This window comes from Mesocricetus auratus, unplaced genomic scaffold (genome assembly GCF_017639785.1).
Source record: "Mesocricetus auratus isolate SY011 unplaced genomic scaffold, BCM_Maur_2.0 Super-Scaffold_100025, whole genome shotgun sequence".
NCBI lineage: Eukaryota > Metazoa > Chordata > Mammalia > Rodentia > Cricetidae > Mesocricetus > Mesocricetus auratus.
In genome coordinates, this window is record NW_024429206.1 from 23,114,306 (window position 1) to 23,186,394 (window position 72,089).

A 72,089-nucleotide genomic window follows, 5' to 3' on the forward strand; every position below is an offset into this window, starting at 1 on the left:
TGTCTTGCTATGCCTCTGAATTAATTCAACATAGCTGTCAGAATTTCATGGGAAAATATTTAGTCAAATCAAAAGCAATGTTCAGGCTGCTCTCATTCAAGTTTTCCCATACCTTACATGGTATTAGTTTAAATATTTCAAAACTCGAACGCTTCTTGGGAATGCCCTGGAGACTGGTTCTTCCCTTCCCTATCTACAATATGTCCTTATGCTTGGAGCAAAAAGCAATCCAACCCTCATAAATAGTTCAAGCTACTCCAGTACGTAATTTCTTCCTCCATCCTGAGATTATTGATTACTGTAATAAATGAGCCACTGTCATTCAACTCCATACTAAAATAGGTTTCTGCTTTGTTCTCATGCTTGCCTGGAGGTTCTAAAGGCTGGAATTTGTCTTCAACAGGAAGGTCAGCCTTACAGTGTCATTGAAAGTTTCCAACAGCAGAGGATAAAAATTAATATATCCTCCCCCACTCATTGTTAGGTTCATACCTGACAAGAAACAGGCCAATGAGGGAATAGCGAGAGAACAAAATTACATCATCTGTATAAAAACAGACAGGATCTGACATAATCATATAAAACAAAACTAACCACAGTAGAAAAGGCAGGTATGACGTGTTTTCTTTCCTGGACTAGTATGTATTACAGGCATATGGGTAGATAATTGTATACACATATGAAGTAGGAAGGGGGTATTTGGAATGAGGAAAGGGGCTAACGGCGAAGGTGGAGAAAATGAGGGAGAGGCACAGGGAATGTGAGAGTGAATCATCATTGTAAACTTGGAATCACCTAGGAGACACACCCTGTGAGGGCATTTCCAAGGGGGTTTAACTGAGGTGGGAAGAGACACCCTGAACATGGGTAGCTCCATCCATCCCATGGGCTGTGGACTCAACTGAGCTGAGCACCAGCCTCCTCCTCTGTCTGCCTCCCGGTGGAGGGTGCCATGCAACCAGCTTCTCCCTGCTCCTGTCACATCTTCCCTGACATGGTTGAGTGTTCCCTCAAGCTGTGAGCCAGAATAAACCCTTCCTCCCTCAAGTTTCTTATGCTGGGTGTATTGTTGCAGCAACAAGGAAAATAACTAATAAAGCTCTCCCAAGACCTGCTTTATGTATAAGGAACTGAAAACTAATTTTTTCCATTTGTGTATGTGTGTGGCGTACATGCATGTGCATATGTATGTGGTGTATGTGGTATACAAGCATAGAAATGTGTGTTTGGTGTACATGCATGTGCACATGTATGTGGCATACATGCATGTGTAGTGTAAAATGCATGTGTACATATGTGTGGTGTACATGCATGTCTACGTGTAAACATCTAAAACATGTGGAGGCCAGAGCTGGAATCAGGTGTCTTCCTCAATTATGCTCCAATTTCTTTACTGGGACAGGGTCTCTTGGCTGGACCTGAAGTTTGCCAGTCCTCCATAGTCCAGCTGGCCAGCTTGCCTGCCTTTTGAATGCTGGGATTACAGAGTCACCATACTTTACCATGATTTACATGGGAGATGGAAATCCAAACACTAGTTCTCATGCTTGCATGGCAAGAGCTTTATGCAGTGAGCCCTCCACACAGCTCCTGGAAATTAAATTATTAAAACGAATTGACTCCCGTCGGATTCAAATAGAAGCCATTTGGTTTAAGAGCTTATCTTACCTATTTGGGTAGACTGTTTCTGCAGCTAACTGGACCCTTGTTGCTCTGTAAGTTAATTTCCCGCAGATTTGGCCCCTGTGTCTTTCCCCAAATTGGCATCATATGTCTGTGCATTGGGTATGCTCATGGAGCGGTGGCGGTTTGCAAAGGTTTGCAACACATGGTTCGCACTAAGTGTGACCTATTCATTTTACAGAGAAGGTAACCAGGCCCCAGACAGGCCAGCGGACTTGTCACAGGGACATTAATGCCACAAAGAAGACCATGTGATGCTCAGAGCACCAAATGCAAAGGACCTCCAGCCAGTTGTCTGTCTCAGAAGCTCCCTTTTCTCGGGACCAAAATATCCTCTGATGTAACCTCAATGCAGCCACAAGCTGCTCAAAATATTCCCTATTCTGGCAACAAATAACTCACAGTGTCATTACCTGTCTGATGCCTTTTGAAGCTGCACTGCTCCCGAGAGTGCTCTGTCACCGGAATGACAGCCCCTCATGTTGTACAGTCCCCAGAAGGTGACATTTGGCTTTTGTGCTTTAAAAGGCACAAGACAGATCATAGAAAGTGCCAGTACATTCCAGAAAGCAGAAGGCTAACATTAGAGCATCCAGCGGGTGAAGAAGGGGAAGTGCCTGATAATATTTATTTACTCTGTCCATTGAAATCCTTCTCAGTTGTGGTTTAGGAAAGAAAAAAGTTTTATAAGGGCCAGGGAAAAAGCTCAGTTAGTGAAGGGTTTGCCATGTAAGTGGGAAGATGTAAGTTCGGTATCCAGACTCACATTGAAAACAAAACAAAACAAAAAAAGCTAGGCATAGTGGTAGGCTCTTGTAATCCCAATGCTGGGAAGTTGGTATCGGGTAAAACTGAGTGACCCCACCATTGAAAAGGAGGAAGAGTACAGGCATGCATTACCATGTCTGTCTCCAGCTTGACTAACTCTGAACCTCATTTCCAGTACAGAAATCAGCCAGCCATTTCTATAAAGATCTAGATTGCCAGAGTGTTCCTGTTTTGCAGACTGTGCAATCTGTGCAGCTACCTACTCAATTTTGTCTTTCTAGCACAAAACAGACATAGATAATATGTAAAGATATAAGCATAGCCTTGTTCCAGGACAACAGAGACTGGCATCAGGCCAGATTGGGCATGTAGGGTGTTATATTAGTTGCTTTTGAGTAATAGTTGACCAAACTAGACAACAGAAGCAACTTTTGTGGGCTATGCATGAAGTTTGATTAGTAGGATGATTCTCTGGCATCCCTGGTACCACACAGAATGAGGTGTACTGATGCATTCCTGTAATTTGAGTAATGGGGAAGCAAAACCAGGCAGATTCCTTGGATTTGCTGGCTGGTCTGTTTAGCCTGCTTGGTGAATTTCAGGCCAATGAGAAACCTGTCTAAAATAAACAAGATGAACTTCCCTGGAGGAACGACACTTGAGGTTGTACACACACACACACACACAAACCATCTGTTGAGAGGGGCTCTATATGACAAGCAATATCTGTTGTTTTCACACATAAACAGAAAGGTTTAAATGGAATGCCCACCTACATCTCACTGGCTGTGTGAACTTGGAAGTGACACCAAGTCTCTCTGAGCTACAAGAGTTTCAGTTCTGAGTAGTAACATGAATTCTGCCTGCCAAAGATTGCTGAAAAGATTAAACAGGATCGGTATCAAAGCTCCATGGTAAGACCTACTTTTTAATGTATAAATACATAGCAAAGTGCTTTTCTTTTAATATAAACTGAATTTTCAAAGAGATTAAACCTGAAGGGGGTTTAATCCTTCCAGCAGTGGGCACTGCTCTTGAAGTTGTAATCCACCGTGGAAACGGGGGATCATTTAGACATTGCAAGAGTCTCAAAGGTCTGAGAATGGATTTTCAGATGTCTCCAAGGCCAGAATTTTAATAAAATGTACATTCGGTGTAAATTATATTACGTGCATGAAAATTTCTGGTACAAATAGAGATGGCTGTAAGATGATTGCCAAGTAGGGCTGTATTATTTTCAATCTGATCAATGTTCTCCTGTGCTTTCCTGAGAGGAAGATAGATAAGGTGAGGTCACCCCCTCATCTCCAGTGATTCTTAGAATGCGTATTCAATAAAAAGTAGTGGGAGGTGCCTGTGCAGCCAGATACAGTAGCTAGTATCGTGCTGAAGGGTGCGAACATTCATACTCCCTGATTGTTACCAAGAGCCCAATTTTAATTTGTTTGCTATTTCTGTTGATGCCAAGGCCTGGTTAATCTATCCATTGAAAGTCCTTAAGAATATTAACAGCGAATCCTCATAGAATTGCTGCAGGGCTTTTAAATGTTTGTGAATTACCCTGACAGGCTTTTAGTTTTAACTCACATTAAGTAGATTTCATTATTAACAAGAATATGAGCAAATTAAAATGAGGCCATTAACATTGTAAACACGCTGCTTTTTTTTTAAAGCAAGTTTGAAAAAAAAAAGTTGGGAAATGCATTTCTGCAAAATAAACCTGTCAAAAATAGAGAGAAAGGAAACCAAAGTGAGCCACAGGAACATAGGCAAGCTGTTTATAACTGAGTATAAAGAAATATTGCCTAAAAGAAAGTGGACTGAACAAAAACTTGGGGCCTGAATTTTGATTTTTGGGCAATTTTTCATAAATCAATTTGCTATCTGGTAATGTGAAAAAATTGTGAATAAGGAAGTTCAAAGAATTTATTAGATATACCAAAAATGTGTTTATTTTATTTTTTTCCCCCTCTGGTGCTGGAGATGAAGCTGAGGGGTCTTCGGTGTGCCAGGTGTATTCATTATTTGCTGCTGTGACAAAAACATCTTATAGAAGCAATTTACGGGAAGACAGGTTGATTTGGGCTCACAGTTAAAGGGATATTATGACGGGGAAGCAGGGCGGCTAGGGCGGCTCAGTCCATGGTCTCTAGAGCTTATGGTGGTTGGTCACATCATAGGGGACTAGAAGTCAGAGCTCTCTGGCAGGAATTGGGACTGTGTATTACCTTTAAGATCCACCCTCAATCCCACAGACCAAGGTCAAAGGTTCCGTAAATGTCCATAAACAGCCACCATCTTGGGACTAGATATTCAGACATGAGTCTGCAATGGACATTGCACATTCTAAAGAGACCAGCAATTGAACACTCAAACATCTAAGCTCTATCCCCAGTCCCTCAAACATATAGTAGCAGTGTCCAGCTCTCTAGACACTAACTGGGTATTTTATGATTTACTTCAGATCTCCCATCCAAGCACTAACCAGGCTGTACCCCGCTTAGCTTCTGAGATCAGATGAGATCAGATGTGTTAACTGAATTCAGTGCTTACACTAACACCTAGGAATTGGGGAAGACTTCATAAGTGAAAGGCTTAGTGCTGTAAGCATGACTCAGGTCGGATACCATGCTTCCTCATCCACCAGCGCAAGGCCAGTCTCTGCATGCTACAGCTACCCGACTTTCCCCAAAGTCATGGGTGTCCAGGATACTCACACTTCCGTTCCACTTGGCTATGAATTAAAAGCTTCCATAATCCCCACTTGGGTTGAGTAATTCGTGATAAAGGCTCACATGGAACTCAGGAAAACACATGAAACGACAGGTTTGCTGGTTTGTTATAAAGGTTTTAACAGTTGCGTTACAAACAGACAGGTGAAGAGGGGCATAGGGTAAGATACTGGAAAGGATGGGGAGTCTCCAGGTCTTCTATGAGGTCACCACCCTTCCCAGTACTTCATTGTATTCCCTCTGAGACCCTTTATTTGGAGTTTCATCAGGGTTCCATTGCATAGACATTGCAGATTAAATCCCTAGATGCTGGTGACTAACTCAACCTTTATAGACCGTATCCCCCTTAGAAACTGGGGCCGAGACTGAGACTTACAAATCTTGAATGACATAGCTTGTCTTTCTTTACATCAGCTGAGTCTTCCAAGGGTCACCTCATTAGCATAAACTCTGGTCTGCTTGCAAAGAGATTTATACTGAATAACAAAAAAAGTGTTCTTCTCATCCCCGTCACTTGGGAGAGTCTATGCTAGGAACCATGGTGAAGGCTAAATGCCCACTGCTTATTATGTGACGATTATGAGGCTAGAGGATGAGGGTGGGAACCCTTTGCTTTACAGGACAGGGGAAGGGATGGAGTGAAGCTGAAAGAGATGGGTAGGACAGAGGTGACGATTGGGGTGTGATGGCTAGTTTTAGCTGAACTTGACATAAGTTAGTAACTCTTGGGAAGAGAGTATCCATGAGGGATGGTCTGTGCTGGGTTAACCTGAGGTCATGTCTGTGGGGGACTAAGTTAACTGATGTGGAAAGACACAGCCTGAAAGCAGGGGGCACCACCCCTTGATTTGGAGCCCTGAACTGTATGAGAGTTGAGAAAGCTCCTAGCTGAGCACTTGGCACGCACGCTTGCGTTTTCCTATGCCCTCAGACACCTCAGTGGCTAAGAGCACTTGTCACTCTTTTGGGGGACCTGGGTTCTACTCCCAGCACCCATGCGGTAGCTTACAGCCACCCGAAGCTCCTGTTCCAGGAGATTTGAAGCTCCCTTCTGACCTCCATCACCACCAGGTAAGCACGTGGTATATACTTATATACATGCAGGCAAAACACTCATACAGATCAAATAGAAATAAATACAACATTTCTCCCTGTTCTTGACTGGTGCTTCAAGTTTATGTCTTGATTTCTTCTCAGTGATGGACCGCGACCTGGAACTGTGAGGTAAAATAAACCCTGTCTCCCCTAAGTTGTCTTTTGTTGAGGTAGTTTATTACTGCACGAGAAGTGATGCCAGAATAGGAGGCAAAGAGAGGTGACCCCGAAGGTTAAGCAGAGGACTTGGAATGTTGGCGTTTAGAAAACTGTACCTCTCCAGTCACAGATACACATTAAACATCATGTATCATGTTTGAGATTCAAAATGGCATCCTGGGTGCTGTGGAGATGGTTCAGTTGGTAAAGCATTTGCTTTGCAAGCAGATAGGACCTCAGTTCAACCCACAGGACACACATTAAAAGACATAGTCAAGTGATAATCCCAGCACTAGGAAGGTGGAGATAGGAAGACCCCTGGTGCTTGCTGAATGGCTAGCCTAGCCTACTTAGTGAAAGAGGCAATATAGGAGCACGCTTACACACACACATACATTAGAAAAAGAAAGTAGTGGAAAGATGACCCAGCAGTTAAGAGCACTTGCTATTCTTCTAGTGGACCTGGGTCAGTTCCCAGTACTTATGTCCAGTGTCTCAGTCACTGCAACTCCAGCTCCAGGGGATCTAACACCCTCTCCTTGCTTCTTCAAACACCTGTACACACTCACACAGACATGCATAAAGTGCACTTACTAAAAAAAACCTAAGTCTGTAAGAAACACAAAGAATATTCTGGACACCCCAGGGGGAGCATTTCCTTTTTCATTTCTTTTGTGTGGTCATGAGACCACAAACATGTAATGGTTTTCAAATGTTGCTGTGATTTCATTGGGATATTAAAAAAGTAAAGTTCTGGCCAGTTGGTTATGTTGGTGTCACTTCTGCAAGATTTGCAAAACTATCTGAACCAACTTTGTTAACACTTTGACGGACAAGAGAGGCTGCCAGCGTGTTGCTATGGGAAGAGTTGTCTTAAAGTCAGGAGTAGCAGGCTTTCTGTCAGGGCTTGCAGTAGGGAGAGCAGGGAAGAGAGCTACTCCTTAATTCCTCATTGGGCAGGAGTAGCCTGCCAATTCCAAGAACTAGGCAGACTCTGTTGCAGCATCTATCACAAAGCAGCCATCACAATCATGTTTACCTCCAGCAGCTGGTGCGGCTATTTGAGGAGACAGATGCAACTTCTCTAAGACGGCGTGGAAATCGGTAAGAAGGAGCTACTGCACCGAAATGAGAAATCCTGTATAGGACAGTCTTGGTGATTCGTTCCAAGGCAACTTGGAGAATGATTTCAAATCCATTAGGCCCTGATATGGGGTCTGCATAGGACCGGGAAGCACATCAGGCTCCCGGCGGCTCACTTTGAGTCAGCTGCACCTGAAACTCAATCACACCAGTATAGCAGTGTGGTTTGGGCATCTCTGCAGTTGGCTGTTTTGATCCAGCCCAAACTGGACATGGGTTCTGATTCTGATCTTGTTGTGGGACCTTTCCTTGGGGAGACCCAACCAATGCCTATTCGCCTCAGATAGCTACTGATGACAGACCAAAGAACTGGTTCCTTCCAGTTCTAGCTTAGTGAGCTAGTGATTTCACTAATAACTAGAGTTATTTTTGAGAGCACGAGGGACTCAAAGACAATTGGAGCACCCAAAACGCCACCCCAGCATGACGGACAATTTATAAAAGCCATATTCTTGGAGCTCCATGCACAGCTTGCAGGCATCTCCACCAAAGAATCTCTCATGCAAGCCACAATGACTGCTTATATAACGCTAGAGGGAAATCTTGTAAGTCTTTCAAGTTGCAGGCTCTCCCTTGGATGTGAAAATTTCCTTTTTTTCTTGAATCTTATTAGCCTCCTTCTTCCTCCCAGGAGGGAATGTCTCAATTCAAAGGAAAGTGCTGTACAAACAGACCTCTTAGTGTATAAGAATAAACAACTAGGAGTTAGCAACTGTTATGGCGAGGTTGTGAAGTATTTTCCACAGGTTTATGTGTAGTTGCTTGTTTTTACTCTTTGGCTCTTTGAGGGGGCCCACCACCCAGCTCCCAAATAAATCACATGGAGTCTTATACTTTCTTACGAATGCCTGGCCTTACCCTGACTTGTTTCTAGCCAGTTTTATTAAGGTGTCCTGTCTGTATTTTGCCTCTGGGATCTTATTTTTTTATATACCTTTCTTTACTTCTTACTCTGTGGTTTGCTGTGTAGTTGGGAGGCTGGCTCTTGGAGTCCTCCTCTCCTTCTCTTTTCACCCCTTAATTCCCCTTTTCTCCTTCTAGTTATTCTTTCTGCCTGCCAGCTTCACCTATGCCTCTCCTGCCTAGCTATTGGCTATTTAGCTCTTTATTAGACCAATCAGGTCACACAGCTTCACAGAGTTAACCAAATGCAGCATAATAGAATGCAATACATCTTTGCATCATTAAACACATATGCCATAGCATAAGCAAATGTAACACATCTTCAACTAATATTCCACAATGCTTATGTGTCTGAGCACTTGGTTCCAGCTACTGGTTCTATTCTGAGAGGCTGAGGAACTATGAAATATGAAATCTAGCTGGTTTATCATAGACTACTGGGGACTGACCTTGAAGGACATCCAGTCTTTGGTTCCAGTCTTGTTCTCTGCTTCCTGGTTAACTCCACTGAGAAGCTTGCACAAAACTCCCATCACCATGGACTGACCAGTACCAGTCACCATGCTGCCCCTCCACAGTGGAGGCTATGAGCCAAAGCAATATTTTCCTTCACTGAATTGCTCTGTCAGACATTTTTTTCATAGCAGTGTGTAAAGTTGCTAATACAGCAATGTGTGGAGTACCAGCTGCCTATGTCTGTTCCGATCCAATCATGCTGGACAACTGCTGTCTTCTCTCAGATTTCACCCGTGGGTGACCTGTGAAGGGAGAAGGAAGACAGAAGGAGCCATGCGTCAGGTTAGCGACAGTGAAAGCTGTGAGACTGTTCAGAAGACCATCACTAGCACTATCATTTAAATAGGATTGTCTCCTGGAACCCTTCTTGGAGTTTAATGCTCAAGTCACACATAAATGGTATTAGAAGGGTGGAAAATTGGTGGAGCCCTGGGAAGTGATTATGTTTAGATGAGGGCATTAAGGTGGGAGCTGCCAAGATTGAACCCCTGCAACTTTGTAAGAAGAGGGCCAGACGGTCACACAGGTGCTTGACGATCCTTATGAACTGTCTCAGAAATGCTCCATCAGAAAGTCCTCCATGGAAGTAAGCAGATGTCGGTAATGTGTCCTTGAACTTACAAAGCCAGGCAAAATAAACCTCTTTGGAAAGTTAGCTGCCTTGGGTATTTCTTGACAGTAACAAAAAGTTGTCTATGTTGAAGCCCTATTGTGAAGGAAAAAGGGTCCACTGAGCTGGGGAGTCAAATCTACCATGTTGAACTGAGAAATTAGTTAATTATGGATGGGAACTGAAGGCATTTAGCAAAAACGGGTCTGGATAGGGTGTAGGTAAGAGCAAGAGGATGGAGTGGGTAGAAAGGATGGAGAAGGTGGCTCTGGGGCCACTTTGGTCTTGATGGACAGGTCTTCTGGCTTAGTATGGCTGAGGTACCACAGTTACTGAGACACCTGGCCTTAGCTCAGTCCTTAAGATGAGCTCAATTAGAGCCAAAAATAGTGTCACACACCTGTAATTCCAGCATTTTGAAGGTTGAAAGGGTAGACTACTAGTTCAAGGCCTGCCTGGGTTACCTTTCAAATCAAAGTCAAAAGCAAAACCAAAAACAACAAGGGGCTGAGATGTGGTTCAGTGGTAGAGCAATGTTCTGGGCTTGATCGCCAGTGTCTAAGTAAGCAATCAAAACCAGTCAAGCTGCCCATTAGCAGATTCTACATTCTTCTAAGACCTCATGGTAATGAACTTTTCAAAAGGAACTTGTATGTAACTACTCAGGTACCTGTTTGTCATATTGACTGCTGAAGACATAGGACTCATCGCCCATGTGACCCATACTGAGCATATGCAGGCTGTGAGACATTCGAGTTTATTCTATGATCAGTTCTACATATGCTTTGATATTTCAATTCTGGGTTGTCTCTCTTACCTACACTAACTGTTGTTGCAATTATTATTGTTATTGTTGTTGTCATTATTATGGATGGCTGTCTGGATTGGACCCAGGCTTCCTGTGCACTAGGTAATTGTTCTACCATTGAGCCACATACAACTCCACACATATTTTACTAGTTACCTTCTTACTGCTGTGGTGAAATACCAGTGCAGACGTCACTTACAATGGAGTTTATTTTGATTTAGGGTTCTTGGGAGATACAGTCCATCAGGGTCAGCAAGTCATAGCAGCAGGCAGAGAAGGTACAGTGGCAGGAGCAGGAGGCTGACTGCTCACATGGTGTCTGTCCTTGGGAAGGAGGAGTGATGAGCACATGGCGCAGCCTATCCCTGTTTCTCCACTTTTAAAGTCCAGGATCCCAGACAGGGAACGGTGTCTCCTGCACCTCGGTGAGAACATAATCAAGATAACCCTTCACAGACAGACCTAGAGGCCCTTTCTCACGTGGTTCTAGATTCTGCCAAGTTGCCAGTTAACACTAACCATCACATGTACACTTTTAACAATGAGTCTTAACCCATGGTGGTCCATGTCCATAGTCCTAGCACTTGAGAGGATATGTGTGTCATTTACTTTCCCCCCTGCTGTGCCAAAAATCCCAGACAGAAGCATCTCAAGGGAGGATGAATTATGGATGTCCGAAGGTTAAGAAGGGATGCAGTCCATTGTGACAGGGAAGTCATGTGACTGAAGCCTGGGACAGCTCATCACTTTGCATCCACAGGAAGCAAAGGACAGACAGCAAAGAGCAGCTCTCTAGCCCATAGAACTCCAAGGCTTGCTCATTCTCCTATCGTCTCCAAATTCTACAGGTTTCACACCCTTCCACAAAAAGCTGGAGCCCAAGTATTTAAACACACGAGCCCGTGAGAGTATATTTCACGTCAACACTGAGGCTGGATGACTGTGGATTCAAGGCCAAGTGGAAAACTGTTAAACACAGAGTGCAAGCTCAGCTCTAATCCTACTGTCGTTCTCATGCTGGAACATATGTCCTACATCAGAGCCATCAGTGGAATGGGAGCTAGTCCTTGACCTTATCACCCAATGTTCTGAGAACATGAGTGGTCCAGATGCTCAGTCTGGAGAGGACTCAAGAGCAGGATTCCCCTTGGAAACACTTTTGCATTTGGGAATAATTATATAGAGGTCATGCACACACACACAGACTCTCTACTAAACCACAAGGGAACCGAGAAGGCTTGAACTAAAGATGGCTGAACAGTGGCATATAATTTTCTCATCACCAAGGCTTCCTTAGCATTGATAAAGCTCTGGGTTCCACCCTAAGCACTGTACAAAACAGACATAGTAAAACACTCCTGTAATCTTAGCACTTGGGTGGCAGAAGGAGGAGCATCTGAAAGTCATTCTCTGCTACATAGAGAGTTCGAAGCAATCCAGGGATAAATGAGACACTATCTAAAAATAGATGAAAATAAATAAGCAATCAGAAAAAGATTTTTTTTAAAAAAAGGCAGTCCTCGTGTCATTGTTGTGACTACATACATGATAGGAATGACTTAAAAGAGATAGATTCATTGTCACTCATGATCCAGAATGCTCGATCCAGTGTGGAGGGAAGCATGGTTGTGCTGATGGCTTTCAGCAGTGGAAACTTCTGGTAGCCAGTCACATCGTGGCAGCAGACAGGAAGCAGAGAGCTCAGCCTGGAAGTGGGGCTTGAGTATCTGCGAGCTTCAAAAGCACTCCTGTACCCACCTCTGCCGGCTATGCCTCCATCCCTAGATGTCCCTCAGATACTTTCTGGGAACCAAGTTTTCCAACACACAACGCTGTGGGAGACAGTGAACATCTATTCTTCCCATTCAGCCCCTCTCTAGTGCTAGATTTATAGGCAAAGGAATCCTTTAATATATCACTGTTTAAGCTTGTGTGTGTGCATGTTCATGTGTACATTTGTGAGTGTTTGTGTGGGTGTGGTTGCAGAGGGCAGAGGTCAAACTCAGGTCTCTGGAAGTCTCTGCTTTGTTTTTTGAGACACGGTTTCTCACTGGCCTCGAACTCATCAATTAGTCCAGGCTGGGTGTCCTCAGTGATGCAATTATAATTATTCACTCCCAGTTTTGTCTGTTTGTTTAGTTTAAACATGGGTTATGAATATTAAACTCGGGTCCTCATGCTTGCAAGGTATCCAAGTTATCATCCCAAGTCTAACGTATTTATTTGTCTGAGATGGATGAATGTGTGAGTGTATGTGCATATTCTTGTGTGTGGGTATGGGCATGTGTGTGCCATAGTATGTGTGTGGTGGTCAAAGGATAACAGTAAGTTGTCCATCCCTGCCCTCACATCTTGTTTGAGACAGTGTCTCTTGTTTCTTGCTGATTTGTAAGTCAGGCTAAGTGGTCCATGAGTTTCCAGGGATTCTCCTATATCAGCTCCCCATCTACTGTACTGGTAGGGAACACTGGGATAGCCCATTTGTGTTCTAGGGACCAAATGCAAGTTCTCATACTTGCACAGCAATGACTATCAATTGAGCTGTCCCTTTAGCCTCAATTTCACCTTTCCTTAGCATGTAATTTTACATAGGGGTAGCGTGTTGGAACCTGTGAACTATCAGAATAATGTTTTCCTACTTCTAAATAATGAAATCGCATAGTCTGCCATTAATTCATATATTTATTGAACATCTACTACATGCAAAGCAGCTCACAGGAAGTATTGAAGATGACTTCCAGCCATTGTCTTTACGTTTCGGTAGGGAGCTATCATACCACATTTTTCCTGTTAGAGATTTGTTACCGAGGAAAAAGAAAAACAAGCTAACTCGTTCTTGGAAGCAGGGGATGAGGTCACTAAATTATTGCAATGTCTAGAGACCCAGACATTGGGGTGGGGCTGTCAAAGGAGTGCCTAAGATCACAGTTACAAAGATCTCAGTTGCTCTGGGGTTCCCTTACTGTGGCTGGAGGGTTAAATGCAGAAAGCCTGGGAGGGTTGGTAGCCCCTTGTTGTTCCTAGTATTGGGAGGGGTGTTTTACATGGCCCCTGAGAAGTCTCATGTTGTTAGCACACATTCGTGTGCAGTCCCTGCATGACTTTTGTATTGTCTTTCCTGGCAGGAGCTCTGATCTCAGGACTGGCTGCAGCTGATACCGCAAGGAAGGAATTCAGCAGTTGGTAAGTGCTCAATAAATGTCAGCTATTTTTATTATCAAGATAACTGGCTGCCATACTTCTGCATTGTTATTGTCCTGGAAGCTGAGTATTTCTTAGAGACCCAGCACAGAAGCCTTACAGGGAAAGGGAGGCAGTACCACACTGGATTAAATCTTAGGGTATGTGTGAGAGTGTGTATGTGTGTTAGTGGTGTGCTATTAGGTGTCCTCTATCATGCTTCACCTTGCTTTTTGAGGCAATGTCTGTCACTGAGTCTGGAGCTTGCCAGTTTAGCCAGACTAGTTAGCCAATGAGCTCTAAGGATCTGCCTGTCTTCATCCCCTGCAGTTCCAAGGTTCCAGATGTGCACCACACCTGGCTTTTTCTGTGCCTCCTGAACATCCAAATGCAGCTCATTATGCTTACACAGCAAGCAGCTCCAGAACCTCTTCATCTTAATTTCTGAAGCAGTCTAACACTAACTTAGGGGTTCACTGATCCAGCTAGGCTTGTCTGGTCGGCAAGCCCTGGGGGGCAGTGGTTCACCTGTCTCCATCACCCCAATGCCAGATTACAAATGTGCACTACCACCCCTGGATTTTTATGTGGGTTCTGGGAATGGAACTCAGGTCCTCATTCCTACACAGCAAGTCTTTTACCAGATGAGCCATTTCCCTAAATTCAACTTTTTAAAGTTAGCATCCTTTTGAAGTCTCATGATGGGGTGTCTGACAAGAAAACTTGCTTTGAAGGAGCTGTGGCTTTTTCCTTGCTGGGCCTAGTACTAGCAGTTGCCAGGTGGGAATGAACCAGGCTCCCATGATGCCACCTTCCTCTAGGGACCACACAGAGTGGACTCATCTTACTGATCTCTCTCAGAACAGAGTGCATGTAGGATCCTGCAAGGGAACTGGGGAACTTTGGACTAGAAAGATCCCTTCCCACTTTTCCCTCTGTAGGGGACTGCTGACGTGTCTGGAATTGCAGTCACCTCACAAACACACCAGGGCTATGATATGCAAACCCGAAATGCTTATGCTTTGAAATGTCAGGCCTTTGAGTCTAGGAGCAGACTTTAAAGGGCTTGAGAACCTGGCAATTAATCAGGGCTCCCTGCTCAGAATGAAAGCGGATGGGTTTGCTGCAATACACAGATGGCATGGGCAGAGACAGTCACTGTCACTGTGGTGTGCAAGCACCCCTTTGTCTGGTCCCCACCCCTTTTGTAATTTATTGTTTGCCATCATTGTTTAGAAGTTACACCACAGCACTTCAGTGAGCCTTCAAATCTTTAAAAACAATTTTCTGTTCTTGAAATCTTCTTACATAAACACAATGAAATACAATCATACCCACCCATCCCCTCTCCTACTCCTGTATTCACCCAGTGTGTCTCTCCTCCCAACTTCTTGGTTTTTTTCAAACCTTATAAGGTCCAGTTAGTGCTGCTCATATGTGAGCAGGTACGAATGAAAATCCTAAAGTGACCAAACCCTCCAAAAAGAAGGACTTCCCCATCTCCAACAGCTACCAATTGCCGGTAGCTTCTCGGTAAGGGTTGGGCCTAGAGACCATTTACCTCATCCATGTTATAATTTTAGCTGGCTTGCTCTTGTGTAGGCAACCACATGAGTGTAATAGACATTTCATGCCCAGAAGACAGCATGCCACATCTCTCCTCCCCATCCCCTGGCTCTTACAATTCTTTTCACTTCCTCTTGTCCGAACTTTGGGGAGAGTTAAACCAGATTTTTCTTCTGCTCTGCATCCCTGTGTGTTTGTGAGCAAACACATGAGTGCGGAGGCCAGAAGACACTTTGGTTGTCATTCCTCAGACCCATCCACATTGTTGCATTTTGTAAGAACATTTCTCCACGGCCAAGAACTCACCCATTTGAAAGAACGTTTCTCTGTGGCCCAGAACTCACCCATTTGGCTAGAATAGCTAAACCAATGACCCATGTCCCCCCAGCACTTGGATCACAAGCACATGCCAGAAACGATCCTAGCATTCATCCGTTTATTCATTCACGTTGTTCCAGGGATCAAATTCAGGCTATTGTGCTTAAAAAGCAAGCACTCTTCCAAATGAGTCATGTCTCCTACCTGCAGATCATTTTTAAAAATGATGCTATTATACTCAAAACAATATCAACTGCAGTTTTGACCACAGCAGAGCCAAGATCCTAATTTCTTCTAGTCATGCTTCCATGGCCCCAAAGGAGTCTCTGCCCTTGTCCCTTTTATATCTGGGATTCACTCGTTTCATTGAACTTCTGTCCTAATTTGGCTCCTTATTTTCATTTACTTGATTACCTTGTGTTAGACATTAAGAGTGTGTTTATCCATTTTTATTCGTATGATGAAATGCCTGAGGTTAGGTATTTTTAAAAGAAAAGGTATTTGTTTTATTCAGGGCTTTAACTATTCAGAGTCCTCAAAGTTTGAAACTAAGATCTAGAATTTAGCCTTGGCTGTCTAATTCATTCTATGACAGATATAATCACACACACACACACACACACACACACACACACACAGAGAGAGAGAAAGAGAGAGAGAGAGAGAGAGAGAGAGAGAGAGAGGGAGGGAGGGAGGGAGGGAGGGAGGGAGGGAGGGAGGGAGGGAGGGAGGGAGGGAGGTGCCATGGTCAGTCTGGAAGCCAGAGAGAGGAGTGTCAGTCTTGAATGTGTATAGGTGTATGTATAAATGTGTGTGTGTTTGTGAAGATGCCTATGTGCACACAGAGCCTATGAGACAGGCTCCAGTGTTGTTCATCAGGCAAATCTACCCTACTTTAATATTATTATTTTGCTAATTTTGTGTGTACATGTGCTATCTGTATGTTCTTGTGTCTCCATTTCCCAGGCTTCAAAAAAAAAAAAAACCATGGGTCTTAGGGATTGAATTTAGGCCCTAGCATTTACAGGGCAGGCACTTTACACATGAGCTGCTGTCCCAGGCCAGATCTTGAGCTCAAACTGGGGTCCTTCAAGAACTAGATTCACTTTCTATGTTAATTGCTCCCAGGGATCTCCTACTAGGTCCCACCTGCTCAAGATTCTACCAGCTCACATCACCACACCAGGGGTCAAGATTCCAACACACGATGCTCTCTGTCAGAAATTCAAGCCCAGTCAAGCCATAGCAGTGGGTGTGCAGAGAGAAAGAAGCCTCCGTTGGTAGCCCCAGGATGCTCACACCAGATTAGGCAAGCAGAAGGCTTAGATGTACAGACCACTGATATAAAGAAAATAGCTGGGGCTTCAAGGCTCACAGCAGGACAGTAGGAGGGGTTGACAGAGAAACACTGGCGTGCTTTCCCTCTGGGAAATTAGCCATTACTGACTTAAACTCAGCTACTGTTTAAGGCCATTGAACTACCATTTGCTTCCACGCATGATACTCCGAAAGATTTTAATATCACACGTGGGTCTGGAGAGCTGTGCTAGCAGAGGACCCAAGTTCCATTTCTAGCACCCACATCAAGTAGCTCACAACTCTCTATAGCCCCAGCTCTGGGGGATACAACATCCCCTATTGACCTCCATGGACACCCACACTCATACATATAACATAGAAGAAACAAAATAAGTCTCTAAAAAGTAAAATAAAACATCACAAGCTATGCCATTCTGGCCGAGTGGGAAGAACAGTAGATTTTTAGGATATCAGAGACCTTTGGTTTGGGTTCATATTTCATCAGTAACTTTTATCAACTCTAATTGTCACTGAGTCTTGGTTTTTCTTGCTGTTAGATGCTGTTTGGGTTGGGTAGGATGCTGTGCCTGTTGATACTGTGTTTGGCAGAGCCTTGCTTAAAACAGTGCGTACTTAATCTCATCTGTGGCTTCTAGACCATATAGATTCACAAAATCAGATTTGCACAGACACCCTGAAAGTAAAAGTGAAACAGTCTAAGAAGCAAGAGGGGCTGAGGGTGGGGGTAAAAAGGGGGAGAGGGGAGTAAGGGGAAGTATATTCAAAGTACACTATAGCAACACAGAAACAGCCTTTTCTAATCCAGTATGATACAACGGAAAAAGAAAAACGCCTGTCTTGTGATCAGATGGGCACATCTATACATCTATACATCACCGAGTTCCTTCCTTCCTTCATTCTTTTCGTCCTGAGGTACCAGAGACAGGGACAGTGCTCTATTGCTGAGCCACACCCCCCAGCCTCACTTAAATATTCCAGGCAAATTCTCTACAGCTGAATCACACCCCTAACCCCTCAACGAGCTGATTCTAGACAAAAATCCATGTCTCTGGCCCTCTTTGTGTTCTTAACTTGAGACAGGATCTCACGACATGACTCAGGCTCATCTTAAACTCATTCTGTTGTCCAACTGGTCCTAAAACTTGAGATCCACCTGCCTCAGCGTCCCGAGTATCTAAAGTAACAAGACCAATTAGTACATATTTTCTAACATATTTCGGTACTGAGACTGATACAAGTCACATGTATCTCAAATAATTGCCCTATCTGTAATTTTTTTTGTAATAGATGTCATTTATACTTTCAAATGATGGATGCACGGTATAATGTCTACTATCGGGAAAGGAGGGTCCTTTTGAGTTGTTTGGGTGGTTAAAGAACCATTCCCTCATACTCTGAAGTATTGAATATTGCTGAAGACACAGTGGGAGGTGTTATCCTTAAAAGACAGTCTCCTGTATTCCTTGCTTCCCCGGGCATAGAAGTTATGATATACGGCACTGCAGGTGCCACAGACTTAGAACACAGCCAGGAAGTGTCTGACTAGCAATGCGAGCCACATTGTACACTGGAACCCTGCTGCCGAACCTGGAAGAACTAAGGTTCGAAGGAAAATTTGCTTTTTTACAGGTGGCATCTGTCAGGCCTGTCTGCAGAATGTCACAAGGTAGGGAGGGGCTGGCTTAGACGGGCTGCCTCTGCAATGCAGCAGGGTGTGATAAAGGACTCCAGCCAGCCTGTGAGTCAGGGGCCCACAGACGGCTAGACCTCCTCCTGTTTGTAGACTCCCATTAAGGATGAGATTTTTCTTGTGTGTGCACATGTGAAGGATGTGCGCTGTGTATGTGTGTGTGGTGCATGCATGTGCATGTACGCTTGCTTGTGGTCCCCGTGAGAGACTGTCTAAACAATTGTGTGTGTGTGGTGCATGCATGTGTACGTACACATGCTTGTGGTTCCCGTGAGAGACTGTCTAAACAAACAACACTCAGAAACAAAAAAACGGACTGGGGAGATGGCTCAGCGATTGAGTGCTTGCCATGCAGTCATTGCAAACTGGAGTTCAGGTCTCCAGAAACTCGTGTAAATGCCCGGTGGCCATGGAGACCCACCTGTAATTCCAGCCTCAGAAGGCAGGGACAAGAGATCTCCAGAACAAGCTGACTAGGAAGACTAGCCATATCAGTAAGCTCTGTGTTTGATTGAGAGACCCTGGCTCACTGTAAAAGCTGGAAGAGTGATTGAGGATGATCCCTGACAACATCAACCTCAGGTCACCATAACCCTAACCCCACACATATATCCCACACACTCACCCCTCCACACCATACACACTTACACAACCACACCACACACATTACCATACACATACACCACTCACATATCATATGCACTCACACACACACATGCACCCCTACACATGCACACCCCCCCCGTGCACCGATGCATATGTAAAATATGCACACTTATACACATGCACAACATATACACAAAAACCCACTGTCATTTCAGGTTAACCTTTGGTGTACATATATACACACCAGATGCATGCATGTGCTCCCATGTGTGCATAATATAAACATGCACACACATATAAATTCACATGCAGAAATCCAATATTGGGTAGACCTGACGGGGCCCTGGTTCCCCTTCAAGTTCTATTAATGGCCAAGAGCTGTTTGGAAGATTATGGCCTCAGCTCAGGTCTGGGAGCAGAAGCTATCTCATTCTCTCTGCCTCATCTCCGTTGCCAGCCTTGCATGTAGGGCTATAACCCAGGGCCTTGCACCTGCTAGGCGAGCGCTTTGCTGCCAGGCTACACCCCAAGTTCTTGGTTGTACTTTCTGCAGTGGAGCATCAAGTTCTTGCTTAAATGACATTTTATTATGTTAAATGTAATACAGTATGTGTGTGATGTGTGTTGCATGCACGTGTGTATGTGTGTGGTATGGTGTATGTGTATGTGTGTGTGTGTGTGTGTGTGTGTGTGGTATGTGTTCCTTGTGTTTGTGTATACTTTGTGTATGCTGAATGTTGTGTGTGTATGTGTGCGGTGTGGTGTGTATGTCTGTGCGTGATGTGGTACATGCATGTATATATTCGTGTGCATATGTACATGCATGTGATGTATGTGTGTATGTCTCTGTGTGTGTGTGTGTGTCTGGTATGTGTTCTTTGTGTTTGTGTATAATTTGTGTATGCTGAATGTTGTGTGTGTATGTGTGCGGTGTGGTGTGTATGTCTGTGCGTGATGTGGTACATGCATGTATATATTCGTGTGCATATGTACATGCATGTGATGTATGTGTGTATGTCTCTGTGTGTGTGTGTGTCTGGTATGTGTTCTTTGTGTTTGTGTATAATTTGTGTATGCTGAATGTTGTGTGTGTATGTATGTGGTATGGTGTGTATGTCTGTGTGTGGTACAAGCGTGTACATATTTGTGTGTGTGTGCATGTATTGATGTATGTGTGTGATGTGGATGTGTGTATGTCTGTATATGTGTGTGTGTTAGGTATGTAGCAGTCAGAGGAAGACTTTCAGGAGCCAGTTCTCTCTTCCACCATGTGGGTCCTAGTGGTGGAGCTCAGGTTATTAGGGTTGTTTGATGCCTTTACCTGCTGAGCCATCTGATCAGCCTGTCAAGTTCTCCCCAGAAAGGAGCTGAGTGGCGTTCTCTTCTAACAGCTGCTGTGTTCTTCGATGAACTGCCATGGTAGCATCTTCTCTAACATCTTTCTTTGTTTTTTTGTTTTTTTGAGACATGATTCTTCTCTGTATTGATTTGGAGGCTGTCCTGGAATTCACTCTGGAGACAAAGGTGACCTTGAACTCACAGAGATCTACCTGCCTCTGCCTCCTGAGTGCTGGGGTTAAAGGCAAGGCGTGATTGAAGCTGCATGCTCCTTTCGTGAGCCTTTTCAGCTCAGGAACACTTCAGCCAAGCTCGGGGAGACAGGGCGTGCTCCCTGAAGCTAGAGAGACCCTTCCCCCAGAGTCTGGACATTTTTCACCAGGGTCGACCGCCCAGGTCTTCACATTTGTTCTGACTGTTCTTGGAGCGCAGTGACAGTCATCATGGGGAGTTCAGCTGAGACCCCTTAGAAAAGATCATCTCAGCTAGGCTTTGTGGACTGCTTATTCTCCCTCACAAGGGACAGAGGTCCATGAGACTCTCACCCGGGTACCCAGCTGCTCCCCACCACTTTTATACAACTTAATTGCATGTGGCCTGGATCAAAGACTGGAGTAGATGTGCCTGGGAGGAGCAGGGGAGAGGGGATCCCTCTATGTAGTGCAGGGATAGGATATCCTACAGGATGTCCTTGCTGGGTAAGACACCCTCATCCTTTAAGTGACTGCTCACCCATGCTCTGTGAGGAAGCCCAATAAAGTTCTTGGTTCCCCATTGTGAATTTTGGTGGAATAGATCCGTTCTCCATTTGTCACTGGGATGTTGGCAGAAGGGGTAGACACTGTTTACATGTCCCTCCTGGGAAGGGATTTTAGGAATATTACTGTGCACTGAGCAATCAGGACCCCAGGGGTGAGACCTCTAAGAGCTCTGGACACACAGGGGGAGTGTGAATTCCTGAGCTGCTTTCTGGGAGAAGCTGGAGCTTACGGGAGAAGCTGGTGAGCGGGCTGCTTTCACTTCCCAGGAAAAGGTCCTCACACTCGCCCTCCCAACCTCCTCCTTGGGCTCCATTCCAGGTCCACCAGGTGACAGCAGCCCCACATGCTGGTTCCTGACTCAACATTAGGGTTTTAGGAGATTCGATTTTGGGAAACATGTCTTGCTTTTATTGCTTTGAGCCGGTGCCTTTGAACATGGCATTTAGAAAGAGGCTGTGTGGGCGCCAGGCCAGAAGGCAACACCCTCGAGCAGAAAGGAATCAGCTTATCCATTGCAAGCCCCACTGCAGCTGATTTGCCACCGTGGGGCTGGTCTGTGAATGTCCTGCTCTGTTCTGCTCCTGTCCTTACAGCTGGTGATGTCATCCTTGTACTGTCTGCTGGTCTCCACATTCCTGCCTCAGGGGAGTCATACATGTTCTCCCGTTCCGTGTGTGTGTGTGCGTGTGTGTGTGTGTGTGTGTGTGTGTGTGTGTGTTTGTGCATGTGATTCTCTCCTTCTACCATGTAGGTTCTGGGAGTTGAACTCAGGTCTCTCAGGTTTGGTGGCCAATGGCTTTACTCATTGATCCATCTCCTGCCTCCCTCCTTTGCTGTTATATTTGAGACAAAGGTCTTTCAACCTATCTGGAACTTACCAGTTAGGCTAAGCTGGCCAGGAAGCCCCAGGGGTCCTCTGTCTCTGCTTCCCCGGTGCGCCATCACACCTGGCATTTCTGTATGGTTTCTGGTGTTCAACCTCAGAGCAAGGACTTTATGGACTGAACTACTTCCTATTCTGGATGAAGTAGTTGTGAAGGGCTCTCTGCTGCAGGTACTTAACAACAGCAGCAGAAGAAACTCTCCATTTCTCAGGGAAGGACCTGAGAGTGTATCCAGTGTCTATCGCAGTCAAGCAATACTTCCCCAAGTAGTCAGTCAGAGGTGAGATTTGAGTGTCCCCGACGGGCCCATGGGTAAAATGCTTGACCCAAGCCTGGGAGCGCTCTTTTGGAAGAGTGTGGAACATTTTGGAAGTGACACTAAGGTGGAGGAAGTGAGTCACACTGCTGGCTCCTGCACTCACATGTCACACACATACACACATGCACAAATAGCATATAGAAATAAAACTTCTAACTGACTGCAGTGGGCAGATGGCTCAGCAGTTACAAACATACACTGGTCTTCCAAGGACTCCCAGCTCCTTTGTACATCTATGGTGATATGTTTCTTGCACAAATAAAGCCTGTCTGGGGGGTCAGAGAATGGAGCTTGCCACTAGCTAAACATAGAGATCTGGAGGTCTGTTCAGACAGGCAGAAAGTGGCGTAGTTGGGTAGAAAGAGAATATAAGCAGGGACAAACAGGAAACCACTCTCTCTCTTCTCTGCAGAGATGCTTAGGAGGCAAGGTGTGCTGTGGCTTGCTCCTTCTCTTTGATCTCTAAGCATTTCCCTCTTTATCTGACTCTGGCCTTTTATTATCTAGACCAATTAAGAATTCCTTTTACATATGTCAGCTATCTTGTAATTGCCTCACTGTGACCCCAAACTCCAGGAAGATTACTCCTTGGGGAATCCAACACCCTCTTCTGGCTTTCTTGGGTACTGCACACACACACACACACACACACACACACACACACACACACTTTAAAAATAATAAAATATATCTTTATAAACTACTCCATGCCGGGCGGTGGTGGCGCACGCCTTTAATCCCAGCACTCGGAGGCAGAGGCAGGCGGATCTCTGTGAGTTCGAGTCTAGGCTGGACCCACAGCCTCCAAAACAATACAGAGAAACCCTGTCTCGTAAAACCAAAAAAAAATGCATAAACTACTCCATAATATTTGTTGCTTTTTGCCCATTTCAGAGCTATTACTTGTGGTCATTTAGGCAATATAACAGACCCTGCAACACAGGCCGTCGTGTTCAAAATACTAGGATAATTGATCTCTTTTGCCTCATCTCAACTTGCCTATCTGCAAACTAAGAGCAGTAATAGCACCAGCTTTCTTGTGGCAGTGTGTGGTTCAAAGCCATGTGTAATATTCTTGGCATGCATTTGACTTGCCACACACTTCGGTGGGCATGAGTTGGTTGGTATGAGTGCCATGATATTTCCCGTAGTTTTAGTCCCCTTGACCAATGACAAAAGCTCAGTGTCAAAGCATTTGCTGTGCAAGTATGAGGTCCTGAATCAGGATCCCCTGAACCTATATAAGTCCAGGGTGGGCCCAACATCCTGGCTATAATTCTAGACTCAGAAGGTAGAGACAGTGGATTCCCAGAGCAAGCTGACTAGCAACATTAATCATGCTGTCTGGCTTGATTGAGAGACCCTGCCTCAAATGAATAGAGTGGTACAGAGATTGATTGAGAATATTGCTGTACTGGTTAGTTTTTTTTTTTTTTATCAACTTGACACAATCTAGAGTCACCTGAGAAGAGGGAATTTCAATTGAGGAATTGCCTCCATTCAACTGAAGAATCTCCTCCACTAGATTGACCTGTCAGTCAATTTATTGATTGGTGATTGATGTGGGAGGACCAGGCCCACTGTGTGTGGTGCCATCGCTGGGCTGATGGTCCTGGGCTCTATAAGAAAGCAGGCTGAGCAAGCCAAGAGGAGTAAGACAGTGAGCAGCCCCCCTCCATGGCTTCTGCGTTGGTTCCTGCTCCAGACTCCTGTCCTGACTTCCCTCAGCAATGGACTGTGACTTGAGAGTTGTAAGCTAAAATAAATCCTTTCCCTCAAGTTGATTTTGGTCAGTGGGTTTTTATCAAAGCAATAGAAATCCTTACCAAGACACTTGTGTTCCCTCAGGGATGGACTTTAACCTGTAAGTTAAATAAATTATCCTTCCTTATTGAAGTTGCTTTTGGTCAGTGTTTTATCACAGCAACAGAAAGCAAGGTTAAGGCAACTCCTATTATCAACCCCAGGCTTCTACATGCATGTATGTACATGTGTGTGCCCTCACACGTGCAAGCATACACATATGTATAACACACATGGATGCAGCCCCCCACCCCCCACCCCTGCCACGCGAGTAAGAAAAAAAAGGTTCTGGCCCTCCAACCCCTTCCAACTCAGTGCGAGTTTCTGAGCAGCCACCTAGCAGCCCTCCGTGCTATTCCTGCACCAGTTTCCTCCTGTTTGCCCTCCCCAAGTCTTCCCCCCTTTCAGTGTGTCTAGAACAACAGAGAAAACTTGTCTAATGGCAGTCCAAAGTCTCCCCTGGAAGTGTCGAAGCCTTCGGGGTCATTTGGCATGATAGTAAGGAATTCAGCCTTGGGAGACGTCTCATTCAAGCATAATCTGGCACTTGACACAGGAAAGAAAAAGCCTTTTGATTTCTGTTCATTGACATTCTCCCTCCTCTCTCTACCCAGCTTTCCTTTCTCTCTCTCTGGGGGCTGTATGCCACAGTGGGGGCTGGAGGAGAAGCAGGTAGGCATCTTTAAAAGAAGCCTTCTCGTCACCAGCGTTAGCTCACCCAGCCTTCTTCACTCATGTGGCCACCTCCATCAGCCTCCCCTGTATCTTCCTAGTGCGTGCATGCATGTGTGTGTGTGTGTGTGTGTGTGTGTGTGTGTGTGTGTGTGCGCGCGCGCGCGCGCACAAGCATGCATACACAACTATATCTGTGTATGTGCTAGTGAGTGCAGTAGCCAGAAGTGGGCGTGAGATCTCACGGAGCTGAAATTACAAGGCAGTATGAGCCACCAGCCTAGGTACTGGGAACCAAACCCAGATCCTCTGCAAAAGCAACAAAAGCGCTCTAACTGCTGAGCCACCTCTTTAGTCCCAAGGGTTGAAATGTTTCAGTGAAGGTCAAAGACTGTTACATGAGCACCAATTATTTATAAACTTAATTATCTATGAACTTAAAGTTCTATTAAATGTTATCTGCAGGAGTAGAAAACAGAGGGAAGCAATTGCTGTATGTGTAGTCATAAGGTCCTCTTTTGCATGTGTATATGTTCATGTCTGTACAGGCATGTGTGTATATAATAGTGTGTGTGCGTGTGTGTGAAGACCAGAGGGAAACTTGGGGCTCTGTTCTTAAGATACCATCCAAGCTGGGTTTTGAGAGAGGGTCTCTTATTGGCCTGAAGCTTTCCAAGTGAGGCTAGCTAGCCAGGAAGCCCCAAACATCACTCCCCATCTTCACCCCCAGTGCAGGCACTACAGGATTTTGTTGTTGTTGTTGTTGTTAAATTGGTTCTAGAGATCAAACCAAGTCCTCATGTCTGCACAAAGAAACCCTTTCCTGACTGAGCGATCCAACACGCACGCGCACACACACACACACACACACACACACACACACACACACACACACACACACTTTAAAACTAGCCTCTAGCCTCCAGCGCTCTCACTTGTCTTGCTTGCTCTGAGAGACAGGAGGGAGATTGAGTTCCCCCACTTCCTAGAAGGACCAGTCTGTGAGTGTCTGATTCAGCTGACAGCCTTCCCCAGTCCTGGCTTCCAATCCTATCCAAACTGGCAACACCAGCACTTGTGGAATAATCGTTTTATCACACAGCTGCTATTGTAAACAGGGAGGCCTCTGTGCTGGAGGGTGGGGGCCATCTTTACAACAGCTCCATCTAAATGCAAATCCCCTGCCAGACAGGGAGGTGAAAGCTTTCCTATTAGCAGGCAGGAGATAGGAGAGTTAATTTAATGCTAAAACATTCCCAAGCAAGGAGAGCAATTTCCCCTGTTGAGCGGTGGCCTCATTTTCTCTCCATGACCACTGTGCCCATAATATGATAATTTTTACCTTTTTAAACTTTGCTGAAGGAAAAAGGACAGTCATCTGTCTTTGGAAATGGTTCCTTGTGCATTCATTTTTATCTACAAAAATGCAGGTATTTGTCTATTTGGTGAATGAATGGCCTGGGAAAAGCTAAAGATGGTGACTGTGGCGTTGTGATGTGTTGGGTTCAACACCAATACTTGACTTCCTGAACTCGCTCTAGGCAGGCTTGCTGTGTGGTGGTGTGTGTGCCCTGCCAGCAGGCTCCACGGCTCTTCTCCCTTCCTCTGGGTAATTCTCTTCCTCTTTCTGTCCCCTGGAACTGAGAATGTGTAAGGAAGCTAAATTCCAGTGTTTGGCTATGGCTTGGATGCGAAGTGTCCCCACAGGCTTATGTGTCCCCACAGGCTTATGTGTGGTCCCCAGTTGGTAGTGCTATTTTGGAAGGTTGTGGAAACTCAGGAGGTGGAGTCTCCATAGAGAAAGTCAGGATCAAGATGGGAGAGGATGGGCCTCAAACATTATGACCTGACCTCTCTTGCAGCTCCGGGCTGTAGGTTCAAAGTGACCAAAGTGCTCCAGCTGCCACGCCCTTCCCATCATGAAGGAAGGTACCCTTAAGCCCTTCCTTAAGTCATTTTTGACAGGTATTTTGTTACAACAATGAAAAAAGTGACTAATGTACATGGAGTATTTCTCCTGGAGAAAGGAGGTCATTGGAGGTCTTGAAGTTTCTGGTTTGGGGGTCAAGAAGAACCTGGAGCAGGTTGTCCTTGGGGGAAGGGATTTATTAGATGAGTTACTAATTCCACAGACAGACGGGGTATGGTAGGGGTTCTGATGAGGATTCAGGCCTGAAGGCAGAGTTGGGAGTGGTTCCTTCTTACAGCTCTCAATGGAAGGGAGAGGTTTCCAGTCCCATGGCTGCTGAGCTGTCCATAGTACTGCTTATAGTCAGGCTGTCTCCGATTCCCAGGTGGCAGGGGAGGGGACAAGGGTCTTGCATATTGAGGAAGGGAGGAAGGAATCTTGTTAACATGTGACTTGAAATGAGGAGGCAAGGTGGAGGGAGAGGTACATGTAGTTAAGTCATACCTCATGTCGGGGTGGAGGTGTGTGTGTCACCTGTAACTCATTTATAATGCAGAGCCTGGTAGCCTGGGTCTGTGAACTTCTTTAGGAAAATGGAGATTATGGTGCCTGTCATTCCCCTGGAATCTGGGCACCTGGGGGGGGGGTCTGCTGGGGTTTAGATATTCACAGGCAGTAGGGGGGTTTACTATTTTCTTTATGGCAGGTAGGAAAGAAGAACTCACTTACTGTAGGTGGGCCTGGCTTAATTAGGGGCTAGCTCAGAACCTGACTATAGCCCCTAGCTCCACCTCCTGCCTCAGACTCCTCTCTCTGCTTCTTAACAAGATGTAAGAGGCCAAGGGGCCAGCTCCAGGTGCCACAGATGACAGCCCCCAGCTGCATGCACCTGGTGGACTATGTCCTCTTAAAGCATGGACCCGCCTCCTGTAAGTTGTTTCTGTCAGGTGTTTGTGACAAGCAGGCATTAAAGGAAGTAATGCAGTGAGTGGGTAGGGGAAGCATTAAAGTGGATCCACGGGGCCGGCGAGAGAGCTCAGCAGGTAAGAGCACTTGTTGTGTAAGCATGAGGCCCCGAGGTCTAATCCTGAGTACCCATTTAAAAAAGTAAGTATGACTGAGCTGGCTTGCAACAGTAGCTCAGTTTGGGGCAGAGACAGGGGGACTGCCAATCTAACTGCAGACTCAGTGAGAACGGGGCAGAGAGTAATAAATCAGGACACACGATGTCCTCTTCTTGTCTTTATAAGAATGCACACACATATGCATATGCCGCACATGCAAACACACACACACACACACAAGTTCAAGGCCAATACTAGCTAATACTTGGTGGATAAAATGAGTCCTGCCTCCTAAACATCTTTTGTTTCTTGCTTCCAAGTTGTGTGACTTAGAAGATTCAGCAAGGCTGTGACACCTTAGCTGGTGAAGACATTGCAGACAATCAAGCCACATGCCTAGATAGAAGCGCTAAACCCACAGAGCTGTCTTTGCATTGTAGCTCGCTGCAGCCTGACGAGGGGGCTGCTTTCTCCTTTGTCTCAAGCGAGGAAACCCACTTGCATGTGTGCACTACCCGAGATGGCACAGCCAATGGGAAGTGACAGTTGACTCTCATTACTGGTGAATTCTGTACTTGCGGGCTTCCTCCCTATAAATTATTTGTAAGCTCAAAATCGGTGCCTGCGATCTTTTTGTAGTAGTCTGAACAATGCACAGAACTCCAAAAAAAAAAAAAAGAGCTACAGTATGCACATACACACATACGCATAAAAACACACATATACATACACACACCCATACATACACACATACCCATACATACACATAAAAACACACATATATATGTACACTTATAAACACACTCATACATACACATACATACATACACACCTATAAGCACACACATACATATACACACTCATACACACACAAATGCACATAAACACACACACATACATGCACACACACACTTTCACAACTGAGGTCAAACAAAGGCATTTTCCAGACTGACCTCCAATTTTTGACCCCCTATCTCTACTTCCCAAATGTTGGTATTCCAGGTGTGTCTACCATACCTGTTTTGTGTGGAGCAGGAAATGGGACTCAGGACTTCAATATGCTAGGCTAGCACTCCACCAAATGAGCTACATCCCCAGCCTCCTTCCTTTCTGTCTCTATGCCTCTCCTTGCTGTTTTTTTTATTTCTCTGAAGTACATTTATTTTATTTATTGAGTGTGTCTCTGTGAGTGTGTGTGCACGTGGGTGCGTGCATGTATGTGTGTGTGTGTGTGTGTGTGTGTGTGTGTGTGTGCCATAATGCCTGTGAGGAGGTCAGACATCAGGTTTTGGAAGTTGATTCTCTTTCTATGATATAAGTCCTGGGGATCAAACTCACTCAGACAGCCAGATTTGGTGGTAAGTGCCTTTACCCACTGAGCCATCTTGACCCCTCCACCCTCAATCTCTCCTTTTGGGTGGTGCTGGTGACTGAACCCAGAGCCTGTGCATTTTAAGCAAATGCTCTACTACTGAGCTACACCTAAGCTCTCAAATGGACTCCTATTATTGCATCAGAATAAAATGGAGAAACATATAAACCCATTCTTTTACCCAGCTCATCACAAGATGGGCGTGGGGGAGGGGAGATTCCAGTGAGCATCAGCCAGGTTCTGGAAAAAAAAAGACTCCAGAATTCCCCTCAGTCCAAGAAGCTGGTACTGCGAATCTCAGGCTGCCCGGGGTCAGTTCTTCAGTTACTTCTAAGTTTGGAATCTGAGTTTAGAATCTGTCCAAATGTGTCAAAATAATCAAAGAAGATGCTGTTGAACACCCATCATCTGTGATTGACAGCTACTTTTCTGGAGACATAGCCAGAACTGGTGAGAATCAGAAGGAATGCTAACCCCCAGAGATGGGAAATGAAGAAACTTAGAAAGACAGAACTGCAGTTGTTTTGGTCACCACACAGTTGTCCTAACAGCGCAACAGACACTTTGCTAGATGAAACTGGTTACTGGTTACATCCACTACTTTTCTCATTGCTGTGACAAAAGCAACTTACAGGAAAGAACCATTTCCTTTGGCTCACAGTTTGAGGATACACAGTCCACCATGGCGGGGAAGGCATGGTGGCAGGAGCATGAGGCAGCTGGTCACACAGTTGCTATAATCAGGAAGCAGAAAGGGATGGATGACGGTGCTCAAGCCTTTTCTCCTTACGCAGCCCAGGCCCCCAGACCGTGGCCTGGTCCTTCCCATATTTAGGGTGGGTCTTCCTACTCCAGTTAACTCAATCCAGACCCCCCAGATTTTGTCTCCTAGACGATTCTAGATTCTGTGATGATCAATATTGATTGCCAACCTGCCAGGCTCTAGAATCACATAAGCGACATACTTCTGGGCATGTCTGTGAGCGACTGTCTAGATGAGGTTAACGGAAGTGAGAAGACCCATCCTGAGCATGGGTAACTCCATCCCATGGACTGGGGTCCTGGACTGAATAAAGGTGAGAAATCACACTAAGCAACAGTACTCATCTCTCTCCAGTTCCCATCCCTTCCCCTCCATGATAGACTGAATCCTCATACTGTGAGCCCAAATACATTCTCCCTTTCTTAAGTTGCTTTTGTTAGGCATTTGGTCTGCAGCATCAAGAGAATCAATTAATAATCCCATAAAGACCTAAAACCTCTCCCACTAGAGTCCAGCTTTCCACAGTTCCAGCTCCCACCACCGGCCAGCACCACCTGGGAGGGAACATTCCAGAACCAATCTGTAGCGGAACTGTTGTCAGTCATCCCTACCTATTTCAGAGCATTTCACACTATATATAGAGAAAGCACCGGTTATTTCTGGTAAGAACCGGGTGTCACAAGAGCTTCCTTTAGAGATGCTGGGAAGGAGCGTTCCCAGTGGTTTGCAGCCTGACCCCTCTATTTTCAATCCCACTTCCCTTAAAAGGGATTACTCACTGATCAAAGTAGGAAATGGGATTTGAAATGCCATTGATTCTTTGTGGCCTGGTCCTTTCTCTCTGTCTCCATCCCCCCCAACCCTTTCTTTCTTTCCATTGCATTTCTTTGTTCCCGGGGTGAGGCATATACCCAGGGAGTTAGAAGTTGAATACTTTTGTTGAGGATGGAACAGTAAGAAATTAAAAAGAGCTAAAAGGCAGATCTGAACGATGCAGATGGCTTAGAGTAGTTGCAGGCTTTTGGATGTCCTCATTCCAATTAATACTCTCTCCAGCCTTAAGGTAAGATCTTAAAGTGGGTAATAAGATCCCTCAAATCCCACTGTTTTGAAAGAATCCTTATTGTCTAATTCCCTCTCGCTTTTCAGTAATGCTTTCAAGGGGTTTCAAAGCCAGGGTCCTGAAAATGCAAGACTCCCTCCCTTCAGCCTGGGAAATAAGTCAAAATAATTGATTCTTCAGGGTCCCTTAATTGGCCAGGAATCCAAAAAGACTGAGACCCATTTGTTATATAAATTTTAGGATGAAAAGAGCTGAAGGCATAGTTAAGATCTGAGTCAGGTGGGAAAAGAATGTCAAGAATTATCTCTGTGTGTCTATAGCAGAAATTTTAAACAGACCCTGGGCATGCTGATGGATTATTTTGTGAAGTCCCCAGTGTATTTAACCTGGGCAGTGGCTGGCTGTTTAAATGCTATGACACCATTATGCTGGGTTCCAACTTGTGTTGGGAGTGAGCACTCTGTAGTCCAAGGGCTGACACTGCATGTGACGGCTGGGCCGTCTTTCATTCACCCTGGAGAGGAGCTCGATTTAGGAAGAATGGGAAATGAACGTCTGCATGACGTGTCATTGTTAGAGTGGGAGACAGAGTCTGGTCTAGGGCTTCCTACATATGCAAGGATGGCAGTGAACTTTGATCCCCCTGCCACCTCCTCCGAAGTGTTGGGATTAAAGGTGTGTTGAGGTTATAGGTATGTGACACCGTACCCAGTTCGTGCAGCGCTGGACACCCAACCCAGAGCTTCTTTCACGCTAGGCAAGCAACTCTTCTAACTGAGCCACATCCCCAGCACACACATTCATTCTTAAGTCTATATAGTGCAATGGATTCACGGACAAACCGTGTCTATGTTTTTGCTCATGCTCAGCTCTTTGAAACTCAAACGTTACAGGGTGAACATACAGGTAAATCGTCATTTTAAATATGGAGACTGAATTTCTAGTATAAAAAGAGAAAGCTGGTGAAGGCCTGTTCTCTCAGCCACTCAGGAGGCTGGGACAGGAAAACTGCAAGTTTGAGACCTCCTTGGTGAGGTGGGGAAGACCTTGTCGAAAAAGAAAGAGTAAGAAGAATGGTGGAGTATGGTTCAGTGGAAAATGCCTTCCTAGCATTCATCAGTCAGGCTGTGAGGCATGGCTCAGAGGTAGACCATGGTATCTTTTTAGATTTCCCTGTGAGGGCTTAAGGGTATTGCTTAGGGATAGAATGCTGTCCTGGCTAGTTTTGAATCAATTTGACACAAGCTATCTGAAAATGGGGAACTGTAATTGAGAAAATGACTCTAAGATTCAGCTGTAAGGCATTTTCTTTTTTAGTGATCAGTAGGGAAAGGCCCAGCCCAGTGTAGATGGTTCCATCCCTGGGCTGTTGGTCTTGGGTTCTATAAGGAAGCAGACTGAGCAAGTCATGGTATCAAGCCAGTAAGCAGCTCCCTCCATGGCCTCTGCATCAGCTCCTGCCTCCAGGTTCCTGCCCTTATACCCTTCAGTGATGGACTAAAATGTGAAAGTATAAGCCAAATAAACTCTTTCCTTCCCAACCTGTTTTTTTGGTCATGGTGTTTCCTCATAGGAACAGAAACTCTAAGTAAGACAAATGTCTCCCCAATTCCCTCAGTGAAGGGTTAGGGTGTTGCTCAGTGATGAATGCCTGACTTCTGAATAACATTTCAACTCTCCTTTTACATTTTTTCCTTCTGAGACAAGCTCTCCTTCATTTGTCTAGGCTGGCCTTGAACTCACTGTAGCCCCATCAGGTCTTGATCTTGGGATCCTTCTTTTGTTCAAGTCACTGGGATGGCAGGCTTATGTCCAGAGGGCCAGCTTTGTTCACATCAACCTCAATTGCGTTTTCTGGAGTCTCATAGCTTAAATCTGTCTCCTTTCCTTTCCTTTCTTTCAAACATTCGAGATGGGGGTCTTATTCCTTCCCACCCTGTCATATTTGTTTCCTTACCTCCAATATATTTCTGTTGTTTTAAAATTTTGATTTTGCAGTTGTGTATTTGCCTTGTGGATTGGGAGGCGCAGGCATGTCTGTGTAGAGGTCAGAGGACAGCTTGCTGGAGTTGGTTTTTTCCTTCCACCCCTTGGGCTCTAGGGATAGAGTTTAGGCCATTAGATTTGGCACCAAGCACCCTGACCCACTAAGCCATCTCCCCAGTCCCCCTCTCCTCCTGTCTTTTTCCCTTTCTGCCTTCTCTTTTCTAATTCCTAAACTGACTTTTAATTATTCCTTCTTTTTTTGAAGCAAAGGATTTCCTTGTGTTTTTAACTGCTGTATGTAGGACAGGAATCTGCTCATTGCTCACTGCTGGATGATAAGGAACACCATTCCATGCCCCCCCCCTTTTCCAAACTATACCTTTAGTCTCCATTACGTCTTATCTCACTGGTGACTTTTTTTCTTTCCTAACTGTGTGCCTAGATTTCATTAGCTAATTTACTTTAGGGTGGGTCCCACTTCATCCAAACTCTTTCAAACGCACCTATTTTAGAAATGGGCCACCCATACCCTTAGGGTTGGAGCCAGGACCAGAGTAATGAAATTATCTGTGTGCATCAGGGATCCGAGAGCCTTCCACATTGTTCTCACGTACACCAGAAGATTGAGGTGGGGTGGGTTCCAATTAGTGAAGGACTATTTATAATATTTCTCGAAAGCCACTGTGCCTTTTCCAGAGGGGAATTTTTTTTATTAACAAATGAAGTATGCTAAAGACCTCTTTGTGGTTCAAAAGAAAAGAATAGATTATTACTTGAGAAGTGCATATTGCACAGTTGTATGTGTATGCCACCAAAGGCATTATCAAGTCTACAGTTAGGGAGGGATTGCAAAGGTTTACCTTAGAATAGAAGATTAGAAGAATACTAAGTCTAGATCAAGGCTCTCCCTTCTTTCTTTTTTTTTTTTTTCTTTTTAAAGATTGATTTACTGGACAGTGGTGGTACATGCCTTTAATCCCAGCACTCGGGAGGCAGAGACAGGCAGATCTCTGTGAGTTCAAGACCAGCCTTGTCTACACGAGCTAGTTCCAGGACAGCCTCCAAAGAAACCCTGACTCGAAAAACCCAAAGATTGACTTATTTTTATCATATGCACATGGGTGTTTTGTCTGCAAATATGTGCAAGTACCATGTGGGTTCTGGTTACTCAGAGGCCAGAAGAGGGTATGGGATCCTCTGGAACTGGAGTTAGAGACAGCTGTAAACTTCCATGTAGTGCTAGGAACTCAACCTCTGTCCTCCGAAAGAGCAACCAGTGCTTTTAAACACCGAGCCATCTCTCCAGCCCAAGGCTCTCCCGTACTGCACATGATATTTCCATGCAATTCCCTCTTAACATTCAGACCTAGAATTCAATCAATGGGGGATGGAGAGATGACTCCATGTTAAGAACATGAGATACTCTTGTAGAGGATGAGACTTCAATCCCCAACATCTATGTTGGATGGCTCATGAATGCCTGTGACTCTATCCAGTCCTGCACCCTCTCCTGGTCTTCAAAGGAACCTGCACTCACGTGCACATGTCAAACACAAATAAAAATAAAATCTTCAATCAATAACTTGCCTGGGAAGGTTTATGAATGGGTTGAAATATTGAAAGTATTGATTGCACCAGGGATTTTTCTCATTCATAATAGTCAGAATTATTCTGTGTGTGTGTGTTTAGAAAAGAAGGAGAAAGAGAAGGAAGCCTACAGGTGAAGGTGAGGAAGAGTAGAAAAATGTAATTGTCAAATCTTTTCAAGAAAGTAATGTATTTAGAGATACTTAGATTGTGTTTCAAAAATAGACCTGGATTAGTTTGACTTATGACTTTTGTCATTTGTTCCTCTTTCTAGACATCAGAATTTACACATAATTCAGTTCTCCAGTATTCATGAGAATCTCATAGATGGTAAGCTGCAATCCATTTTTTACACGAACATGTAATTATGACTCCTGTCCTAATAAGCTTAATTGCTCAGTTGACATAGCCTAGAATCACCTGATAAGCGAGTCCTAACTGAGGAATTGTCCAGATCAAACTGGCCTGTGTGCATGTCTTTGGGTATTGTCTTGATTGTTAATTGATGCAGGAGGGCCCATCCCACTGGGGACAGCACTATTCCCTAGGCATGTAGTACTGGCTTTTTAAAGAATGCTAATAATGAGCCCTCAAGTGAGCCAGAAAACAGCATTCTTCCATGGTTTCTAGTTCAGGTTCCTGCCTTGACTTCCATTTGCTGTTTTGATGAAATACCTTGGCAAAAGCAACTTAAAGGAGAGAGAGTTTGTTTTGGATTACAGTGAAAGGGTAAAGCTGTCGCACCTGCTGTGTAGCCTGCATCCGAGAATGTAGCCAGGTGGTCGGGATAGATGACACAGAGACCGGTCGGTTGCTTTAAGAAAACTTTATGCTTCCCAAGTCAGCTTAGGAGAACTCCCCAAGAAAAAACGCTTCCCTTTTTAAGGACTTCTGCCATCCATCTACATACAATTCTCCAACAACTTTCCCAGACTTCTCACCCTCCTGGCTGGTGGTTTAATCTCTGGCCCCAGAATCGGGGAGACACAGCAGGGAGCAGGAAGAAGCATCTAGCCGTAGGGGGTGTCAAAGTCATGGTGTTTCAGTGAGTGAGCCCTTATCTGAGCCCTATCAAGAGCTTTATAGCACTGAATTGTTTTCAGTAAACATTATCTCACAGCTGCCTGCTCCCAGGCCGAAGGGGAAGTGGGTCTCTGTTCAAGGTCTGGTGTCCTCACATAAAGCCATGATGGGGAAGGTTAGGCATTGGGTGCTTGGTATAGCTGGTCTCGTTGTAGCCACTAAAAAAGCTGGAAACAAAGAATTCTTGTGGTTATATCACTTTTCTCCCTTTCTCCAGTTCAGGGTCTCAGCCCAGGGAATGATGGTGGATAAGTCTTCTTATTTCAATTAACCTAATCAAGAGAGCCCACCATGGCTTCCTCAGAGCTCTGTCTCTCAGGTAATTCTAGATCTCATCAAGTTGACAATTGAGATTAGCCATCACAAGTAGGACCTGTTGTTGGACAGTTGAAGGAAACATGGATAGGTACAGATTCATCCCATGTGGTCATAAGATGACACAATTGTGCACATTTCAACTAAAGTTGCATGTGATGGTTGGTTGTTTGATGTCTTGGATATATATCAGTTTCCAATTCAGGGGTGGGAAATGGAAGAGAAACAATTTTCACAGAGGAAACTATGAAGGTTTTTCTTTAAAAATTCTGTTTAGGGCTGGGAAGATTACTCAGCAGGATATCACTTGCCATACTAGTGTGAGAACCTGATTTGGAATTCTCAGAACCCATGTAAAAGCCATATATGTAACATGTGGCTGTAATTCACTCTTATGGTGAAATGGGAAGCAAGGCAGGAGAATCCTGACTTCCCACACATGTACTGTCACACAGACACACACACACACACACACACACACACACACACACACACAGATACACGCAGATACATGCAGACACACACAGACAACACACAGACACACACACACAGATACATATACATACATTACATTTATTTAATGGTTATGAGAAAGATAGCTGTTATTCAAGAACATGTATTATAAAATACCATTTATTCATATATTTGATTTATTTTACATGATTTTTGAGATAGCATCTCATCATGTAGCCCAGGCTGACACTAAAATTGCAGTTTTCCTGCTTCAGGCTCCCATGTGTTGTTGGCATGACAGGCATTTACCATCATATCCGAATATGAAAGATTTTTACATTGACTAACTGCACATCAAAATATGTGCTCACTGTTAACCAACTAAGTAAGAATGATATGTGTCTTAGCTTTAATCATCATAGAATCATTTGAGAATGCCTTGATTGAGGAACTGACTAGATTAAACTGTCCATAGGTATGTTTTGGGAGGTTTCATTGATTTTTAATTGATATGGAAGAGTTTAGCACATTAGTCCCGAGATGCATAAGAAAGCTAACCAGGTATGAGAATTGGAGAAAGCTGGCAAATAACATTCCTCCATAGTTTCTGACGCAAGTTCTTGCCTTGAATTCATGCCTAGATTTCCCCTACTGATGGACTGTTACATGGAAGTATAAACCAAATTAGAAATTTCCACCCCTAAGTTAGTTTTGGTTAGAGTTTTATCACAGCAACAGGAAGGAAACTAGAGTAGCATACAAATAAATTCATAACCCAGAACACTGTTTGTGATGAAAATTGATTAGCAGTTATGATTTTGGTAGGACATGGCAGGATTATTATAAAATACAACATCAATATTTCTTCATAATATATACAGTGACAAGTATTGGGGGTCCAGCTAATGAGTAGCCTTATAAATCTAAAGGGGCTACCTTGTTTTCAATGGATCGATAATTGACTCACAAGTGTTTGCTTCCTGGACTTCATTAATTAATTTATGTGTTGCTGAGAGCAAGACCTAACCAAAGCAACTTAAGGAAGAGAGAATTTCTCTTGCCTCACAGTTAGAGAGTACAGTTGTTCATGGTGGGGAAGGTGTGGCTGCAGGAGCATGAGGCGGCTGGTCACAGCACATCCCAGTCAGGAAGCAGAGAGAGAGATGGACGCTGGTGCTCAGCTCACTCCCTCCTTTTTATTCATGGAATGGTGCTGCCCACAAGCAGTTAACCAGGTCCCGCAACTCCCTCATAGACACGCCCAGAGGTGTGTCTATTCTGTGCCTGCATAACCTATCAACTGTACAATCAGTATCCACCACCATATAGTCCCACCCCTTCATATGATTGACACTTAGCTAACAAGTCCATCTCATTTTCTTCCTGCAATCCTAACAGTGCCTGCGTTGGTTAGTTTTCTAGTTGCTGTGACAGAATGCCAGGCAGAAGCAGCCAAAAGTAGAATGAATTAGTTTTGGCTCACACAGTTGCAGGAAAATGGTTCCATCAGGGTCTGGAGGGAGGCACAGCAGCTGGAATGATACCATGTGAAATGCAGCTCCTCGTAGCTTGCTGGATTAAGGTACAGTGGTGGAGAGGAAAAGTGGGGGGCAAGTGACTCAGCTAATGGCTTAGTCACTGTTCTACTGCTGTGAAGAGACACCATGGCCAACTGGGTGCTTGCTACAACTTCAGAGGGTGAGTGCATTGTCATTATGGGCAGGGAGCATGGCAGCATGCGGGCAGTCATGGCATTGGAGCAGTAGCTGAGAGCTACACCCTGAATCACAGGCAGCAAAATACACAGACTCCGGGCCTGGTATGGGCTTTGAAATGTCAGAGCCCATCCCCATGCACGTATCTCCTCTGAGAAAGACACACCTACTCTAACTAAGACACACCTCTTAATCCTCCCCAAATAGTTCATCAACTGGGGACTAAGCACGTAAATGTATAAGCCTGTGCGCTGTGTGTGTGTGTGTGTGTGTGTGTGTGTGTGAAGTGTGAGTGTTTGTGCACACATGAGCATTCTCATTCAAATCAGTTGGTAAAGGTACTTTCCACCTAGTCAGATGACTTGAATTTGGTCCCAGAGATCCACACAGGTGGAAAGAAAGAAACAACTCCTGAGAGCTACCCTTTGACCTCACTGCATGTGTATGCGCACACACACACACACACACACACACACACACACAATACAAACAAATAAATGAAAACATAATGCTAACAGAATACAATAATAAAAGAAGCAGAGATCGCAGCCAGTAACAGAAATGGATATCACCTTCAAGGTATATGACCAGCTAGCCACATCTGCTAGGGCAGTGGCTCTCAACCCTCCTGATGCTTCGGCCCTGGAATACAATTCCTCGTGTTGTGGTGACCCCTAACCACAAAGTTATTTTCACTGCTGCTTTACAACACTAATTTTGCTACTGTTATGGATTGCAATGTAAATATCTGATATGCAGGATGTATTTTCATTGTTACAAATTGACCCAAAGAGGTTGGGACCCTGAGAATCACTCTCTCTTTCCTTCCCTCCCTCCCTGTCCCCCCCCCCCTCGCCTTTCTCTTCTCCTTTCTCCATAGACAAATTTCTGCTCTGGTGGTAACCCTTCATACACTGCCCCCTGACTTTTAAGAAAGAGCTCTCTCACCCACAGGAATGTACCAAAGGAAACATCTTCAATATGCTTTCCTTTGACATTTAGAGATTTGCCTGTATGTGGTCTCCCGTGAATAGACAAGGGTAGCACTGTCTGTGAGCCTTTTGCCTGGAGAAACTGAGGAGGCTTTCAACAGACAGACTAGGTGCTGAATTCCTATAATGAGTTCTTTTAAAAGCCCAGCAGATGTGAAAAATGTATTTTTTAAGGCTTCTATTGATTAGGAAGAAAAATTAGACAATTGACAATTGTGCAGGTAGATCACAGAGGGGCATTAATGTCAAGGGGGACACATCAGGATGTCATTTTTTTCATGTAGGTAGGAACAGGGATGTTATGTCTTTTAACATTCAAAAGAATTGACAAGTAGGATTCTCTAAGGACTGAAAGCTTTCTAAAACAAAAAAGAAGGAACATTTGCAAACCAGTGTTTTGTACAAATAGGCAAGAAGGAAGAAAAACCAAGTGAGTGTTTATGGGTATTGGAGAGGGTTGGTACACACCTGTGTGTGCTAGGGAAGCCTAAACTTTGGCAGGTAACATCTTTGTTGTTACCCACCCTCCTTGGGACTCACTGTGTAGACCAGACTGGCCCTGAACTCATAGAAATCCAATTGTCTCTGCCTCCTGAGTGTTGGGATAAAACACCATGACCAGCAATCAATCATTTTAAAATGATTTATTTGTGTGTGTGTGTGTGTGTGTGTACAAGCATGCATGCATGCTCACACATTTGTCCACAGAAGCCAGAAGAGTCTATCAGATTCCCCTGAAGCTGGAGTTATAAGTGGCTGTGAGCTGTCCATCACCAGTGCTGGGAACTGGACTCCGGTGCTCTTTGGTTAAACTCCCTTAACTGCTGAGCCCTCTTGTGTTGGTTAACCCTGATGGCCAACTGGACTGGATTGAGAAGTACCCAGGAGGTGAGTAAGTTTCAACCAGGGTATGAGAGTTTTCAGAGATGAATGGGTCATGATTGACCTGACCTAATCAAGGATTAATCCATCGTTGGATTAAAAGTATGAACAGACTAAAGAGAGGTGACAAAACTTGAAGATGAGTCCAGGAGGAGCTGGCAGGGCACAGCGTGTGTCATTGGTAGGTATGTCTTGTCATGGCCTGGTGGATGGTTCATCTTTGTCGATCAAGCTTAGTATCACCATGGTATCTCTGGGTGTGTCCATGAGGCCTTTTCCAGAAAGACTTGACTGAGAAGAGAAGATGTAACATGAATGTGGGCAGCTTCATTCCATGGGTCTCAGACAGAAGAAAACGGAGACAGTGAGCTGAGCACCAGCATCCATCTCTCTCTGCTCCCTGACTGTGGATGCCACGTGACCAGCTAAGCAAAGCACCTGCCACCATGCCTTCCCCCACCATTATATACTGTACCTCTGAACCATGAGCCAAAATAATTGTATTTGATCATGGATATGACAGAATTATTTTCTCCCTCTCTCTCTCCCTCTCTTTCCTTCCTTTCCTTTGGGAGACAAGGACTCCTGTACCTCAAACTGGCCTCTAACTCACTATGTACCTGAAGATGACAGATCTTCTGATCCTTCTGTCTCCACCTCTCAAATACAGTTTAGGATTACAGACATACACCACTGTGCCCAGGTTAGAGGGTGCTGGGTATGGTACCCAACGTTTCCTGCATGCTAGACAATCACTCTGCCAATCGAGCCACATCCCCAGCCCTTACCCCTTGTTTACCCAGACATCTGTCGATCATGGGATTTGATTGGATGCATACTCATCCCTTAGTATCCATGGTAGGTTAGTTCCAGAACATCCCCTCCACACAGGTTCCAAAGCCTATGGACGCTCAAGACAACTGTATAAAATAGTGCGCTATTTGCATAGAGCTTACACATATCTTCCCATGTATTTCACATTATCCCTAGATACGTTATGATATTAACATAATGTGACTATGATGGGGCTGGTTGTTAAATGGCAACACGATGAGACTCAAAGTCTGTGGGAGTTCAGTGGCGGTGTGACACTTTGCAGGCATACTCCATCTACTGTTGATTGGACATGTGGATGTGAACTGGAATCTGTTCACATATCTGTGTGTGTGTGGGGGTGTGTGTGCATGCATGTGTAAGTGTATGTGGTATGTGTGTATGCATAAAGGGGCCGGAGGACAACATCATTCCACAGGTGCCATCCCCTTTGTTTTTTGAAATAAGGGCTCTCTCTGGCCTGAACTAACCCAGCCACTGCGGCTGACTGGCCAGTGAGCCCCAGGGCCAGGCTCTTCCCTCCACAATGCTATGAATCCAGCAGAAACCACACCCACGCCAGCTTCTGGGGCTCTCCCTCAGACCCTCATGCTCCACTGCCAAGCACTTTGCTGACAAAACCACTCCCCCAGCCCCAGAGAAAGCTTTCTAACTGACGAGGAAGCCAAGTGGCTGAGGGCTACTGGAGTTTCAACCCAGCCTCTCACCCCTTATCATTGACTGTATCTTATTGGACAGCTCTTGATTGAAAAGCACACTTTCTGCAGTCCACTGGGGTGCCCAAATATTAGTTTCTTCTACCTGCAGGAGAGTAAGTCAGGATCAGTAAAGCGCAAACGCTGGGGTCAGGCTTGTAGGGCCGTCAGCAAAGGCAGCCACTGTGCAGGCTCCGCAGATCCACCCGGCTTTGGGTGAAACGTCTCAGAACCTCTGAGACTGAAGGCAGAGGCCAGCCCTGTATGTGGAGGTGACGATGTCATTAATACCAGAGGCTCCCAGCAGTAAGTCCCAGTCGCCCAGGTGACCCTGGCAGGTGGCCGTGCTAGCATCTCCACTCAGAGACCCCTTCACTCCTCAGGAACCTGCTGCATTCTGTTTTGCCTCCGGTAATTGAGCTGCCTGACCTCTGTGGGAGCCTTCCTGCTCCTTCTCTGAAAAGGAGAATTGATTTGTCAAGCATGCATCCACATTTCTCCACCAGGGCAGATTCATCCTGTCTGCCAGCCTCACATCACGCCTTCAAAGTCCAGCTCTGAAGCCTGCCAAGGGCGAAGATGGAACTCTCTGCTTCCCTTCTTGACAGATCCAAAATGTCAAGGTGTGAGAGTGTTATTTATTTACTTAATGGATATGTGACCACACTAGGCATGTCTATCAGACAGAGCAGACAGATCTAGAGCTCTCATTAGCATCTTGGAACCCCCAGATAAAATGGTCAAGTTTCTAAAGACTGTTATGTTTTGAATGAGAAATATTATTTTTAGGCATGCGCGTGCACACACACACACACAGATACATTAGGAATGATAGTCAATGTTGACCTCTGACTTCCATATACATGCACATGTACGTGTGCATGGGTCTCCTCTGTATGTGCCTATGCACACACATACACACACCAAAAAAGAAAACCTGTGAAAGTCATGGTTAATCATGAGAGAATACTGAAGAAGGGGTTTGGGAGACGTGTTCTACTAAGAAAGTGCTGGCAATGCTACTTCTTTTTTAAATAGCTTCTTTAATGTACGTATACAAGCCTGCTTGTCCACACGTACACCATTTGTGCAGCACCCATGGAGGCCAGAAGGAGGTGCTGGATCCTGTGGGATTGGAGTTAGAGGAAATTATACACTACCTGATGTGGGTGCTGGGAACCCAACCTGGGTTCTCTGCACAAGTAGCAAGTGTTGGGTGCTGACCTGAGTCTGAGATGGACCTACATGCTGGTTAGTTTTAACTGTTCCCCTGACACAACCTAGAGTCACCCGAGAAGAGAGCTTCACTTGGAGAACCGTCTAGCTGGGGTTGGCCCATGAGCATGTTTATGTGACATAGTCTCGGGTGTTAATTGATGTAGGTAGACTCAGCCCACTGTGGTGAGCTCCATTCTCTAGGCTGGGCTCTGAACTGAGTAAGAGCGAAGAAACCTAGGAATCTGAACACACTCGCCTCTCTCTGCTCTTGCCTATAGATGCGATGTGACCGGCTGACTTAAGTCCGTGCCTCCACGACAGACTGTGACACGGAATTGTGAGCTAAAAACTCTTTGTCCCTTAAGCTGTTTGCCACGGGAGTATTTTAGCACAGCATCAGGAAAGTAACTGGAACGACCTAGTTCTTTGATTTCTAGGAAGGCAATTGGGCCTCTCTGGGCCACAACCTTCTCATCTGCTAAGTGGGGAATTGTTCCCACCTGCTGGCTGAGCTTCCTCTAAGGACAGGATGTTCAGTCTGTGACAGCTCATTCAGCTTCATTTCTAATGGTAGAAGTTTTCTTTCCATGTTTTTGTTTTCCCCTCCATTGGGCTTTTTTTTTTTTTTAACAAACTAGACATACCTGTGTCTTCTTGAACTTGTGTCAATGAGGTGGGATTTGGGAGCTTGCCCTGTGTAGCAGCAAGATACTATGTATCCACTCATGTTTGGGGCCAGGGAGACCCTCTAGAGCAGTCTTCTCAAACATTTCTAATGCTGTGACCCTTTAGCACAGTTCCTCATGTGGTGACCCCCAACCGTAACATTATTTCTGTTGCTACTTCATAACTGTAGTTTTGCTACTATTATGATTCATATTGTAAACACTTGATATGCAGCATGTAATTTCATGGTTACAAAATGATCCAAGGGAGTTGCAACCCACAGATGGAGAACCACCACTCTAGATGGCCCACCCAGAATTCCGGGGACTCCTAATTTAAACGTGCTTGAGATCTTTGTCTTAAGTTATTTTACAAACAGCTATGATAAAGTGCCTGACCAAAGATACTTCGGGCACATAGTTTCAGAAGGATACAGTCTACCGTACTGAGGAAAGCAGGCTTGAGGGAGCATGACACTGGCCAGCTGCATTGCATGAACAGTCCATACACAGATGGAGGACAGGGCTGGGCTATATAGGCTCAAGGTCAGTCCCCAGTGGCCTACTGCCTCCCAGAAAGGCTCCACCCACTGAAGGCTGAACAACCTTCCCAAATGGCACCACTGGCTGAGGATCAATGTGGATGTACATATGTGTGTGTATACATATTTATATGCACACCTGTGATCCCAGATCCTATAGCAGGGTGTGAACAGAGACTGGAAAAGCCCTGGAAGTTCTCAGGCCGAGTAATTGGTGAACATAGTGATCAATAACTAGGTAGCCTATTCTTAAAAATGTTGGGGGGCAGATATTGACACTTGGGATTGTCCTCTGACCTCTGCATGCATGTAGTGGTACACACATGTGCGCATGCACACACACACACACACACAGACACACGAGCTTTTAAATTTTGTGTGTGTGCATGCCCGTGTGTGTAAGTTGGTATGTATATATAGAGACCAGAGGAGAATCAAAAGTTCAGCTCTTTGGGAACCACATGGCTTATTTTGTAGGACAGGGTTCCTTGCTGACCTAGGGCTCACCAATTCTGGCCTACAAGCCATAGAGATCCATCTGACTTTGCCTCTCAGGGGGCTGGGATTGCAAGTATGTGCCAGCACACTTGACTTTGTGTGTGAGTGTTAGGAATGGAACTTAGGTCTTCATGTTTTACAAGGCAGTCATTTCACCAATGGAACCATCTCTCCAGCCCCTAAAAAAACATGGTGGTCTTCACTGAACATTCACCGAGTCTTTTGGGATTTGAACCTCTTCAAACTATGAGCTTAATAACCATTCTGTCTCTATGCGTCCATTGCCTCAGGAAGTTTGTTATAGCCATGTGAATCTGACTGTGGCAGAGCCTATAGCTTACACTTAGTGTCCATTAGTGTCCAGTAGGGGCAATTGAGCATGAAAACGATTTCTTGAAACTAAAGTTAGAGTTTGTGGCTGGGGAGATTTGGCTGGCACTTTAGAGCACTAATCAGAAGACACAGTTCTCAGCACCCACATCAGGTGGTTTACAAATGCCTGTAATCCCAGCCTTCCAGAAACTGACCCTGTCTGTAGGCATCTGCTCTCTCTCTCTCTCTCTCTCTCTCTCTCTCTCTCTCTCTCTCTCTCTCTCTCTCTCTCTCTCTCTCTCTCACACACACACACACATACACACACAGCCATAAAGTAAATATTTTTAAAAGTTAGTGTTTCATGCAATTCCGACACAGTGTCTCTTTTGCTCTTTTGCATGTCTTCATTTCTTCCAGGTAACACAGTTGTACCATCCCATGCCTCACAGCCTGCTGGGATCCTGAGAGCTGCTGGCTATGTTGAAGGCTGCTCTGCCTGTACAACGCTTACTCCATTTCCTGAGTTCTCAGACTCCCTCTTTTTAACACTAAGATGAAGAGCAATTACTGCCTCCCTCTGAACTTCACAGTGCCCATTTAATCTGCCCTGTTTTGCTCCTGACATTTCCAGTAATTCAACTTGGACGTTCCTTCAGGATATAGCAACCACAGCCTGCTTGGAAGCAATCACTATGGTAGAAGTCTATTTACCCTGTGCTCAGAGCACTCCAGCATCTGGGCTCGACTCTGTGAAATGACACTTGAAAGAAGAGCTGTCTACGACATGCGTTCCCTACATTTCTCTTCTTTGTGCCTGACCGAAAGAGCATCTATAGCTAATTCAGAAATGAGTAGCTGGAAGCAGCCCATAGGGCAGAGAGATGGTGGACCCAGAGCCAGGAAGAATAATGATTCTGAATCCAAGAAACTCAAAGGCAATGCAAAACTCAACACAGAGGGCCTGTGTACTATACCAGCCCAAGCAGGCATCCTGATTTTAAAGCTTTATTTTATTATATGTGTATACATGTGTGACTGAGTATATGTATGTGTGCCAAATGCATGCAGGTGCTTTTGAGGCCAGAAGAAATGTCAGATGCCCTAGAACCAGAGATACAGGTAGTTAACACAGGTAGCTGTCAGCCTCCCATCATGGATACCATGAACTGAACTCAGGTCTTGTACAAAGAGCACTTAATGCTCTTAACTACTGAGCCCTCTGTTCAGCCTGCACACTCGATTTTAAAGTCCTGCAGATATTCATCTCCTTTTCATTCACGGAGTACAGACTTTGTGTCAGGCAGCCCTGAAGGACTCAGCGGGCGTTATATAGACGGATGATCACAGCAAAGCTGTGAGTCACAGGAGGTGACACCACAGCTCTCATCTGATAGATGACGACCTAACACGGAGAAGTGTCACATAGCACGAGGGTCCATCTTGATCGTCAACTTGATTGAACTGAGAGACGTGGAGAACGAGGACCCACACTTCATAATAATGAATTTGTGAGACTCTGAGTCACGAAAGGCCAGGCATTTTATTTTTGTTTCTGCAAAACCAGCCTACAGAAAATGCACCACAGGAGTGCAAAGAGCAATTTTTATAGCCCTGAGAGCATGCCTCTTCCTCATTTCCTCACTAGATGAGTGCTCAGGCGGGAACACTATTCCCCGTACATGGCCTAAGGTTAATACTTTCCTATAGGCATTAGATTATGGCTCTGTTCCCCTAAGATAGGAGGCTTCCTGCCAGAAGAACCAGGCCAGAGCTGACAGGCCTTGCTGGGAGCATCAAAAGCTGGTCCAGTCAGGGAATAAAGCAAACTACAGACTATACAATAGAGACTTGACTGTGACTTTCCCGTTATCCAGATCACTAACAGGCTAGAGCTAAGATGGGAAGCGTTAAACTACCTTTATTTCTGTGGTCCTTGGATCATTTGCCCCAGAGTCTGTGTATTATACTAGAGCACCCAACCCTGGGGAGCACATCATATGAGTTAGGTCTTGCCTTTGTTCCCGACGTCCTGTCTTCAGAGACCCTCCAGTTTGGCTTGCTCTCATACCTGGGATTTTTACTTTTTTTATCCTGAGACAAATCTTTGTGGAACTTAAAACTGTGGAAGGTGCTTTTATATTGAAAAATGTAAAATAAATAGCATGCTGTTTCTTACAAGAGATGCCCTGAGGATTTGTAAGGCATACTCCGGAGTGTGTGTCTGGTATTTCTAGGGGACATTAGATTATGAGGACAGTGACTTCATTAATGGATGAAGCCCTTGATGAATTCATGGAATGATGGTGCTACTGAGTGATGGTGTGTAGGAGTGAACCCCACAAAGCTATCTGCCTATGAGGGCGGGGACAAGTAAACTAGCACAGGTAGATATAAAGGGAAGTGAAAGGAAAAGGACTCTCTTTTTCTCTTGGAAGCCAGCCATGCTTCTAACTCCTAGTTTGTGTGACTCTCTCTCTGGTAAATAAATATATTGTATCTCCTATAACATCGGCTATCCCAATAATGATGGAAACAAGAGGGTAGGGTCTCAGTAGCGAAAGTAGGCCGCTGGAGATGTGTCTGTGGAAGCTATATTTTGCCCTAGACCCTTCCTGTATCTGTTTCCTGTCTGCCTTGATGTGAGCCTTTCTGTTCCACTATGGTCTGTCTCCCCACCATGATGGACTGAATTTTCTGAAACCACGAGCCCAAATAAATCTTCCTTCAAGTTAGTTTTCTGTGATCTTCAGTCAGTGACACAAATTGTAAGTTATATTTCCAGCTATTAAATGAGGCATCTGTGGTCCATTTTTCCCTCTATTCCAAAATAATATATAGTCTACAATATACAATTGCATATTATATATGAAATATATATTATTATGCATTAGATATCTATATATTTGAGACAGGGTGTCACTATGTGGCCATGACTAACCTGAAACTTAAGTATGTGGACCAGGCTACCCTACAACTCACAGAGATCCACCTGCTTCTACCTCTTCAGTGCTGGAATGAAAGGTATATAACACCATGCTCAGTCAATGATTATTTTCTTAAGCTAGAATTGCTAGAAGGTATGGATAGTGGGTTAGTATCTTTATTTTTTAAGGGAAAATGACCATTTTCTCCCAGTTAAGAGATACACATATAACTTGGTGATGTATTTTAGGGGGAGGTTGAGGAGAGAAGAAAAGAAAAGGAGGAAAAGGAGGAGAAGATGAAGAAGAAGAAAGAGAAGGAGGAATTTATCAAGCTTACTACCTATACACTTTGATTTGTGGGAGACAGGGTATTATACTGGAATTTGACAACAATAAAACCAATATGTCCCAATTAGGACAAATGTGTCTGTAGAGCATCCCACTCCCTTTCCTAAGACTAGGGGAACTTTACAGAGAAGAAGGTGGGAAGATTGTTAGAGCCAGAGGTTACGGAGGACTTCTGGAAACAAAACACCACGTGGTTTGCTGTGTTCATGAACCCATAGCAGCTGTGCTTGCCTACAAGTTGAGGCCAGGCAAAATTCCAGTATAGATTGGACAGACTTATGAACCTGATGCCTAGTTGAGACTTTGTTGCCAGGGCAGGGAGAGTCAGATCTTTTAAAGGAAGAAGCTCCTGGTAGGTTGCCCATGTTCCAATGGATGGTTCCACACTCTTGCTCATGTAGACACCACTGATTAGACTCAACGGGCTATAAAGGGAGGTGCATGAAGTTAGGAGGGAGGAATCTTGGAGGAGTGTTCATGTATTATATAAATTTATAAAATTCCCAATGTGTGTGTTAGAAGTTCTTTCAGAGCTGGAGTGATGGCTCAGTGGTTAACACTTGCAGAGGACCTGGGTTTGTTTGCCAGCCTCCATATCAGGACTCACAATCACCTGTAACTCCACTCCAGGGGATCTAGCCCTTTCTGTTGGTTTTAGGATACCAGATCACATGTGGTATACATACCTACATTCAAACACACACACACACACACACACACACACACACACATCTTTATACAACATGATTTTAGTCTGAAAATGTCTTTTTAATAATTGTGTCCATGAAGTTCCAAAGTCAATGTCACACAGAGCAAGGGAACACAGGCCACAAAGAAGCGTGTGGGAGCATTTCAGCTGGGTTGATAGCTGGAGCATCTATGAATGGAACTGTCACCTCAGCACACGCTGTGAACTCCAGGAAGACCTCCTCACCACCTGCCCCCACGAAATAGCTCAGTTGTTTTATTTAAATTTTATACCCGTGTGACAAATTGTCCCGATTTCAGCAGCTTAAAGCTACAGTCATTTGTCATCTTGAAGTATGTTAGGTCAGACATCTGGGTGTGCTTGACTGGGTTCTCCACTTAGTGTTTTACAAGGTAGAAATCAAGATGTTAGCCAGGCTGGGATCACATATGGAAGGTATAAGGAAGAACTCACTTTCAACCCATCCGGACCTTTGGAAATCTTGAGTTTCTTGTGCATGTAGGTTTAGAGCCCATCTCTCCTACTTGGTTGTTGGTTGAAGTCCTTCTCCATTCCCAGGGGCTATTTCCTTTTTGGGGGAGCTTTGCATATAGCCCCTCATCTCCAAAGTCAACACTACTACATAGTTTGGCTTTTGCTTCAAGCCTCTCTGACTGCCTCTTCTGCTTCAAGCCACTGACAACCCCTGCATCTAAGAGCTTGCTTGGGCCAGCCCACAGAAACTCCCTCCATATTTGAAGGTTAATCTGATTTGGGACTTCAGTGACATCTATGAGTTCTCATCACAGCAGCTCCCAGATGTCTGTTTAATTTAATAACCAAGGGGAAAGACCTTAGGGTGTCCTCTTTGGAAGTGTCTACCTCTGTTGCCTTCTTCTGAAATGATGACATTCTTTTTGTCATATTCAATCAGATTGCAGGTGGACAACTGACCCAAGCTAGGTCAATTGTTGTATTCAGATTCCTCAACTAACTCTTTCTCTACCTAGGGAGGTAGGGGGAATTTATTTTCTAATCAACGAGGAGCAATGGGGACATATTTTAAATAAGAGAATAGTGTGTGTGCATGTGCTTTTGCATGCATGCATGTGTGTGCATGTGTGCGTATGCTTGCATACACATGTATGTGCACACATGTACATGTGTTTGCATGTGTGTTCCTCTGCATGCATGTCTGAGTGTCTGTATGCATGCATGGGTGCATGCGTGTGTGTGTGTGTGTGTGTGTGTGTGTGTGTGTGTGTGTAAAATCAAAAAGTTGTCAGAAGACTGGAGTGATAGCTCAGTAGCTGAAGTGATTGCCTTCCAAGCATGAGGATCTAAATTCAACTCCCAGAACCCACCTTTTAAAAGCCAGGTATGGTGGCATGTGGAGATAGATGGATCCTTGAGACTCACTGGTCAGCCAGCCTAGTCTACTTGTTGAGTTCCATGCAACTGAAACCCTGTTTCAAAAAACAAGGTAGATAGTGCCTGAGGAGTGTCCCCAGAAGTTGTCCTCTGGCCTGCACCCCTACACCTAACACACATCAGGGTAACTTGAAATACTTATCTATGACTCTTTTAAAATACTTATTTGTGTGTAAATGTGTAGGGATACCCACAGGGGGCAGAATAGGATGTCATATCCCATAGTGTCTTTCTAGATTTGTTCTTCATTTATTTTCATATCAGTCTAGGGCTCTTGTTCATGGGATACTGCAGACCACTTTTAAGATAGGCCTTCCCTTATCAGTTAACCTTCTCAATGACACACCCAGATGTGTGTCTCCTAGGTGACTCTAAATCCAGTCACGTTAACAGTGAAAATCAACCATTTAAGGTTGTAAATTGAGAGGCAGAGAAGACTTGGTGCTTTGATATTAACCAGGAATAAGAAGACTATTGTTATCTGTGGTAGTTTGAATAGAATTGGCCCCCATAAACTCGTAAGGAGTGGCACTGTTAGGAGGTGTGGCTTTGTTGGAGTAGATATGGCCTAGTTGATGAAAGTGTGTCACTATGTGGATAGGCTTTGAGGTTTCCTAGGCTCAGGATACTGCCCAGTGTCACAGTCCACTTCCTGTTGCCTGAAAGATGTAGGACTCGCAGCTGTTTCTCCACATCACAGCTGCCTGCAAGCCTCCATGCTCTCCACCTTGGTGATAATGGACTGAACCTTTGGAACTGTAAGTAAGCCACCAAATTACATTTTTTTCTTTGTAAGAGTTGCCATGGTCATGGTGTCTCTTCACAGCAACAGAAACTTTGAGACATTAACTGAGATCAGATTGTAACCACAGATGTGTTTGTGGAGGAGTGAGTTCCATGTGTGAGGTGAAGATCTGGGTATCTGGTGGGCAGGTGAAAAAGTGAGCTGGAATTTAGGTGAGGGGAGTCTATATGGCTGGCTTGGCTCAGACAGGATATTGATGGCTAATGGGTGGGATAGTTTATTCCCTAGATTGGGGGTGGTGGTTCACACTTTTGGAAAGGATTAACTATGGTCTACCAGGACTGGATTAGGAGGGGACTGGTCGTCACAAAATGGGTTATTGTAAAAGGAATTTGTCTTTCCTGGCTCTGTCTTTCATGTTCTTCCTTGTCACGTGACATTTCTTCCACACTGGCACATATCTAATCACCTGTGCCTACCCACCATGTGGCCTACACATTAACCAAGGCTGGTGGCTTAAGCCTCAAAACCCTTGATCCAAAATATACCTCTCCCCCTTTATAAAGTGATCATCCTCCTGTATTTTATCTCAGTGACACGCAACCAATTGACACAAGGGGTTAAAGTTGGAGTCACCCAAGCTGTAAGGACACGAGGATGGTCTCTATATAGTTCTGGAGTGAATGAGGTAGAGAGCAGAAGGAAGGGTCTGTAAAAGCAGAGGCATGGAAGAGAGAACATTTTACTTAGTTTGAAAAATACTGACATAATGTATTTTGTATTGACTAACCTTCTGCTACTGCCTCTCTCTTATAGACACATAATATATTTTTTCTTATTTTAATTGTGTTAAAATGTACATAACATAAAACTCGCAGTATCAATCTCTTTTCTAAGTGTGTGTTGTTCAGTCGTATTAAGTGCATTCACATCGCTGAGCAACTGTCACCACCATCCATCCATCTCCAGAGCTTTCCAGTGTGCAAACCTGAAATTGTAACTGGGTAAATAGCTCCCATGCTCATCTCTCCCCAGCCACTGGAAAGCCCTGCTTGATTTTCTGCCTCTGTGAAACTGACTAGTCCAAGTGCCCGCACATCAGTGGAATTACATGGGTTTATCTTGGTGTGAACAGACTCAGGTTGTCTCGATTGTTATAATGCCCTCAGGTTTTACTCCTCCCATAGCAGGAGCCCAGTTTTACTTCATTTGTGGCTACGTAACATTCCATTGTGTGCATGCATCACAGGGTGTGTCCCCACTACAGAAATTCACCTGCTCTCCTCTGAGAAGGTGAGAACAGTCAAAATGGGGGAGAGAATGAGGCCATAATCGACATTTACTCTGCTTAGAAAATGGGGTGTTATTTCCTCTGACAAATCCGTTACTGTCATGGTTGTTTCCATAGCTGGGTAACAACCTACTTCTCCAGGGGCTCCAGGTGAACATTGACAGCTTCCTGGAGTTTTAATCATTGAGGCTGACTCTCTCAAACAGACTCAGAGCTCATTGACATGGCTAGCCCAGCTTGTTCTGGGATCCACCACCTTCACCATATGAGGCTGGGATTACAGACAGGCTACCATGACTTACAGGCATTTTCATTGTTTTCGGGGCCTCTGAACTCATCATTCTTTTAGAGGCAAAGGATCAAACTACCAAGCCCTCTCCCTAGGCCCCAATCTATTTGAATTTTATTCTGCGTGGATCACACCACTTCAAAAAGCAACATTTATCCTATTATCTACCGCCACAGTCAGTAAAGGACTAGAAGTCATTTAACATTCTAGGCTGGCCTGCTCATTACATGGGTGCTGGGGATCGAACTCTGGTCCTCATGCTTTCGTGGCAAGCAAATACCCGACTCAGCCACCTCCCCGGTCCCTGGCTGCTAATGTTTTGATGCTCCATTCCAGTATCCGCTGCGGTCTCTAGCAATCTGTACACTTGGCCCGGGTTCCTCTGAATCCATGCAGAGATGCCTGCGATTTAGCACAATGTTCTTTTGGCTTCCGTTGGAAGAGCAAGGTAAGACACGGCCTGCGGGAGAGCAATGCTGTGCTTTTTTGGTGAGCCAGTGCTCTGCTCACTTCAAGGGCTGCACTATTTTTAGCTCCTATTATTCCAGTGAGGTCCTAATTGGTCACCGTGCCTTGTGCCTTGATTCTCGTCCCCCTCCCCCCATCCTCTCCCTCCCCCCATTTCCTGCACCGAGTAATCATTCTAATCTTTCTACAATGCACATTTCATCACGTGCAGCCTCTTGATTGCAAGGCTTCAAGAGTTCCGTCTTAGTTATGGGATAGGTTCCAAGCTCTGGGCTCTGCTCCATAACCTACAAGTTCTGCTGTGGCCTGGCCCTGGCTCACCTCCCCAGCATGTTCTCTTGTGCTCAGCACTGCAGACTGAACTCCCCCACACATGCTTTACTCTTCTCACTATCCATTGCCTCCCACCAGCTCTTCCTTCTGCTTCTTTTCCCAGTTTGCCTAATCCCGTGCTGCTTCAGAGTTTGACTGGAGTATATACCTCATGCCAGGAGAACATCCCTCCTCCTCTGGGCCACGGCTCACTCCCTGAGCTCTTCCCTCTTGGTTACTCATGATGCTATCACGGGCTCAAACAAACCCTTTGCATCTCTTGACAAGGGAGTCTCACTGAATAGGAAGTTTGCCACTCTCTGACTAGGCCGACTAGCTGGTGAACGCTCAGGATCCACCTGTCTCCAATTCCCAATGCTGGAATTACAGACACTTGCAGCCATGCCTGCCTTTTTTGTGTGTGCAGGTTCTAGAATATTTATCACACCCTTGTCTGTCAACTTGTGCACCCTTCTCTAGGCTGTAAGTATGGGATAATGTGGATAATTGTGCATCCTAGGTTTAGAACAAGTTTGCGTGGTGCTATAGTTTGGGTATGGAATGTTCCTGAAGGTCTAATGTGTTAAAATGTTGGTCTTTGTCATGCCAGTGGGAGGCCCTGAGTTCAATCCCCTAGGACCCACATAAAAAGATGAGCCTGGAAATGCACACTTGCAATCCCAGTGATGGGAGGGGGAACAGACAGATCACTGGAAAGCCACGGTCAGCCAGCCTAGCCTAGCTGTGGAACATCCTGGCCAAAGAGACACCCTGTCTCAAATAAAAAGTGGAAGGCATCGAAGGAGTGACACACTTAAAGTTGTCTTCAGACTTACACATCTCTCGCTGTCTCTCTGTGTCTCTGACACACACACACAGAAACACAGACACACAGGCACAGACACACACACACACACACACACACACACACACACCTGACATCCATATCTCCATCCTGGTACTCTTATGAGGTAGTAGAACCTTTAAGAGGTGGGTTCAATGAGAGATCTTATATCCTGTGTGTGTGCTAACTCGTGGAATTGTGGGAGCCCAGGCTCTTCCTTGCTTTTTCTGTTTTACTGTGTCCTGGCCATGAGGTGTATGGTTGTGATTCATCACAGGTTCCCATCATGATGTAAGGCCTCATCATTGGCTCCCAACACTGTACCAACTAAGCCTTCAACATTATGAGCCAAAGGAACCACCCTCCTTTTAAGTGAATGATCTCTGGAACTTGTTGGAGGTGATGGACGGCTGACAGGCACATCTAGAATTTAGTGGGTCTGCAATAAATATTAAAAACTCTCTCCAGTGCTACAAACATGGGCTTTATTATTCTATTGCTAGAATACAATTGTACCCCTGACTATGTCATAACTTATTATTATTGTTGTTGTTTGGGTGTGTGCCATGGTGTACATGTGAAGGGTCAGAGGCCATCTTGTTCCAGTGAGTCCTCTCTTTGTATCCTGTGAGTCTTGGGACAGGAACTCAAGTCACCAGACTTGGTTGCAAGTGCCTTTAGCTGCTGAGCCATCTTGCCAAAGTTGGTTCTAGCATTATTTTCCCTCTTATTGGCAGTCCTGGGTCTTGAACGCACAGCCTCAAGCATGGATGGCAAGTGCTTTATCCCTGAGCTACAGTCCCAGTCCCACTTTGTGTTTTGAGACAGTGTCTCTGAATAGCCTAGAACTTACCCTGTAGGTTAAACTGGCTGGTGAACTAGCCCTAGCAACCTGCCTGCCTCCACTTCTTCAGTATCAAGATTTTAAGCGAGTCCCACCTGTTTCATGTGTGCCCTGATGATCAAATGCAGGTCCTCACATTTGCAGAGCAAGCCTCTTACCCTCCGAGCCATCTCCCAGCCCTCTGAGAAATTTTGTTTTAACAGTGGTTTTGATTCTCAAAATTCTGTCGAATCATCTAGGAACTTATGGGCCCTGCTTTGCAAAACTCAGATCTCAGTTTTCAAAGCAGTAGCTCAGCTTTTTGACATTGTTGACGATTTACTTATGCATTAAAAAAATCCCAACGAAAGTTAAATTATTCCAAGAAAACAATTGTGCATGACAAGTTAAAGGATAAACCAATGTGTGTATAAATGCCTGTTCCCTGATGAGAAGGGAAAACTAAGTTTGAACTGGTATGTGTATGCATTTGTACATATATGTATATAAGTGTGTCTATATGTATTTATGGAAAAGAGCTATCAGCACAGAATAGAAATTGTGTATGTATGTATGTATGTATGTATATAAGTACTTATGTATGTGTCTGTCTGATATGTGCCAGTATGTCCACCTTTGTGGGCACATATGGAAGTCATATGTTGACATGGGTGATTAGGTGTTTTCTTTGATCATTTCTCACCTTGTTTTATGGGGCAGGGTCTTTCACTGATCCGAGAGCATGTTGGTTTCTTAGGCTGGAAAGCTAGCGGACCCTGGAGATGGCCCTGTCTCTGCCGCTCCAGCACTGTGTTATAGGCATGCGCCCCCATCCTTGGCTTCTTATGTGGGTGCTGGAGATCTGAACTCAGGTCCCCACGCTTCCATGGCCGACACTTTACTAATTGAGTCATCTCCACAGAGCCTAGACAAGAAATTTTATGGTTAGGATTGGCTGAGCTCAGATAACTTAGACACAAACTGACTCAAGCTGGTTGCAGTTGATAGTAATAATTAAAGGGAGCCAGCAGCTGAAAGCAAGGGCACGGCTTAGATTTTCAAAGCCAGGCAGGAATGCATTGAAAATCCATATGACGAGAAAGGCGTGTGCTAGACATGAGATAGCTTCCACATTGACAGGATTCCATTTCCTGGCTCAGGTCATGTAGCTGAAGTGTCTGGATGCCACAGGGTGACAGATGACAAAATAAATGCATTGATTGACTGATCAGCCAGTTCCCCACTGGGAGACAGAGGATGCCCATGAGATGATGGAGGGATCCCTGGCCAGGTTCTTGAATTGGTCATCATACAAATTAGTCCTCATTTCACTACAACTGGGTTTTCATCCATTGCTATTTGTTAAGAGAAGTTGAACTGAATATAAAATTCCATTCATCTTTTGAAAAGATTTCTTGTTGTTTCTCTCTCTCTCTCTCTCTCTCTCTCTCTCTCTCTCTCTCTCTCTCTCTCTCTCTCTCTTTCTCTCTGTGTGTGTACACAAGTACCTGCAAAGGCTAGAAGATGGCATCAGATCCCCTAGGGCTAGAGTTACAGATAGTTGTGAGCCACCAGACATAGATGCTGGGAACTAACTTGAGTCCTCTGCAAGAGCAAGAAATGCTCTTAACCACTGAGCCATCTATCTGGCCCCCAGACATTCATTTTTACAGTGTAAAGGTTAGGCCAGAAAATGTACATGAAGAGTAGCATTCTGTTATGTAGGGATGTGGTTGAGTAAAATGTGGAATTCAGAGGGCCAGATAGAAAGGGCTATCTTTGTGGGCTTCAAGTAGAGCCAAGGATGTGTGCTCTGCACCAAGCAGGGAGGGAAAAAGAAAGAATACAACACAAGGCATCCCATAAACCAGGACTATGACCTATGTTTTAGTTACTTTTCATGTTGCAGTGACAAAACACCCTGATAAAAACAACTTAAAGAAGGAAAGATTTATTGTGGCTCACAGTTTGAGGATACAGTCCATCAAGGTGGGGAAATCATGGCGGCAGGAGCATGAGGCGGCTGGTCACATGACAACCACAGTCAGGAAGCAGAGAGATATGGATGCTGGTGCTCAGCTCACTGTCTCCTTTTTATTCAATCAGGACCCCAGCCCATGGCGTGGTGTTTCTCACCGTCTTGATGAAGCTACTCAAGGAGGTCTCTCATAGGTATGCCAAGAACTAATCCAATCTAAATCTTTCTCAGCAGGTGTGCCCACAGACTTATCTCCTAGATGATTCTAGACCCTACCAAGTTGACAGTTAACACTTAAAATCAGGACTCTGCAAAAGAGGTAAAAAGATAGTGTGCCACCAATGGTGGAGTCCACATGTGACATCAACTGTGTGACTGTAACTTTCCATAGAACAGAATATTTAAAAAAATACAGCCTCGGGAATGAACAGTTATAGGCTCATGGTTAAAAGCACTTATTACTCATACAGAGGACCTGGATTCAGTTCCCAGCACCCACATGGTGTTTTACAACCACCTGCAGCTCCAGTTCCAAGGGATCTGATACCCTCTCCAAGCCTTTGTAGGCACCGGGCACGAATGTGGTGTAACGCATATTTACATGCAGGCAAAACATTCATAATGTTATAAATAAATAAACAAAAAATTATTAAAAAGCTGCTGCCTCAAAGATAAAGGGTCAGGCTGGTAGAGTTTGGAAACAAGGAATGGTATTTTTTGACTATGGTAATGGTGGAGTCTTTGGTTAGCTAGTGAACCTTGGTGTGCATAGCAGAGTTGAAACCCAGGACCTCTGGGAGGCCAATTACAAGCACGTGTGCTGCCGAGTCTTGACTGTATGCCTAGTAAATTCTTTGTATATTTGTTTCACACACTTGATGCACAAAGAAGAGACACCATAAAACATGTGTCATGCTCCTTAATAAAACGCGGTGGGAGGAGTGTTTTTTCAATAATTCAGATACCCTTAATAGTACCAATAAAGATTTATGCTGCCTGTTGATCATCCAGGAAGCTAATTATATAGAGGGATTTGAAAATGGCACAGGGAGTTAGTGCTGTAGGAATGCTGCTGCTTTTCATTATATCTTGCGCCAGCCATCATTCATCCAAATAGCTGTTGACTAATACTGACACTAATTTCAATATGATGATCTTTCCTTCGTCCTTGCCTTCTCTTTCCTCCTTCCCTTCCCTCCACCGTTGCTCGCTCTATCCCCACCATTTCCCTCCCTCCCTCTCTCCCTCCCTCCCTTCCTTCCTCCCTTCCTTCTGATTGCTATTGAATTTACACTAACCTCGATATTAAGGTACAGCAAGTTTATCTGAGTGAGTTTAAAGTTGAGATCTAACATAGTCTAGATATTTAGGCATGTATCTATCAGTGTCTCTTTTGTTTTATAAAAGGATTTACAGTATGATTTACTACTTCTGGACATGTCTTTGTTAAGTATGACATCCCATACATTTGCATACCACTCTGTCTTTGCAAATGGCTTTCCGTATTGCTCACCTGGTTCCATATTAATACTGCCTATATAAAAGGCAGGGGATATTACATGCAGGTGCCAGAGGACACAAATGTCTCTCTGCAACATTAAAGCTGGTGTTAAATCACACATGACTGATGGGTCATGTGAGACATGGGATAAAGATCTTTATAGCCAATCGTGTTTATAGATGATGATGTCATATGACAATGTCAACAGGATAGACATCTCTGTTAGTTAAACCATGAGGCCAGCCTTGAAAATAGTGGGAATCATCACACCTGGTTCAGTGCCCTATTTTTGTCATATTATATTCCAAATAAATCTACCACTCAATATGGGACTTTACAGTTCATATGCACATCACTATTTTCATGATAGTCTTGTAAAGGAAGCTACTTGTCACTATCAGCATTATCATCACCATCACCATCACTCATTGTCACCACCATCGTCACCATCATTACAGTCATATCATCATCATCAACTTATCTTCCTTGGGAACTAGGGAGATAGCTTAGTGGAATGCTTGCCGTGAAAGTAGGAGGATCCAAACTCAGTATCTAGTGCCAATGCTTAAAAACAACAACAACAACAACAAAAATGAAACAACTCAATTTGATCAGAAGTGCTTGTAATCCAAGCTCTGGAGAGGTAGAGGCAGGTGGATCCAAAGCATTTGCTGGCCAGCTCCTCTACACACACACACACACACACACACACACACACTAACCTTCCTTAATAACTACCCTATTGTTCTTATGAAGGATAAATGATGTTATTAAAGGAAGGATCTTTGTGTCAGTTCAGTCAGCCTGATGAATACACAGACGGTATCAATCAGGTGCATCTCAGGACTACCAGACACTTCCAGTGAACCAGCGCGTTGTCTGGTTCAAACTGGGTCATCAGAACACACTCAAGACAAAACATGCAACTTCAGCCTAATGAATCTCTCAGTTTGGCTCAAACAAAAACTCTCCTCCTAGAAAGGTGGCCTCTGTATCCATTGTAGGAGTGGGGAGTCAGTGAGCCACAGCAGATAGGTTTATGAGGGAGCAAGAGTTCTGCTGACGGCTGGCGAATTTCTTAGAGTAAAGTTGAAGTCTCAAGACTCCTGCACCAAGAGACTGTGCCTCTACTCTTGCTTTCATCCTTCCTTTGGAGAACGGGCTACTTGTGGTTGGCAAGGGGCTCTGGATTATCTGGAGTTTGAGCTTGCATCTAGGTGGTGTCAAATGTTGGTATAAGGGCAAAGGCATTGTGAAGTTGTAGTAAGCTTCCATAGCATACACAAGGCCTTGGGTTCAATGACCAATGCTACAAAAGATAAGTATTTTTAAAATGCTAGTACAAGTGAAACACAGCATGGTGAATGGCTGAGAAGACCACAAATAAGTCCTTGAAATGAATGAAGGAAGCCGACTCCTTAAGGAAACCAAGGAGAAGAAAAGCCCCTCATAGCGCTATTCTTGGGCTAAGAATAGATTTAAGAGTTGTGATCAGTACAAGATCCAGACAGGGATAGTCATATGTAATCAGAGGACAAGGGGCAGATTTGGAAACCTGAAGACCTAGTTTGGCTAGAGATGCATTACAGGACTCCAGAGCTGGGGACATAATAAAGTACTTGGCATGCAATCAAGGAGACTCAAGATTCAGTCCCCACAACTTACATAAAAATCCCAGTGTGGTGGGTGGCACTCATTTGTAATCTCATTACCAAGGATACAGAAGCAAGAGGGTTCCTGGCCAGCCAGCCTAGACTACTTCCTGAGTTCCCGGCTAGTGTGCCACCCTGCTTCAAAACATAAAATCAAGATAAATGGCATCCTGAAGAAGTTGACTTCAGTCCTCCATGTGCATAGGTTCATGTATGCACAGGTACATGGGTGCATGGGTGTATATATGCATGTGTGCATGGGCTTATGAGTGCATGGGTGAATGTGTGCATGTGTGCATGGGTACATGTGTGCATGGGTTCATGTGTGCATGTGTGCATGTATTCATGGCTGCATGGGTTCATGGGTGCATGGGTACATGGGTTCATGAGTGCATGGTTGCATGGGTTCATGAGTGCATGGGTGCATGCACACACACACATGCACACATATCTTCACACACACACAAGGACATAATGATGAAATTATTGTTGGGCAAAGGTACAGGTGATTATTATGGTGAGTAGGTGCCAATCACAAGACCAAGGATACAAAGTGTATGAATATCGAACTACTGTGGTATTAGTATGCAGAAATGGTAGTGTGCCCACTGAAAGAGATTACAGGTCTATGGGCTTAATATTCATCATGTCTGGGAGGATGCTGGCTTCCTATTAAAAGCTGCAGTGTAATTAAATCAAGAAATGGGGCTAGAACTGGCTGCTGGAGATGCTCAGGCATTCATGCAGCTCCTGAAGTGTCTCCCGCCTGAGATTTGTACCTGGGGGACCACACAGAAGCCATCCATCCCTTAACGGAGTGGGAGGGAGCCGCTGGGTGAGTGTAGACATCTGACTTCACTTCTGCTACTGTTTTGTTTGTTTATTTATTCATGTATTGATTTATTATTTATTCCTTGAGAATTTCATATACATATTCAATGAAATATGGTTATGTCTTCCTCCTACTTACCCCCACCCCGCCCCTTGATCCTCCCGACACATTCCTCTCTCAGCTTCATGTCCTATTTTTCTGTTTGTTTTAATACCCATGAAGTTCAATTAGCGCTCAGTCTTGGGCTTGGTGACTGTCCTGACGTACATGCTGTTTTTCTCTCTACCTGATTGCCTTCCCTCCGGGCTCAGCTGCTGTGTTGCTTTCTCAGGGGGCTCTGCCCATAAGTACACATTTCCACCCTCCTGTTGGAGAAGTTGTAAGCAGCGGGGAGCAGGCAGCATCAGGCTCCCCTCTGCCCCTGGGGATACAACTCCACACTGGAAACCGTACACAGCTTCGCACAAAACACAAAATACTGGAAAGGAAGCTTTCCCATGGGGTGTGTTGATTAAATTGATTAAATGCATGTCAGGCACTTAGAACAGTGTCTAATAGTCAGGAGAAAATGTTCAAAGTTGATTATGAATGTGGTGTGTGTGTGTGTGTGTGTGTGTGTGTGTGAGTGTGTGTGACTAGAAGTGTGACTAGGGAATGGTCTTGGATTATTCATCTTCACCTTCCACTGTGTTTATGGTCTCTCTTATTTGCCACTATGAAACCATGTGTTTCCAACTCCCAACTCATTGGAAAAGGTTATAGATACTCGTGTCGGTGTATCCTTTACAAGGATTCTGGGGATTCGAACTCAGGTCCCCATGCTTGCACAGCAGCTACTTTACCCACAGATCATCTCCACAGCTGTGTGTTTGTTTAAAATTTTCATGATGGGAGCTGGATAGAGAGAGAGAGAGCTCAGCAGTTAAGAGCACTTGCCCCTCTCTCTTTTGGAAAACCTGGGTTCTATTCTTAGCACCATATCAGGCAGGGTTAGGGTGGATTTCAATGGGTCAGTTCCTCAATTTGCAATTCTGTTATGTGACTGTGGGAAGTCTAGATTGGCCTGCGTACACTCCCGGGAGGTCAGTGTGAGCCACTGTGCACAGTTTCTAGTTTTGTAACTTCTGCTATGTAAATAAGTGCTATGCAAATAAACCCATATAAATAGATGCTATGCAGATAAGTTCAATCCTGATTGATCAGTGGTAGGTTCTGACTTCGATTCCTGGGTACTGGGCTGCAGTTATTTGGTTACAGCACTCCAGAGCTACAGTCTGGGTTTCTGGACCAGGCTTGTGCAAATTCCCTGATGAGAACCTGATCTGTTTTTTTTTTTTTTTCTGGTCTCTTAACGATGGTCTTCCTTCCACAGAAGGTAATCTATGTCTGCCCCACCCTGCAGTAGATCATGCGAGATTGCCCAGACCTCTGTCACTAGCCTCTTCTAGTTTTGAATAATTTAGACAGTGAGTTTAGAATTGTGAATACCAAGAGGCCAAGCACAATTGCCATCTGCTAGTGAGAAAAAAAACGAGGAAGTCAATCAAGACCAGGTATGCAATTGGTGCACCAGTATTGACCACATAGTCTTGCATTCTCTTTTCCCTCCACTCATCAGATGGTGGCTCCTTGAAGGCTAGAGCCCTATTAACCACCCTTTCCCATAGGACCTACAATAACTAGCATGGTAAGAATTCATTAAACATTAACTCAGTAAATAGAAGCTATAGAAAAGTCCACGGATCCCATTGATACTGTCACTGAATTTATGAATATCGGGATACCTGGTCTGTAAGCATCCTAGGATTCTCCCTTTTCTACCACCCATCTCTCCACAAGACTGCTAAGATTACAAATGCTTGCTACTGCACACAGCTTTTAAGTGAGTCCTGAAGACTCAACTCAGATCCCTCGGGTAGCAAGCACTTTACCCAGCCCCCGTTCTGTTCTTGTTCTGGATACAGCCAGGTGCTGGTCTTCATTCATATAATCGCCTGCTTTTCTGGCTGCCCTTGGTAGTGATACAGGAATAACGGGGTGTCTTTGAGAGCCATTGGTCCTTTCCTACTCCCTGGGGGGTCTTGGTTCATGGGACTAGAGTTCTGGAAACTCAATACCCCTCAAAGCTACCAAAGCTAGTGGCTTTGGGATTCTTGCCTCATGAATATGAAGAATGAGCTCAAGGGCTACAGAGGGTGAGCCTTAGAAAGAGGCATTTTATGGGGGGGAGGTGTCTGAGAGCAAGCAAACTGAGGTCCTGGCAAGCAAGCAAGCTGATGTCCTGTAGAGCAGGAGGGGTCTCTGGGACATGGAGTTGCTAAAGATTTCCTGGATGGGGAAAGAGGGGGGGACGTAGAGCTGGTTAGTTCACTTTCCATTCCTTGTGTCCTGCTGCCTTCCTTTTAAGGGAAAGAGATGAAAACAACAACAACAACAAGCAAACAAACAGATTTGCCCTTTCTGGCATCTGGAGCATCTGGCCATGGTAGAATCAGAGTTACCTCGACTTAAAAATTCCTAGCCTCTCTGACCTCTGGCAAAGACAAAGGTAAAAGGGTCCAAGGACACGTCTGGCGTTTAGATTTTAGAGGCCTTTCCCCCCCCAGTGTTGCCTAGCCAATTTCTATCTCCTGTTCTCATCAGTACCAGCCAAACCTTCACCTTGGGACTCGAATAATTCTCCCCGGGGAGAAACCATGTGCTTTGAAAATCTCCAGGCTCCCAGTCCCTGCAAGCTAAAATTGGGTTTTGATAATAAAAATACTTTGAGGTCTTTAACAAGCTCAAGGAGCCGCCAGCCGACACAATGGCATTATATTAATTTTCTGTTTAATAAAGCATATTGGAGCCTCCACATGGGCCGTGAGTGCCTGCTTGGGGAGGGCAGAAACACAAGGCATCATTTCCCTTAAAGCAGGAGGCAGCGCTAGATAAAAGGAGTCTAATTGAAGTCCACAATATGCTTACCCGTGTAGCTGCTGATAAAACACTGCTGCCTCCCCCTCTCCTTTGCACGGTACAAAAGATAAAATCAGAGCCACTAAGTCAAATCACACTGAACCGTATCCTTTAGTGCAGGTCTATGGCCCTCTGTGTTTTGTAAGGGATCAAGGCTTGAAAGCACAGCTTTGCCTATCATGTTGCTGCTGGGGCTGACTGTGGGCTCGCAGGAGGCAAGCACAGCTTAAGTGTGACTCTTTGCAAGAAGTGGCAAGCCTGTCTAATTTGCATGAAGGCTGAGATTCAAAGCCATTCCCGGATTACTTGTTATACCTCTGGGTAACCTTTTAATTTGGGTGAAAGAGTGCATATAATTTCTTATTACAACCAGTTAAACAGATAATGGTTAGTTGATTGTGAGGGTTAATTAACAACTTGACTGGCTTTGGAATCTCCTAGGAGACACACTTTTGGGTGTGTCTGTGACAGTGTTTCCCACGGAATGGTGCCACTCATGGCTCCATTCCGTGGTATGGGGTCCTCTGCTGAACAAAAGAAGAATGCAAGCCAAGCAGCAGCATCTGTCTCTCGCTGTTTCCTGACCATGGGTGTAACATGACCAGCTGCCTCATGCTCCTCCCATTATGCCTCCCACATCATGATGGACTGTACTCTCTCAAACTGTGAGCCAAATAAATCCGGATTTCATATGTTTCTTATCGTCAGGTAGTTTAGTCACTACAGTGAGAAAAGTAAGTCATAGTCACACATGCACATCTAAGTCAGACTCCCGTCAATAGGTTGGAAACGTATTTCATTTCTGTTTGTTTTCAGACAGGGTCTTGTATAGTGCAATATGAATTTCAGTTCACTTATTATCCATGGGTGACCTTGAGCTTTTGATTTTCCTGCCTCTACCTCCCTATTGCTAAGATGACAAGCATGTGACACCAAGCCTGGGTTTATGCAGTGTTGGGTTTCCAACCCAGTTCTTCATGCATGCTAGATAAACATTCTAACAACCGAGCCACATTTCTGGTCACTGGATTCCCCTGCCCACCCCCCATGACAGTCTTAAACAGGACATAACCAAGGAGGCAATCAGTGCTTGGAATATGTTTGGAATGGTTAATTTTGTTGGTCAGCTTGATTGAACTGAGGGCCACCTTGCCAACAAGGACTGACTAAGGGGAAGACTTAATCTGAGTGTGAATAGTGCCATCCCATATGCTGGGGGCTTGGAATGAAATCAAGGAGCAAGAAGAGAAAGCCATGGGTGAGGCAGATGGCTCAGTAGGTAAAGGCACCTGCCACCAAGCGTGACTGCTTGAACGCAATCACAAGGGCCACTTTTCATGGGTTGCCCTCCTATCTCCACATGCATGTAATGACGCACATGTAAGTGACCAAGTGTACCCACACATACCAAATAGATAAGTAAATGAAGAAATTATTTCCATCCCTGCTTCCTGACTGCTGTGATGTGAGATGCTTTGATAGACCATGGGCTTCCTTCAGGAAGAACTCACCTTATATCTTTGAAACTGAGGTAATTGAATCTTTGCACTGCTAAACTGTTGATGTTAGGTATTCTGTCACAGTTATAGCAATGTCCTTTTAAGGAAATTACATTTATTTATCACACCACCTGTGTGTGTGTGTGTGTGTGTGTGTATGTGTGTGTGTGTTTGCATACACATGTATGTGTCTGGGTGCATGTGTGGCCAGAGAACAAATTAAGGAGTAGCTTCTTTTCTACTGTGTAGGTCCTAGAAATGCAACTCAGATAATCAGGCAGGGCAGCAAATGCCTTTATCCTCTTAGCCATGTCACTGGAACTATCACAGTGTTTGTTTGTTTGTTTGTTTTTCCCTTATCAACATTATCTGCACCTCTTCTAAGTTCAGATGGGATCCAAAGGAAAGGACAGTCCTGTTCTCCTAAAGACTTATTTTTGTTTATGTGTATCTGAATATGAGTGTGTGCCCATGAATGCAGTGCCCACAGAGGCCAGAAGAGGGAGTCAGATGCCCTGGAGCTGGAGTTACAGGTTGTGAATTGCCCAGTATGATCGGTGACAACTGAATTCAGGTTGTCTGCGAGAGCAGAACATGCTTCTTAATGACTACGCCACCGCTCCAGCCAAGCTCCGCTTTCCTGGGAACCATGAATCTGTCGGCATAATCTCTGCCTGAAGGTCAGAAATTGCTTTTGGTTCACATTACTCCAAGCCTCATAGAGATGGTGAAGACTAAAGTTGGTTCAGTGTTTTCAATGAGAGTAGGAGCCTTTACTGTTCCTAAGAGCCTTGCTTTGAGTTGTTGATCAACTGTGTGTATGGGAGGAAATTAATGTCTGGCTCACTGGTACACAGAAAATGTAAAACAACAAATATCCCATTTTCTCTTTTATGAGCGTGTGTTAGAAACTGGTCGGCTGCATCTCTGTTGTTCTTCTCTATATTTGATCCAAGAAATCAGAGAAAATTTGTAACGAATGTTCTTTCTGCCAGCCTGGTCCTAGAGTCGTGTCAACCCCAAATAACACACAGAGACTCTATTAGTTACAATGCTGTCAGCCAATATCCACGGCTTCTCCTTTGCTAGTTCTGTCTTAAGTATTAACCTGTGAGTACTAATATATATTTCTATAAGGACTTATCTTTCCGAGGATGCCATTCTGATGTGTCCTCCTTCCTGGGATCACATGGTTACTGTCTACTTTTGACTACATTTCCCAGAATCCTCCTCCACTCCTAGTTCCACCTATCTCACTTCCCCATTGGCCAACAGTGCTTTATTTATCAACCAATAAGACAACATACACACAGAAGGACTTCTCCCATCAAAAATCACTTTTCCTCTTCATTTAAATTGACAGATTCTAATTGTCTATATTTATATGGTAGAAAGTAGTGTTATGATTTGTAGTGACTGGACGTTTGAAATGTACTAGCAGAGTTTGAATGTACAGAGCTGAGGAGATAGCTGTGGGAGGACCTACATTCAGTCCCTAGAACCCACATATAAGCCTCGAGGCAGAAAAGGCAGAAACTTGGAGCTCTCTGGCCAACCAGCTGAACCTGCATGTCGAACTCCAGACCAGTGAGATAACCTCTAAAAAAATACCCAAGATAGACAATGCCTGGAAAATGGCACCAAGGTTGACCTCTGACCTCCACCCAATCTTTAGTGTGTCCACATACATGTGCACCTGACACACAGTCAAACATGCATATAGCCAAAGCTGGGCTTGAATGCCTGCCTCCACCTCCCCAATACTAGGAATACAGGCATGCAAGCCATCACTCTTTGCTGAAAGAATTGTAGGGTTGGAGAGGTGGCTCTGTGGTTAAGAGCAATTACTAGTCATTCCAGAGCCTGAGTTCTGTTCCCAGCTCCCATATTGGGTAGCTCACAATCACCTTTTCTGGCCTCTGTGGGATCTTGCATGCATGTATACACACACACACACACACTAAAAGTAAGTTCTTTAAAAGAAAGGACAATATAAATTTCTTAACATTCCAAATAATGCATTGAAATGCTGATCCTCCTTCCCTCCGTCCCTCTGTCCCTCCGTCCCTCCCTCCATCCCTCCCTCCCTCCGTCCCTCTGTCCCTCTGTCCCTCTGTCCCTCTGTCCCTCCGTCCCTCCCTCCCTCCCTCAGCTTTAAGTTGCATTAACCTGAAACAATTGAAAGAATTATAATGTTTGCAAGATTCCTGACGTCCTGATGGATTAGAGCTTGAGGAAAGAAGGAGCAGGAAGGCACGTGCATTTCTCCTTATACAAACAACCCAATCCTACTAAAAGCAAACTCTCTCTCTCTCTCTCTCTCTCTCTCTCTCTCTCTCTCTCTCTCTCTCTCTCTCGTGTGTGTGTATGTATGTGTGTGTAACATATGTGTGCATGTGCCTACAGATGTCAGATGAGAGCTGGGGTTACAGGTGGCTGTGAGCTGCCTGATGTGGGTGCTGGGAACTGAACTTAGGTCCCCTAGAATTGCAAGTGTGTTTTATCTCTAAATCATCTCTTCAGACGGTGGCTATAATTTGCAGTGTCGGCATCCAGAGAAATCAACCACGCTGACATCAAACAGATGTGCCATAAGTAAATGAATTCCCACACCTCCATAACTTGTCCATGATACCTCTCACCTAGATGCCCAGGCACTTCGGTGAATATCCTTCCTGCTAAGCAATACCACAGAAAAGAACTATGCAAAGCAAGGCTATTTCCAGCATTCTTCCTTCCCTGCAAGAAGCAATCTAAAAATTGCCTGCTATTATGGTTGGGAATAAGATAGGTTATTAAATGAATGACAGAAAAATAAGGAGACGTCCATCAAAGTGTCTATCTACTTCCTGCTCCTAGAACTTGTGTATATCCTGAGGGTGTCAGTGAGCAAATCATGGGTAAGGGTGTCTGAAGTGGAAGGAACTAGAAAAGCGAAAGGAGAGACTTACAAATTGTGTCCTCCAGCTCTTAACGGAATCATTTCTCTCTTGGCATCATCTTTCAAAGCAGAAAATTGATGGCTTGCTGGTTGCAGGGAGAAAATGCACAGATGCATTTGCAGGTTTGTTTTTAGCATCGTGTGGAGGAGAGGCAGGTCAGGGGACTGGCTCCAGGGGGCCCCGGGCTTGTTCACTGTCAGCAGGAAATATACCCTGTGTCTTGTCTAAGAGTAGAATAGGAAAGGGGCCTGCAGGAGGTTAGATGCCAAATTCTACCTAACAAACATCTGTTGAAAGGAGGTTGGCTGTCTCTATCCTCCTCACAGAACATACAATAACAGATATGAGAGAGGATTAAAGTAAATATTGAGCCAAGGCCCCTGTGGCTCATAGATTTGAATGTTTGGCTATTAGGGGGCGAGGCTGCTTGAGCTGCTTGAGAGGGATGGGAAGATGTGGCCTTCTTGGAGGAAGTGTGTCACTATGGGTGGGATTTAGGATTTCAAAAGCTCAAGCCAAGCCCAGTATCTCTCTGTTCCCACTGCTGCCGATGGATCCAGATGTGGAGCTCAGCTGCTTCTCCCGCACCATGTCTGTCTACATGCTGTGCTTCCTGCCATGACGGTAATGGACTAAGCGTCTAAAAGTGTAAGTGAGCCCCAGTCACATGCTTTGCCTTTTGAGAGTTGCCGTGGTCATGGGTGTCTCTTTACAGCAATAGAGCACTGACTAAGACAGACCCTTTTCTGAAACCCACAACAGGAAGAAAGGCAGACTGTCAAGTAGCCTCAGGACACATCTTCGGGAAGTACGAGAAATCTTCCTGAAGGAGGACTGGGGTCATGACTGGGGAAGTTAGAGTCATAGCCTGGGCTCTGGAAGCCCCAAATAAGCTAGGCCTCAGTCACCCACCTTCAACAGGCCAACTGAAGAGACAAGCTGTAAAAAGGAGAGAGGGTGGGTGAAAGAGAGAGAGAGACAGAGACAGAGACAGAGAGACAGAGAGAGAGAGACAGAGAGAGGATTGTAGTTAATGCAACTACACTCAGAGAGGAAAAACTAGGTCCACCGACTCCCTTCACTCTAAGTTCAAATTTGAGGGTCCTAACATGAGGCTTAGGTTTAGTTTAGCTGAAAGCAAGAGGCATGCATGACTGAGCTGTGGTCCCGCCAACACTGGCTTGTCACTGTCTGCACTCCACTCTCTCCTTTAAGGTAGTCTGACAACCAAGAATTGCATGAAGACTCTTCAGGGAAGGCATATTTTCTTCCTCTGGTTGGCTCCAGGCTTCAGCTGGTTCCTTCTTCCAGCCTGGGATACTAGGGAAAATTCCATTTCTTTGGAATTCTTATTTCAATAGTTCAGTAGCCAAAGGTGGAGTTGCAATGGTCCCTCTTTAGAATGGAAGCTCTCAACCTTCCCATTGCTGCAACTCTTTAAAACAGTTTCTCATGCTGCGGTAACTCCCAGCCATAAAATTATTCCATTCTTACTCCATAACTGTAATTCTGTTACTGCTAGGAATCATAATGATATGCTTGTTGGATACCCAGTATGTGACCCCAAGGGTCGAGACCCACAGGTTGAGAACCACTTATTTAGCATGTCCTCATTCCTACAATGGGGATTACAGGGTGATATTCACACATGATAGTCACACAGGGAAGTGACAGATAGCATTCAAAAGCATCTTCTGTTGTTCAGGACAAAGCTCATGGCAACAGAAGAGGGGGATTCTGGTTGCTTGGAAATCTAGCTTCCCACATGTCATTGGCTGCCATCCTGTTGCTATTAAGAAGATTAATTTTTGCAACTTGTGCAGTGAAGACTCCCTTAAACCCTTAAGCATCTACCCTCTGCTTAAGATGCTCTTGGGATAGCGTGAACAGATGACGGGGATCTGGGTGACACTCAGGGTACCTCACAATTCAGCAAAAGCAGAACTCCTTTAAGAGGGGGGAAGCTGGGGATGGTTGCATCACTTAGATTTCAACCCTTGCTTATTTCCAGAAAGCAGATAAGGTCAATCATCAATGATGGCCTTTGGAGTGCACTCAAACAAGTACTGCATAGCCATGGATTTCTTTAAGGCTTATAACTACCCTGTGAAGGGGACACTACCATGTCATTTTCTTAGGAGAGGAAATAAAAGGCTTAAAGTGAGGTTAGCTGACTTATGAAATTGTAATGGTGTCATTTGTCCTCAGACATACTTGGCACCAAACCCCACAACTCTGCATTTTCTGCATTGTAGAATAGATCTATGAAGGTGTGTCCCTCTAATTACATAACCCTGTAACTCTTCCTCTCTTGTATTAGTGGCTTTGTTCATTACTGAGACAAAATACCTGGAAAAAGCAGCTTTAAGGAAGGGTTTATTTTCGCTCAACAGTTGGTGGGGACATCCATTGCGGCAGGGAAGTCAAGGCGGGAACTTGAAAATCTGGCTATAGCATGTCTACAATCGGGGACAGAGAGAAAGGGATGTGTGCATTGTTGCTTGCTTGTGGTCAGCTTGATTTCTCACACATAGTTTAGAACCCTCTCCCTAAGGAATGGTGCTATCTGGAGTGGGCTGTGGTTTCCCACGTTGATAACTTAATTAAAGCATGGATATAGACCTGCCCATAGACCTGCCCACTGGCTTACCCAGTGTTCCAATCCCTCCTTGAGCCTCTCTTCCCAGGTGTTTCTAAGTCGTGTCAAATTGACAGAGGACTCAGGCTGGGTTCCCAGCACTGGTGTTAAGCGGTTCACAATCACCTGTGACTCCAGCTGTAGGGAGTCTTGTGTCCTCTCCTGACTTCTTAGGGCACCTGCACTCACATGGTGTCCACACAGATACTCAAGTACATATACATACACATAAAACAAAATAAGTAAATAATTATAAAAAAAATACCAAAAACAAAATCCCTCTCATGCCAGGGAACTATGAGTGTGAACAAATTCAGAGTAGCCAGGAATGAGCTAGGCCTGTTGTTTGTGCCTTTGGTTCAGACATACTCACCAGAAAACCTGGATGGTTCCCTTTCCCAGGGTGCGGTGGTGTGGTGAGCTCTGATACAGCTGGAGTTTTACTTACTATTTACCCCTGGCTTTGACTTTAGTTTTGTGATGCATTTGTCAAATGAGGATTTCTTTCCTTCCTTCCTTCCTTCCTTCCTTCCTTCCTTCCTTCCTTCCTTCCTTCCTTCCTTCCTTCACCCTTTCTTAACGTAGTCTGATTTTAGATTTCTTGTATATGTGCAGCAGCAATGTGTCTGTGTCCGTGTGTGTGTGTGTGTGTGTGTGTGTGTGTGTGTGTGTGTGTGTGTGTGTGTGTAGCAAAGGAGAAGCAAAATGAATCCTGGGCAGCTAGAAAGGGAGAAAGGCTTTCCAGTGGGGGATTGTTTCCACCATGAACACATGCTAAATTAAAGAGAGCATAAAGGAATCCACTGTCTAGGCATCTGAACTTAGTCTTGTGAATCTTCAGGCCCACAGGCCCTGAGCTCTTCATGGGAATTTCCATCAGAGATACTGGCACAAGTTTGCTTACTCCATCACCTCAGCAACTAATAAAACTTCTAGTTGGCAAACCTGGCACAGAGACCACCTTGAATTCCACCGACTATGTAGGTGGCAGCTGGCTGCTGGTTTCAAATAAGAGGTCAAAAGAATCATTCATTTACTGGAATGTTCGCTTTCTCAGTGGAACATTGTGTACTATGTGACATACTAGTTTTAATGTAGAGT

General features: G+C 44.7%; 1 long non-coding RNA gene across 1 annotated transcript; it reads left to right on the forward strand.

The window, feature by feature from the left end:
* The first annotated feature begins 7,176 nt into the window (after positions 1 to 7,176).
* On the forward strand, positions 7,177 to 36,021 carry LOC121133904. The gene is made up of 4 exons (XR_005870918.1): positions 7,177 to 7,541; positions 13,543 to 13,600; positions 34,893 to 34,948; positions 35,919 to 36,021. It is a non-coding gene; the product is annotated as an uncharacterized LOC121133904 (long non-coding RNA).
* Positions 36,022 to 72,089: the final 36,068 nt, after the last annotated feature.